The sequence below is a fragment of the Malus domestica genome, chromosome 17, assembly GCF_042453785.1.
Source record: "Malus domestica chromosome 17, GDT2T_hap1".
In the NCBI taxonomy this organism is placed as follows: Eukaryota; Viridiplantae; Streptophyta; class Magnoliopsida; order Rosales; family Rosaceae; genus Malus; species Malus domestica.
Genome location: NC_091677.1, coordinates 14838694 through 14909534, shown reverse-complemented (window position 1 = coordinate 14909534; position 70841 = coordinate 14838694). Strand labels below are relative to the sequence as shown.

General features: G+C 37.3%; 5 protein-coding genes and 1 long non-coding RNA gene across 8 annotated transcripts; 2 read left to right on the top strand and 4 right to left on the bottom strand.

Moving 5' to 3' along the window:
* The first annotated feature begins 16080 nt into the window (after positions 1-16080).
* Positions 16081-22469, top strand: LOC114822601 (ATPase 10, plasma membrane-type-like). The gene is made up of 21 exons (XM_029097307.2): positions 16081-16439; positions 16952-17035; positions 17127-17246; positions 17341-17439; positions 17533-17670; positions 17758-17892; positions 18047-18226; positions 18306-18512; positions 18662-18781; positions 18953-19072; positions 19160-19282; positions 19499-19603; positions 19705-19849; positions 19999-20160; positions 20246-20484; positions 20582-20614; positions 20731-20812; positions 21023-21183; positions 21307-21480; positions 21571-21753; positions 21851-22469. Exons 2-21 carry the CDS (start codon positions 16970-16972, stop codon positions 22109-22111), a joined length of 2853 nt encoding a protein of 950 aa, XP_028953140.1. The 5' UTR covers positions 16081-16439; positions 16952-16969; the 3' UTR covers positions 22112-22469.
* Positions 22470-22921: 452 nt separating this feature from the next.
* LOC139193835 (uncharacterized) lies at positions 22922-27174 on the bottom strand. Its single transcript, XR_011578340.1, has 3 exons — positions 24483-27174; positions 23787-23944; positions 22922-23664 (listed from the first exon to the last, which is right to left on the bottom strand). It is a non-coding gene; the product is annotated as an uncharacterized lncRNA (long non-coding RNA).
* A 17211-nt stretch (positions 27175-44385) lies between these two features.
* Positions 44386-51535, top strand: LOC103436271 (protein STRUBBELIG-RECEPTOR FAMILY 6-like). 2 transcript variants are annotated; one of them, XM_008374693.4, is made up of 16 exons: positions 44386-44947; positions 46194-46326; positions 46418-46489; positions 46585-46650; positions 46740-46811; positions 46906-46977; positions 47274-47345; positions 47428-47493; positions 47609-47671; positions 47769-48064; positions 48459-48742; positions 49204-49475; positions 49591-49723; positions 50348-50484; positions 50582-50738; positions 50931-51535. In XM_008374693.4, the coding sequence occupies exons 1-16, from the start codon at positions 44851-44853 to the stop codon at positions 51081-51083; spliced, it is 2145 nt and encodes a 714-aa protein (XP_008372915.1). In that variant the 5' UTR covers positions 44386-44850; the 3' UTR covers positions 51084-51535. The 2 variants fall into 2 exon arrangements, with proteins under 2 accessions (XP_008372915.1, XP_070672748.1); XM_070816647.1 differs by having other exon boundaries at positions 50582-50782; positions 50837-51535.
* A 1925-nt stretch (positions 51536-53460) lies between these two features.
* Positions 53461-56642, bottom strand: LOC103436270 (26S proteasome regulatory subunit 7). The gene is made up of 10 exons (XM_008374692.4): positions 56446-56642; positions 56212-56293; positions 56017-56108; positions 55847-55924; positions 55655-55716; positions 54953-55097; positions 54604-54822; positions 54325-54506; positions 54036-54211; positions 53461-53767 (listed from the first exon to the last, which is right to left on the bottom strand). The coding sequence occupies exons 1-10, from the start codon at positions 56527-56529 to the stop codon at positions 53610-53612; spliced, it is 1278 nt and encodes a 425-aa protein (XP_008372914.1). The 5' UTR covers positions 56530-56642; the 3' UTR covers positions 53461-53609.
* Positions 56643-57585: 943 nt separating this feature from the next.
* LOC103436269 (uncharacterized) lies at positions 57586-61284 on the bottom strand. 2 transcript variants are annotated; one of them, XM_029097630.2, is made up of 9 exons: positions 61123-61284; positions 60435-60692; positions 60266-60330; positions 60060-60158; positions 59511-59558; positions 58973-59042; positions 58756-58827; positions 58432-58557; positions 57586-57893 (listed from the first exon to the last, which is right to left on the bottom strand). In XM_029097630.2, the coding sequence occupies exons 2-9, from the start codon at positions 60654-60656 to the stop codon at positions 57750-57752; spliced, it is 846 nt and encodes a 281-aa protein (XP_028953463.1). In that variant the 5' UTR covers positions 60657-60692; positions 61123-61284; the 3' UTR covers positions 57586-57749. The 2 variants fall into 2 exon arrangements, with proteins under 2 accessions (XP_028953463.1, XP_028953464.1); XM_029097631.2 differs by having other exon boundaries at positions 60435-60686; positions 61123-61279.
* Positions 61285-64055: 2771 nt separating this feature from the next.
* LOC103436268 (O-fucosyltransferase 36-like) lies at positions 64056-67367 on the bottom strand. The gene is made up of 3 exons (XM_008374691.4): positions 65614-67367; positions 64597-64846; positions 64056-64477 (listed from the first exon to the last, which is right to left on the bottom strand). The coding sequence occupies exons 1-3, from the start codon at positions 66930-66932 to the stop codon at positions 64292-64294; spliced, it is 1755 nt and encodes a 584-aa protein (XP_008372913.3). The 5' UTR covers positions 66933-67367; the 3' UTR covers positions 64056-64291.
* Between the last annotated feature and the right edge of the window lie 3474 nt (positions 67368-70841).

Sequence of the window (70841 nt, the reverse complement as noted above, 5' to 3'; positions counted from 1 at the left end):
CTGTAGGACAAGAGAGTCTTGAGTGGAGTCATGTACCACTAGGATTTTCTTTCGTAAGTTTCCATCGCCTCCTGGAAGTAGGAAAGTTTGAGTAAGGGCGTGTGATTTTTCCTTGGACTCGCCGTACTGACTTCTAGGGCGAGTCTATCGGAATACCTCAGAGTCCCCTATACCTTCATGTTCCTCTAGGACATGTCGTTCCTTCCCTAGATTGGCAGCTGGCCTAGATCGTGGGAGGGGATTGAGTCTTTCAGAAACCCTTGGGTCATTGATCTTCGAGCATATATGGAAGGGATTCTCTTGACGTTGCTTTAGGAAGTCTCGGCAGTCATGATAAACGGCTTTCGATCCTTCCAACCCTTCTGCAATGAGGTGTCTTCCTCCACTTCTCCTACTTCGGGTCGAAGCAGCTAGGTTGAGCGAAGTTTCATGTTGATCAATGTTTTGATGATTAGCTCGCTCCTCATCAAGGATACCCATGTCGAAGAAAGGTGACCCTCCGTGTTGGGGGGCACCCAGATGATGGTTGATATCCACAGGGGTAACAAGTTTGCGTGTTTGAGCACGCATAGTTTCGTGTAGCGTCTCAAAGAGCTTCTCATATTGCTCCTAGAGGACATCATTCTTCATTGCTATCTTGTTGTTTTGAGCTTCTAGCTCATCGACTTGAAGAGCAACCCTCTTTCCTTCCTTCTTTCGTTGTTTCGCACTAGGTGCAAGATGGGTGTCATTCTGCATGTTGTGGCTTCCTTCGCTCCCCATGTTGGAGAGGGATTCCTGGTTAAAAGAGAGTGTACGAATGGTGGAAACCAGCTTAACAAAGCTGAAGAGAGTGAGAATAAGTGTCGTTCCCACAGACGGCGCCAAATGTTGATGCGTAAAATCAGTGAAGACTTTGGTACAACATAAAATGTTAAGTTTGTGACCTTTGCTAGATTGCTCCGGTCACTAGTATGGATAAGTATGTAAATGGATAGAGATAGAGAAGCAAACACAAGATGTATGTGGTTCACCCAGATTGGCTACGTCCACGGAGTAAATGAGTTCTCATTAATTGTGAAGGGTTTACACAAGTACATAGGTTCAAGCTCTCCTTTAGTGAGTACAAGTGAATGATTTAGTACAAATGACATTAGGAAATATTGTGAGAGAATGATCTCTATTTATAGAAGAAAGTTTCTAGTTTCATTCTGACATTGACACGTGTCGTGTTGTGATTGGCTTCTGATGTTGACACGTGTCGTGCTATGATTGGTTTCTGATGTCGACACGTGTCACGCTATGATTGGCCTCCTGGTTGTAGGGAAACTCTTCTGGGTCCTTGACGGTATAACATTGACCGGTGCTCAGTAGTTTTGGGATTGGTCAAGTATGGTACAAATAAGGTGAAATACAGTTATGCTCAATTCTACTCTCTCAATGCTAGCTGTGCCATAATACGTTAGTCACCTACGAGTCGGAACCACCTATAGTGGTCTGTACGACAAGACTGTGCACCTAATTGGATCCAATGTGAGCATATGGTGCGGGAGGTGACATAATATACAGACCTGTGCCAGCTCTCTCTCTGGCTAAATCGCAATCACCCTGGTGCAGGTTATGAGCTCAATGTTCATCAATGCATTTATAATCATTCCATTCACAACTAAGGCCTTTGTCTCAATTAATGTATAACTGCATCTAACGCTTCGTTAGATTGCCTACGTACCCTAAATAAGGATCAAGCCATTCGTAGTTCACATAATCAAACATAACATACGTGAACTTACCTATGCCTCCACAGCACCACATTTATATATATACATATATATATATATATATATATATATATATATATATATATATATATGAAACCATTAAAAGCATAACCAAAATATAAAGGCAATTGGCATGCAAATTCAAGGCATACTTTTATTTAAATGCATTTATGGGAAATATATCAAGTATATAAGTATATACCAAAAACAAAAGCCCACTCACTGATAAGTCGAAGGGTCGTAGCCCCCGAGTCGCCCATGGATACGCTCGTCCTTAGGATAAGTCTCACCTATATGCGAATTAATTATAAAAACATTATTTTAAAACACATAGACAAAACTAGCTAATAACTTCTCATACATTGCTCAAATAGGTATATAAATATACCACAGTGATCTACACAACCTCACGAACATCGTGATATTTTTAGAAAAATTTTCCTATAGCTCACGCGCCCTCATGCGCCGAGGAGGGCACGGCATCACGCGCCCTCACACGCATCACCTTCAACCTCCAGACGCCGGAATAGTACCACCGGCGCTGGATTCTGGGCAGACCTGCAACTGCCCATTTCTCTCTCGTTTTTGCGCCATTTTCTACGAAATCTTCACCCAAATGTCACAATTTTCAAGATGAAGAAGGTTATACCTTTTTGGAGCCTCAAATCCTTCAAAAACATGTCGAAAAAATCTCGCCAAAACCGGCCACCTTCGAACCTCGTGATCCCGACGTCCAAAACCTTCAAACGAAGCACTCCGAGCTTCCTTGGGACCTCACTAAGCTCGCTATGAGCTTGGATCGTCCTAAAATACAACCATTCGAAAGTTCATGAATAGTGCTCAACTCGGAGCTTGTGTTTTCAACGTGAAATCGAACGAGTTCTTACCTGAAATGGGTACCTTTGTACTCGTATGGTCCTCACGAACACAATGGTACCAATTTCTTCTTCGATCCGTGATGATTTGGCTCGGTTCGACCTTGTCCGTACGGAGGAGAGGGAAGAGAGAGAGAGTGAGTATGAGAGAGAGAGTGTACGAGGAGGAAGAAAGAGAACGAGGTTTGTGTGTGTGTGTGTGATCCACGTGGGTCACCCATCCAAAACCACAAAATAATCTTTAAGTCTCAATATGTCATACACACACACGACAATTTCCCTGTCCAAGGATAAAACCGTCATTTCACATTATCGAAAAATTAATTATTTGGGACGGGTTGTGACATTAAATGACGGGAAATATTAGATATTTAATTAACACTATGTTATACAATGACGCATAATTTGGTGAACTTTGTAAACAATTGTAGCTTAATTAATTAAAAATATGTTTACCTTTCACCTTAATAGACAAAAAAATGTGAGAGGTTTCGAGTTTGATGCTTCAAGCTAGTAGTCTGCTTGACTGTAGCCACGGGCAGGGTTAATTTCTCATAGCCTCTCTGGGCCCGAAATAGGTGGATAATCGTGACTTACCATCAGTTATCCCCTTTTAAAACAAAAAGATTCCAAATGTAACTTATTCCTCTTTAGTATTGCTTGTATTAAAAAATAGCAAACCTATATGACTAGCATTATTTTAATTATACATCTTAGGTGAAAGAGGGTTAATTATTTTACAGCTAGCTGTGTATGTTGATGCCAACTGTTTATGAATGAGGAAATGTGTTTAAATATAACATGTTTCTATTCAGTCAGATGTGTCCATAGTGCTGCCAGTTGCATCTATCTAAACATCAAGAACATATCTGAGAGGATGTGATATGCGGGCTACTGACTAGTAAACATATATGGTGGCTTCATGGACTTTGCAATTAAATTAGGGTTCAAATAATTTTGAAATGGGAATCATATTTTACAATCGTTTGTTCACTTGAACTTGAAGTGGCAAATCTTACCTTAGGTGATTTTTTTGGATGTGGTATTTGGATTCATATTCTCTCCAAATATCACAATTGGGTAGTTGAGTTAGCTGGCCAATGCAGACAACCCCATCTCTCTAGAGATATGTAATGCAATAATGGTTGCTCGACGATCTAGTAAATACGTATAGTATAATTTTGTATTGTGATACTATGGATCATGACTCAATTAGATTTGGGTTATTGACACCCTACAGTTTGTTGAGCACCTTACTTAATATATGAATGTTGAATTGACTTATAGACTTATATATGAAATGATTTTGTGGACTTGTAAGATTTTAGCTAAAATGTTGTTTTATGAATACTACTACAAGTTCAACGTGACAAACAACTTGCATCCCGAAATTTTTCCTCTTCAAGCTCTCAGACTAATTTTCACCCTCCATTGTTGAACACAGTAAATTCTAACCATTAAAGGCACAAATTAATACTCACAGACTATGATGAAAAATGTTTACCTTTGACGATGAAATATAAAATTGACTATTTGGAGCTCCACGTGAGGTATGACTTCATTTTTTTTTTTTTTTTTTTTTTTTGCATCAATTTGAATAAATATCATACAAAATTGTAAAGATATTTCAGTGCATTTAGATAAATTTAGGTTTTGCATAGTGTGTATATTCTTTTCTCAATCGGAGGATATATACACACACACACAACGCTATACATAACTTACGGTACAAGAGACAACTAAGGAATCCTAGTAAAAATCAAAGAATCCTAATTACATACTAAAACAATTCCGTTGACTCATGCCAACACTCTTCCATAAGTTGGTGCATAGACATCTCCTAAACTCAACTTGTCAAGTGAGTCATAAAACACTCAAGTAGGTGTTAAAACATATGCCAGCTATTCTTCTATCCTCATGGAATGTCTACTAACTGAACATCCAGCTTCTCCTTGATAAAATGTTGATCCACCTCAACATGTCTAGTATGTTCATGTTGTATCGGATTATTGGCCATCTCTTATGCTGCTTGCTTATCACAATATAAAAGCATAACGGCCTCGGGCCTGAAACCTATCTCCTTGAGTAAAACCCTAAGCCACAAGACTTCACAGATAGTATGTGCTATCCCACTCGGCTTGCGCAGAGGACCAAGTCACAACATTTTGCTTTTTACTCTCTAAGTCACAAGATTTCCAGCTACAGACGTAAAATACCCTAATGTAGACTATCGATCAGTAATATTCCAGCCAATATGCATCAATTTACCCCTTTTCCTCCACATTGCCATGTTTCCTGAAAAATAAAACCTTTCCCACGAGCTCTTTTCAGATAACTCAAAATACGCATCACTACACTACCATGTGGTCTTTACTTGTGGCATGCATAAATTGACTCACCGCACTTACGGCATAAGCAATATCAACCCTCGTAAATGGCAAGTAAATCATTCTTTCTACTAACCTCTAATATCACTCATTGTTAATTGGGACTTGGTCTTGGTAAATTGCATGGTGATGATTCTGCATAATGGTTGTATTCACCGGTTCGCATGCCAACATACCAGTTTCAGACAAAAGATCCAATACTTACTTACGTTGTGATAAGTATATACCCTCTTGAGAGGGAGCAACCTCAATTCCCAGGAAATACTTAAGTCCTCCTAGGTCCTTCATCTCAAACTCAGAAGACAAATATTCTTGAAGTTGCTCAATCTCATTCATGTCATCATCTATAACAATCATATCATCCACCTTTATATTAGGCAATGTTACTTTACCATCCTTGCATTTGATGAATAAAGTATGGTCCGAATTTCCTTATCGATACCCAAACCTCTTCATGGCTTGAGTGAATCTCCCAAACCATGCTCTAGGTGACTGTTTGAGGCCATATAAAGCTTTCTGAAGTCTGCACACTTTCCCACTGGAATTTGGCATGCCATTATCCAGGTGAGAGACCCATGTACACCTCATTCTCCAAATCTCCATGCATGAAAGCATTTTTTACATCAAACTGTCACATGGGCCAATCAAGGTTAGTTGCTAGAGGTAACGATATGCGGATGGTATTCATTTAGCGATGGGAGCAATAGTTTCCTAATAATCGACACAAAAAGTTTGTGTACATCGCTTGACCACTAATCTCGCCTTGTATCAATCAATTGTTCCGTTCACCTTGTGCCTATGGTAAATACCCATTTACATCCCACCGGTCTCTTCCTGTTTGGAAGCGAAACAGCGGTCCATGTACCATTCTTTTGTAATGCCACCATCTTAGTTTGGATTGCCTCTATCAACTTTGGAACCTTCAGAGCTTCTTCCAACCAATTGGTATTTTAATTTCCTCCATATGTTTCACTAATGCACAGTATACCGGTGACAACCGATGAGTAGATACATACTTTGCAAATATTGTACATTTCCCTTTGGAGAGTACCTGTCAGGGGGTTTCCACAGTTTTGTCTCGGAGGTAGCACATAAATTTGATTAGCAGTTTTAAAGTTAATACCAACATCACTTGTTAATGTGCTTACCTCAGGGATATCCATCGGACCATGAACGAGAATTGGAGGAGTGTGAAAGGGTTGGTCTTCGACTGTGGTCACTCCGATTGATTCTTCTGCATCAAGTTTTGTTAGGCTGATTGGTGTTGACATTGGTATTTCAGGGCTGACATCGCCCTCTAGGCACGAAACAATTTTTTTTTTTTTGGTTTTTTGTAATCTAATTGTACCAACAATTTTTCGTGATACTTATTATTTTCTATTTTTGTAATAATTAATGTTTTTAAAATTTTAATTATTGTTTTTTAATATATTTTTATTTTAAAAAAACCTCAGCCCGACCGAACCATCGTCGTGCAAAATGTTTATATATTTTTTAATTGTTGTGTTAATATTTTTTATTTTAAAAAACCTCAATCCGAAGGAACCGTCGTCGCGCAAAATGTTTACCATAGCTTACCCGACAACTATGTCATCGGGTCAAGCTCACCACATTACTTAATTATGTCTTAGCTGACGACATAGCTTTCGTTGACCAATAGTACTTCTGCCGGGTCATTTTAGTCAACGCACGCTCGCCCGACCGACGACCACTTTCGTCGGGTTAATCCATATTTACCTGACTGAATAGTGTATTTGTTGTGTAAGGATTGGGGCGACGAGTTTTGCCAGACTATTCTTCATAGATGAACCTCCGTCGGGTAAAATCTCTGCGACGAACGGTGCTTTCAGCCTACAAAGTTATTCCGTCTAGCACAGTTTTATTTATTTATTTTTTTTGTAGTGTCAATTTCGTTAATAAATTTACAGAAAATCGTACGCTGACTTAAGAGATTGTTTGGGCGTATTTCAAATAACATGTAACGAGTTCCCACAAAGATGGAGGACTAGCTTAGTTTCCAAATTTGATGGAACATGAGGAACAGAAGAAGATTCATAGGAGCTTGACTGTTCCTTCGAGGAACATGCCTTGTTGACTTCTGAAGGGGAAAAAACCTAATGCCATGGATATTATTATCCTCATGCAATGTACATCCTAAAGTAGTAGAGTATGTTACAAGTAGCCATCGTCTCCCCACCCTGAAACTTAATCTTGTACCAGGACCCGTACACATGAAAATATATTTATGACTACTAGTTAGATTTGTTACTTAAGCATCGTTGTTAATGAGATTGGTTCTTTGTATTCTAGCACAAAGTTGTGTATACTTCAAACAAAACATCAACCTAGCCACTTTTATTGCATCGTTACACAAATTTTTATTACCCAAGAAAAGAAAAACAAATATCTCCATCTCATTGAGAGGATGTCTTAGCTAGCTAATGGGTTAAGACTTAACCCCCAAATGGTGCTTTAATTTAATAATTGTTAGCTAGTATTACTTATTTACATAAGTGCGTGAGTGATTAGTTAGCCCCAATAAAGCCCCTAGACGATGGAATTTTTTTTTTAAACGAGGTCCTCTATAACGTTACATAATTTTTTTTTTTTTTTTATGAAATTTCATCAACCATGACAATATTTATTGAGTACCACTTGATTAAAGATTATTATTGTCACGTTATTCAATCTAGAAAAGATTGTTATTAAAGATGAGATATATTGGAATTCAAGATTACTTTCAATATTTGAAGGAGAAGCACTACTAGATTAAGGCTGGTTTGATATTGCTATGCTTTGAAAAAAAAACTACTTCTGCTGTGCTGTGAAAATAAGCAGCTGTGAAATAAAGCTATAGAGTATTCGGTAAACTTTTTTGTAAAAATGCTTTTGAAAAATAAAAGTAGTATTATAGTGTTTGGTAAACTTTTATGTAAAACAGATGTGAAAAAAAGCCGGTTTTTCAAAGCTGGGTTTTGCAGCTTCTTATTTTTGGCTTTTTTTCACCCAAAACTGTGAAGAAAAGCTAAAGCTGAATGTTTACCAAACAAAAAAACTCCCAGCTTTCTTTCATACCAGCTTTTTTTTTAATCACCTCAATCCCAAACTGCACCTAAATGGCAGTTGATTATCGTACCAATAACTTGCTATACAAATTAGTGAAATCTTCATTTGATCATACTTTCAATCTTTCAATCGTTATAATAATTAATTCCAGTACTAATTAGGGACAATTACATTTTGTACCTTTGCACTTTCAAGCTTTTAACAATTTGGTCCCCCATCTTAGATTTTGGATTCACAAATAATGATTGGTTTTTCTTTTTTTTTTTCTTTTTTTTTTTTTTTTTGTATATTGTGTAAGTTTTGGAAGAAGAGTTTTCAGAGAACTTAGTAGAAAAGTGACGGCAAAAGAGCTCAACATTGCAGCTCATTCCTTGTTATATTACTCATCTGCAATTAGCTACTGGACAGTGGACACTGGACAAAAGACCTTCAAAATAACTTCTAATCTGAACCTTACACATATTCACCTAACCAACATATAAAAACTAGCTGTTACAAACTAAAATTAAATTAACTAGCCGTTGATTGCAGATCAAGCAAACCTGAAACTAATTTAGGATTTAACACCCATATTTTAAAAAAAAACAATCGTAAAGTTACAAATTATTACACCAATGACTGTTCTCTCCGCCTGTCAAACTATTATTTTAATTGCCATTTTATTATGGGGCACTTGGTATGCTAATTTTTACTTGCATGGATATATTGGTGTCACGTGGGTCATTTTTCATTTTCACCATATTTAGTGGATCAAGATCCATTTTGAAAGGTTAGTTTATAATACTCTTCCTAAAATGGTACTAGTACCCTTTAATTTGGACTACAATTGTGTACACATGATAGCCTACATTAATAACATAATAAGAATTCCACAAACGTAAACACCAGTCTTGTTATGATAATAACTGTGTCATTTTATAGTTAACTATAACTTTACTATTATTATGTAACTTGAGATTGTAAACTTTGACAATTATAGTGTAATACTTTTCTTTTAAATTAGACATTGAATGTTAAAAATCATGTTGTAACATCGTTAAACGTGAACGTAGGAAGTCAAAAATTAAATAACCACGGGTCGTAATTCCATGAGTTCTAGTAATAATTTTAATAACACAAAGAATACTGGTAATGATTTTATGAAACGTTGAATGGTAAAATCATATTGTTACCTGTCTACCGTTGGTGTAAGCAAAAAATAAAAAACTGAGTGCTTCTTAAGAGAAAGAAATATTAACTTGATTGTTAAATGGATGAAAGAGTCAATAGCGTAACTAAGGATTCATAGGTTACTTTTTGTCAGTAGCAAATGACAAGGACCAAAGGCTAATTGGTTCTGCAGTAGCTTGTAACTCATTTGGCTAAGAGTTTTCGTCTTTACACTTGAAGTTTTGTGTTCAAATCTCTCTCCCTGTAGTCTAATATAGATATCCTATCATGTGTAAAAAAAATTATAAAAAAAAGAGCTAATTGACTCCAAACTTGATGGGTCCAAAATGTAATTACCTCTACTAATTAACAACAGTCTGGAAAGGGTACACCCTATCTAAAACTATTGATGGTTACACCAAACGAAGGATAAACCCTAGTTTCGATTCACAATTTCGTCGAATGAAGCAAGGCCGGTCCATTTGATCGAGCTCAATCCCAATGTGCAAGGCTTACCTAAAACAACGCCCCCTTCATGCTAATAGCTAATTAAGGAGGGTCCAAGACTCCAATGGGTTTGGTTTAAGCTCAATACACACCTGCAATTATTTATTTTTATATTATTTTTTATTCATCATGAACAGCAGTCTAGGTTGATCACAGAGTCAACACTTTGGATGGTAGTGGTAATGAAATGTTCCTCAGGTTCGTAATTCTATGAAGATTCAAGGGTAAACACTGATTTCGTATGCCATGCATGTGGTCAATTGTACTCTAGAGTTTTTCATGATTTCGTATGCGCATGTGCATGCTGAATGTGAAGCCATGTTATTATCCAGACAAAGAAAAAACGTTCTCAAGCTCCAAAAATTAGTAAATACGAGAAAGAGAAAGTGAATCTGGTCACGTGTTTGTAGGCGCCTTCAGTGCTACACTTGGATAAAGTTTTAATAGTACCCGAAACACAATTATTAAAAAAGTTTGCGTGAGACCTATTTTGGAAGCTCGAACATGCATGGACGGCCGACCTTTTGTGTGAGAATGATGAATCTTGAGCTCAGTAATCAACAATGGAGTTGCAGAGAAAGAGGAAATGAGATTGCAGAAAATAGAGAGGAGGAATCAGAGAAGGAAACGACAGAATGGCTTTACTGTAGATTTCATTAACCGTTTGAAAACAATACAAGAGTTTCCCTTTTTATTACATTCCTTGAACACTAAGTAAACTCACTTCTCACAAATTTAACACTTCATCACCTAATCTATTGACAAGTGGCATCATCTTGATCGTTGACTTGAGTTTGACTCTTTACATCTTTAGAGTATGAACATACTGACATGCTTTCTGGTTTCGAAGACTTGCGAATAACGTATCATTAGAATTGGACATCATTTAGTCATTCAAATGTACCACATACATCAACAATATAAGTATCATGTAACATATTAATGAGGAACCATCCACTTACTTAATATATTTATATAACTAAATGATCTTCGATTCGAATGATTTAACGTTTCCAATTGTGAAGTTTCTACTGTAAAGATACGTTATTTGCACGTGAAAAAATGAGCTCATCCCCCTCACCCCCCCCCCACATAATTTCAAATTTCTCCCGCTCCTCAAAAGTGCTTTTTGTTGATGCCTGTTCCCATTTCATTTTTCGAAATCTAAGTGGACAATAGGGTTGATATGTCATACTTTAGGATATATTCTTCAATGGCTTTTCACTTATATAATAAATTTAGAGAGATGCTAAACTCACCCCGTTGTCTTATTTTCCCACCCACGTTATATTTACACCCACTATAAAAAGTTAAAAAATTAAAATGTTATTTCCCCACCCACTATTATTACTAAAATAACCCTTAATATATATATATATATATATATATATATATATAATTATAAACTTGTCTTTTAAAAAAAGAATATAAACAAATAATATTATTCTCTTCTAAAAGCCACCAAAAAAAAAAAACCGGAGTCTTCCAATCTTTAGCCTAATGTACATGTTTGGTCGTGTTTGAAAATGGAGGAGCTTACTCAAGTAAACCATATCTCAACCTATAACCCTTGGGGTTATGCTAGGTGATTGGAAACAGCTTCAAATGGGAAAAAGTTTTATATCATATAATAATTTTTTCCATATACCTGATATAAATTAAAGAAAACATCTTGAAGCTTAATAGTTTCGGGAGATTGTGAAGGAATCTCCATAGGTCCCATGAACACGCTGATGGCATAGGATAGGAGCGTTATGACTCAGATCAGTGTCTAAATAATTAGGATTAAATAGAATGATGAGTTAGGGTTTAAGAAAGACAAATAGTCTAAAGAAAAACAGTAATGCAAAAGAGGGTAACTAAAGTCCTTATTAGTCATTTTACAAATGGACAAATTTGTAATTAAAAAAGTCATTAAAAAGTGGGTGGGAAGATAAGACATTGGGGTGGGAATAACAGCTCTCTAAATTTATTGTGGAGCCAAAAATAATCAAGAGGCGACACGTGACAAGATTACCCTCGAGGCACACCGGAATTCCTACGCTCGAGAAGTGGACAATCATCCCTCAATCAAGTCAAAAATGCCCAAATAGGTATTTATTTATAACCTATTTCATGCATCCCTCATCATATCTTCTCCACAAAATAACCTCTAAATCATTCATTTTTTATTATATTAATTAGCCAATTAATTGATTAATTATTCAATTAATTAGCTAATTAAACATAAATCATGAACCTAACCCACAAATTCATCCATGTGGCCGGTTCTTCCTCTCCCAAGGGGGCCGGCCACACCCCTATATAAACCCCATTATTCTCTCCAAAACTCAATTCCAATACTCTTGCTAAATTCTCTAAATTCTTCAAACATTTTTCCCTCAAAATTCTAACTTTGGCATCTGAGATTTTTCGGCCAAAGCCCCCCCTCCCCCCCCCCCAAAATTCATCGTGGGCGCGTGAGGCTCTTGGCCTTGACCTAAGGTGTTGTTTGTTTTGTAGGTGCAATTTTGTCCAAAAACAAAGAGAAAGAAATTTGATCCACATTTATGATACATGGTGTACCACTTTTGAAAAAATCTATCTAGCTTATTTTTCAGGTGAAGACCGCAAAGTCACATGCTACTTTAAAATGCTTTCTTTTCGGCTGGAATTTGTTTTGTTTGGGGGGGGGGAGCAAGAATACTGTATGGAACATGCAAAGCTGAGATTAATTATTGGCTAAAAACAATATATTTAGTGAAATTTTTTGTTGTCTAAATTAAATTAAATAATTGAAAATTGAAATATGGCTTGATAAGATTTGAAAGGCGTGCAATTTGATTTTGTTTGTGCATGCCACTTAACTTGATGAAATGTTGACTCATGAAAGGAACCTAACAAAACATGAAAAGCATCCTCCAATGGCATACATGTACTTCTAAAAGGTAGCAATAAAAATAGCAACACCTAATAAAATTGGGGGTCAATGGTCATGCAGTAGCACTAATTATGCAATAATTGATTGATTTGTTTAGGATAAGAATCATGCTAAGTGTCATCAAGAGAGATAGACCTAAGATGAGATGGTAATGGTAGGCAAGGAAAAAGTTGCAATTGTGCCCTTTTCTTATTTGGGGGATTCTTATTTTAGGATTTTAATGATAGCTTATATGGGTGGAAAGTCTAAGAAAGAACATGAAAAGTGTATTTCCTTTCACATGCATAGATTTGAATCCCATAACTCTAGATACAAAATTTAAGGAAATTTTATTTGAACCCAGCTATCCTCTTTTGACACCTAACTTTAATATTTTTGCACCTAAACTCTTGATTTTACCCTTACAAAAACTAAAAGGAAAAAAAAAAGAACAAAACTTGAACAACATTGTTTTCGGCGACACTCGGCGATGCCGTCAAATCTACCATCATCGCCATCGTTTCTCTTCCTCATTCACTTTTTCCTATTCCTTCTCTCTTGTTTCTCAAATTTGTATCCTATAGATCAATAGGATCAAATCTCACCCTGGTGTTTTTGGCCACAACGATGGGGGCTGGAACTGCTACTTTAGACCAAATCTTGGCGGTGATGGAGCGTGCCGGTAACGAGGTGGAACTAAGTGTCATCGTTGGAAAACGCCATGAACGACTTGCCGTCAAAGCAGTTAAAGATGTAATAGGATGTGTAGGTGTCAGGATCAGGTCCGACGTAACTTTTGTTAGGGGAGAAGGCAGCGCAGATAAAATTGAGAGGGAGGCACGTGGTGGTGGCTTGGGTGGTGGTGCTATGTCTGGTGAGGGACATGTTTCAACCGTTAGGTTGAAAATGGGTGTAGAAAGATTATTTTTCATAAGGGTAAAATGGGAATTATGAAGAATACTTTTCGTTAATTGGTGTAGAAAGATAATTTTTGGGTCTAATTAAAACTACTCATCAATATATTGGAGTGTTCATGAGTACCAATTAATACATATTTAGTTTGATTTTACTTTACACCATCATCACCAGTACCAATGTCACTTCTATATTATGGTGATATTAAATTAAACTTGTCTTAACGGGTACCCGTTAACAACCCAATGGGTTGATTTGTCACCTATACTCTTGCAACTATCTAGCTGTCTAGTTTCCAAAATGAAGGACTGTGTAGTCTAACTCTCCATTTTTGCCCCCTTAAAATAATACTACAGGGAAACCACAGCAAATGACCCAGTGGTAAGGGCACGAACTGTAGCTCCCCAATAAACAAAAATTTTTGGAAGGTCCCGGGTTCGATTCTCCAAGTTGATGAGTCTATTTAATTGTGGCCACGAGCAGGGCGAAACCCCATAACCTCTCCAGATCTGGAAGAGATAGATAATTGTGGCTTGCCACCAATTGTCTCCTTTAAAAAAAAAAGATATATATATATATATATATATTAATAATGCTACAGGGAGTAATTCTATAACTCTGTATAAGAAAAATGTGAAAGTCCCTGATGGAGTGTCCTTAGTATAATAATGTGAAAGTACTTGATAAAATTTAAATGATGACACTTGAACATAATTGATGTGGATTTTTTTCTTCATGAATAATTTAAAAAAAAAATAGATGTTTCAAATTATTGAATAATGTTATGTAGGTCTTTTGAACATCACCGTCCACTTTAGAGTTTTCATCCCAAATGAAAATCACCAATAAACTTCACGTTTTCATTTCAAAATTTATATGTAGCTTATATAATATGAAGTGGAATAAATAGTGCAAATTTTGGGTTAGAAACCGGGTTGGGTTAAACATGGTGAACTAGGCATCAACCCAACCCATGAAAACTTGAGTTGAGGTCAAGTCGGGTTGAATTCAAACGGTCAAACCTCTTTGATCGAGTTTCAAACAAAACTGAGCATGGGTTAGTTTGGGTTGACCCAATGTAAATTACACTCTGCATAGAGCAAGTCTAGCCATTACCCAAAAGGCAAGGCAAGGGATACCAAGTTGCTCTTTAGCCCAAAAATTTACTTCCACTGGTCTATTTCGTGGAGGTCAATTGGTGGGGCAACACATGCCTAGCCAGAAGCCCGGGCAATTTAAGCAGGTTTGGCAAATAGGCAAAGTTGAGGTCAGCTACGTGCGGGTTTTTTTTATTTTTGTCTGGCGAGTGTAAAATACATGCAGATTGGACGAGTGGGTCAACAACTTTTGCTGTTGTGGGTTCCGTTGCTGCAGATCCAAACTTTGTGCCAACTGCTAATTGACGTGGTGAGATGATAGTCGTTAGATTTCCAACAGCCTAATGATCCGGAATGTTAGATTTCTAACAATAAAAAAAATTTGAAAATGTATTGTTGTGCCACATGGCACGTTCTGGACTGTTGGATTCAATAAAAAAAAAGAAACCCAACGGTAAAGCTTAATCTAATCATTAAAAATGGACAAAAAGAGAAAAAAAATTACGGAAATTTTTAATTTTTTTAGTATAAAAAATGCCCAACCATCTTCTTCATTCGTTTTTTATTTTTAGTTAATTATGTTTGTTTGTAATGCTATATTTTGCTTTGTATAAATTAAATTCTCGAAGTTAAACCAGAAGTTTTATAAGAATAAACTTACAAAGTAAGCAGTTAAAAACACACTTACAAGGCATAAAAAATAAAAACTATATATTTGTGAATAGTAATCATCCTTACCCTTACCGAACTAGTGAATTTGCATAAAGGCAACCACTTTCCAAAAGGCAACACTCTTGTCCTTTCCCTTACCCTTGCCCTCCTAAAATAAGTGAACTTGCTCCTATACACTCTCTAATACGTATCATAGTACGACCCCAAGGTAAAAGCGAAAATAAACCCGCACAATTTCTCACAATTTTGTCAAGACTGAGAAGATTTGAGGCGCATGTAATTTTGATTTCTCACGTCGCTATCTCACAAAGTAGAAATTAATTTATGGAAAACTAATGAAAATGGCTTGAAAACTTTGAGTTTTAATGATAATGACAAAATAAATGGTAAAGTGAATAGTACCAGGATTGACTTTTTAGTGTAAAAATGTGGTTTTTCGTTAAAGTGAATAGTACCGGGTGCTTTTCGTTAAAGTTCCCATTAATTTATGCAGGCCACATATTCGTATTTGTTTGTTTTTTTTTTTTTTCAAACATTTTTGTATATTTCTTTTTATTCGAACATATTTGTAGTTGGTAAGTTGCAACAGGCAAGCACGCACGTTAACGACCCCGTCATAGTATTTGACAATTTTGGGCTTGCAATTTGGAGGGAGAGACGGTTGGGTCGGAAGGGTAAGCTTTGAAAGGTAGTTAAACCCAACGGCTCTTCCTCCCACCCTCCCTTCCTCTTCCAACCCAGTTCTTCCATCTCTCTCTCTCTCTCTCTCTCTCTCAGTAATCAATTAAGAAGGACAACAAACACGTTGTGAGACAATGGCGCGACTTGAATTGAGACATGATGCTGAAAGCAGATCATCATCTGCTTTTCATTCAACCAACCGTCAGCTACCAAATCAATTAGATGGAAGAGGAGGTGTCAAAGGAAATACTTCTAATCACAATCACTTCTTTACTTTTATTATAACAGCTTATAGCGTCTCCTTCCTTACTCTTCTCTGTACCCACTTCAGCAGAGCAAGAGGAGGAGCTAAAAAGCCTCATCTTTCTCTGCTTCTGTTCTTCCCCAAGTGCTCACTCGGGTACTTCCCGATTGTCGAGATTTTTCAATCATCAGTAAGTACATTGCCAAGTTCCCAGTTGAGTTGTGAATCCCAATAGTGGGTTGCATTTGTGTTTTTTATTCTCTATGTTCATTGTTTGCATGATGCTAATTAGTGATTTGGGCAGACGGGGTTTGTTCTTAATGGTGATTAAGGGTCTTAATTATGTGGTTAATGATGATAGCTCTCACCTAACTAATCTGCATTGATGTTAATGTGGAATTCTTGTTTGTTTGTGGGAGTGATGCAGAAGTTGGACATGGGTTTTGAATTCTGTGTTTGCACAAACTGATTGACATGGTGATGCACTCAAATGCCACTTACTATAGAAATTTTAAGATCGAAACTAGTTAGAATTAGGTATTCATTAGGGAATGCAGTAAATTCTTTTCGGTTCTCTCGAATGGTGAGATTTGAACCTAAGGCCTATCCTCTTTTTTTCAAAATTATGATGCCGATTCTGTACCTACTTGATTGTGGCACTGATGCCAGCCTAATGATGCGATGCACATTTGATAAATTCAGGATTTGAAAGCTTAAATCATGGCTGAAGATCTGGAGAAACCATTGTTGGATCCGGTGAATTTCAATCGGGATGGTATCGATTTGGTAGGTTATGCATTAGTTATACTACAACAACAACCACATTTTGGAATTCACTCCCCTACAATAGCATTTTAAAACACTTCCAATGTAACAGGAACGCTTGCCATTGGGAGAAGTCTTCGAACAACTGAGGACATCACCACAAGGTCTTTCAACCGAAGATGCTGAAGCCAGATTGGTGATTTTTGGCTTTAACAAGCTTGAAGAGAAGACTGTAAGCACCACAGTTCCCAAACGTGCTTCATTTAAATTCATTATTTAAGTTGTTCCTGGCATAACTAAATTCACATCCATTAATTTCAATGCAGGAGAACAAATTTTTGAAGTTCCTTGGTTTTATGTGGAACCCCTTGTCATGGGTTATGGAAGCTGCAGCTATAATGGCTCTTGTCCTCGCTAATGGCGGAGTAAGTAGACTCTTAAACTAAGTATTCATTTTCGATTCAGGGAAACGTAAATTCCGATTCATAACTTTATACTGTAATGGAATGTTCGTTCAGGGTGAAGGTCCTGACTGGCAGGACTTTGTAGGGATTGTTATCCTGCTTATCATCAACTCAACGATTAGTTTCATAGAGGAGAATAATGCAGGAAATGCTGCATCAGCTCTAATGGATCGCTTAGCTCCGAAGACAAGGGTATGCCGGTTTGCTTGATGCCTTTGGCTCAGAGAATATCATCTTCAGGAACACGATAGATTATTAGCTCACATGTCTTTTATGCAGGTTCTCAGAGATGGGCGCTGGACAGAGCAAGATGCAGCTATTTTAGTACCAGGTGATATAATTAGCATTAAGCTCGGGGACATCATTCCGGCTGATGCTCGTCTGCTTGAAGGAGACGCGCTGAAAGTTGACCAGGCAAGTGCTTTTTTTTTTTTTTTTTTTTTGGTTGAAACAGGCAAGAGCCAACTTCTGTTGATAAATGGATATCTGATTGATATGCTTGTAATTTCGATATAAATTTAATACGAATCCGGAAATGAAGTAGTATTGTTGAATTTGTTTCTGGCAGTCAGCTCTTACAGGAGAGTCACTACCTGTCACCAAGAAGACAGGTGATGAAGTATTTTCTGGTTCAACATGTAAACATGGAGAGATTGAAGCTGTTGTGATCGCAACTGGAGTTAACTCCTTTTTCGGAAAGGCAGCACATTTGGTGGACTCCACTGAAGTTGTTGGACATTTCCAGCAGGTAATTAAATAGCCTAACATGATGATGGTTCAAAAGTTTGAAATCGCGATGTGACATCAGTAATGTGATTTTTCTGCAGGTCCTTACTGCCATTGGGAATTTCTGCATTTGCTCTATTGCTGTGGGAATGATTCTTGAAATCATTGTCATGTTCCCAATACAGCACCGCTCTTACAGGGATGGGATCAACAACCTTCTTGTTCTCTTAATTGGAGGAATTCCGATTGCCATGCCAACGGTGTTATCTGTTACACTTGCCATTGGTTCTCATCGACTTTCTCAACAGGTGCATCTCTTAATAGCTTTAAGTCCATGATATTGTGGAACCTTCAAGAAAATTTATGCTTCCAAAGAAATCGATGGACTTATATAGCATAATCTGAAATATTCACTGACATCATTTGCATATCTTTTGTCTTTTATTTTGTGACTTAGGGTGCCATTACAAAAAGGATGACAGCAATTGAAGAGATGGCAGGAATGGATGTCCTCTGCAGTGACAAAACCGGAACTCTCACCCTGAATCGCCTAACAGTTGATAGAAACCTAGTCGAGGTATGAAAGCTGACTCCGTGACAGTCACTTAATCCTAGCAGCTAGTTTGTTCAGTGGAAGTAATCTTCGAACCATGGAGGCAACTTTTGAATATTGGGTGTCCTTGATATGGCATGTTTGGTCATGTGTTTAGGTTGAATAGATACATAAAAAACATATGTACCTTTGCAGGTTTTCAACAAAGATCTAGACAAAGACGCGGTTATCATGTTTGCAGCCAGAGCAGCTAGAATGGAGAACCAGGACGCTATTGATGCAGCCATCGTCAATATGCTTGGTGATCCAAAGGAGGTAGGGATATAGGATTACACTTCAACCCTGGAGTTTTGTCTGTTTCCCGTTCTATGCTTATACATAAAATTACCCTTTCATCTATAGGCACGAGGAGGCATTACAGAAGTGCATTTTCTGCCCTTCAATCCGGTGGACAAGCGTACTGCTATTACATACATTGATTCAGAAGGTAACTGGTATCGGGCCAGCAAAGGAGCTCCGGAACAGGTACTGATGTTTTCAGAGAACAAGAACCCTAACTTAACTTGCTTCCCAAGTATTATTCCCCTTACTATAATCTCCTGATTATAGGCTTCTAATGTTGTAGAGAGTGAGGAAAGTACTGAAAACGCAATTAGATTTACAATTTATATGTAATAATTGTTGCAGTTAGACAAACATGATTTCTATTGTTTTTTTTTATAATTGTCATCCTGAAATCAGATTCTAGATCTATGCCCGGAGAAAGACGAGATTGCTGGAAGGGTGCATTCAATTATTGACAAATTTGCTGAAAGGGGATTGCGGTCTCTTGGAGTTGCCTTTCAGGTAAGCCAGACAAACTTTGTTCTAAATTTGGTAACAACGGTTTTTTGAGCGCCGGTTGAAATTTCTGACATTTTACAACTCCCAAATTTTGCTACTGCCAGGAAGTTCCAGAAAAAACTAAGGATAGCCCTGGAGGTCCATGGACATTTGCTGGGTTGTTGCCCTTGTTTGATCCTCCTAGGCATGACAGTGCTGAGACCATTCGTAGAGCGCTTAACCTTGGAGTCTGTGTAAAGATGATTACAGGTACATTTTTTATTGACTTTGTTTACAGGTAATCTTGGTCTCACACACAAATGTTATCGTTGACTTTGTTTTTTGATTGAAATTGTAAAACCCTTGAGCATAAATGTCAAAGACAGACACTGATTCTTGAGTTCTTGTTCTCACATCAGGTGATCAGTTGGCAATTGCAAAGGAGACAGGGCGGCGACTTGGTATGGGAACAAACATGTACCCCTCCTCTTCGTTATTAGGCCGCCACATAGAAGAACATGAAGCTCTTCCCGTGGATGAGTTGATTGAGAAGGCTGATGGCTTTGCTGGTGTCTTCCCTGGTAATTAATTGAACGCCTGTTTCACAAATTAAGTACGTTCTCTCTGGATCACTCACTTAGCTTATCCTTGATTTGCAACTTTCAGAACACAAGTATGAAATCGTAAAGATTTTACAAGAAAAGAAGCATGTGGTTGGGATGACTGGAGATGGAGTTAACGATGCACCTGCTTTAAAGAAAGCAGACATTGGTATAGCAGTGGCAGATTCCACAGATGCTGCAAGAAGTGCTTCTGATATAGTCTTAACTGAGCCTGGATTGAGTGTGATTGTCAGTGCTGTCCTCACCAGTCGCGCTATATTCCAAAGAATGAAGAATTACACGGTTGAGTAGCATTCTTTTTCTCCTTTCTTTGTTTACCTTTGTTCTTTGTTTCCGCATTATTTCAATGGTAAACTGATTAGTTTGCATGAATACGCAGATATATGCTGTCTCCATAACCATTAGGATTGTGGTAAGTTTTCTATATTAGTCTCACCTTCAAATAATTTTTTAGACTTTAATGCTAAGTCTTTGAAGATTGGTTATGTTTCAACTTTCCGTAATGTTTTAAACTTCATCCTTCTGCAGCTTGGTTTTGTGCTTCTTGCATTGATCTGGGAATATGACTTCCCACCTTTCATGGTTCTGATTATAGCCATACTGAATGACGGTAATATATTGAACTGTGATAGCGTTAATATTTATTCCTTATATTCTAATAAGATGATCAAGCATCAAGAACAAGAAATTTTAGATCATGTAGAAGAATATTAAGAAAAATATAACAGATGCAAACGAATTTGTAGATCAGTTATGTTTAGACATTCAGAGACAATTATCAACAATGAGTAACTGATGTTGTATTTAAATTTTAATGCAGGAACCATCATGACAATTTCACAGGATCGCGTAAAGCCCTCCCCGAAGCCTGATAGTTGGAAGCTGAAGGAGATATTTGCTACTGGCATTGTCATTGGCACATACCTTGCTTTAGTTACTGTATTGTTCTACTGGGTTGTTGTTGACACTGACTTCTTCGAGGTATGAAACACAGAAATGCGGCTTACTGACTTTGTTTTCTAAGATCCTCTGCAAAATAAGCAGCAGAAGATACATTAACTCGGTTTACATCTATGATGCTTACTGATTTCATATCACTTGCAGAGAACCTTCAATGTAAGAGATTTATCGAGCAGTAGTGAGGAAGTTTCATCTGCTGTATATCTGCAAGTCAGTATCATCAGCCAGGCTCTCATATTTGTGACAAGAAGCCAGGGGTGGTCATTCCTTGAGAGGCCCGGAACTATGTTGATGTGCGCTTTCGTGGTGGCTCAACTGGTATGCCTATTTCGATTGCATCTAAGAAAATTTCCACACAATCTGATTTACATTTTCATGTTTTGAAAATTTGTTTCTGTAAAATATTAGGTGGCAACTTTGATTGCTGTATATGCAACAATCAGCTTTGCATATATCAGCGGCATTGGATGGGGATGGGCCGGAATCATCTGGTTGTACAGTGTGATTTTCTACATTCCTTTGGACGTCATTAAATTTGCAATTCGCTATGCTTTGACCGGGGACGCCTGGAATCTGTTATTCGATAGAAAGGTTTATGCAATGTTCTAAGTTAAGTTGCATTGAAATTTTCTAGCATTCGACTTGAAACGCTAACTTCGATTTCTCTGTTGCTTTTGATATTCAACAGACAGCTTTTACTAGTAAGAAAGACTATGGCAAGGAAGATAGGGCAGCTAAGTGGATACTTTCTCAGAAAAGCTTACAAGGGTTACAAGACTTTGAGATCAACAGGACCGGCAAGCGTTCTTCTTTGATTGCAGAACAGGCGAGGCGACGCGCTGAAATTGCCAGGCTCGGGGAGATACACACTCTGAGAGGACATGTAGAATCTGTACTGAGGCTCAAGAATTTGGACCTGAGTGCCATTCAATCAGCCCACACAGTCTGAAGAAAATACACGGATATCTGCAAAATGTATCAACGTACCCTGAAGGCACAAATTTATCAGCATTTGCTCACATGATTGATGCTGAGTATCTGCAAAAGAAATTGACATGTGGGTTTTTGGTGATGGTCAATTCTTTGGGCCTAAAAGGTCAGAAAATCCATTTGCTTAATTTGTATCTGATTTATTATTACATATGATTTCCTCTTTTAAAAGAGTAAATACACATTGAATTTTTGTAGTTATTCAAAAGAAGACTTGCTATTTTTTTTTGTACTGTGTCAAGGATTGAACAAGATGAATTGGAGCATGAATTTCATTGTTGGAGTGATATTTAAGGCAAAAGAAAGTTCTAGTTTAATCGATTTTTCTCCGGATAGGACGTCCGTTCTTTATCAGAAGAACGGACTGTCAATATGGTGTTGATAAGCGGTCGATAATATTGGTAAATAACTTGTAGGTAGCAAAATGTATCAACATGTTATTGATGCATGTTTTGACATTATTGATACAAAACCCACCATTCAATAAAGGACAAACGTCCTGCACAGAGAATTTCAAATAATGCAATAACCAAGCTTTCTAGTCTTTTTTGGGGCTGAGATCTGGACATTTCACAGGCAGAAACAAAATTGATCTGTTGGTGAAAATGTTAAGGGCTCTGCCTTTCTGCACCCTTTACAACAACAAAACTAAAGTGAAACAAAGCCAGAGACTAGGTACAGTTCTACATGCATGTCAAAGTAATGGTTTTTTGGCACATCCTCCTATCTCTCCAAATATGCATGTCAAAGGAGACAATAACCAAGTACATACTAGAAAAAATATTGATTTTGAAAGATATACGAGAGCAGAGTGCAGAATGACTATTTTGGGGGTGCTAATACAATTTCTTAAACGGAGTGTAAAATCAAAGGCTTGAATAGTCAAGATTTACATGTTCAATGTAACCACTGTCATATTGAAGGCACACCCCGAAATGCCTAAACATGAAGTTTTCGTAATCATAAGGCAACCAGGGAAGAAGATCATTGCAGTAGACAACCCTGAGTACTTTGGGACCGATCGTCCATGTACCTTGCCAGCTTCCTGTCCCCTACCCTAGGCTGTCCAAATGTGTACACACCCAACAACCTTTGCATCACCTTCATCTCCTCATGCAACACCAGCACTGACATGAACAATATGGCAAGCGCTCCGCCTAGGCTAATGCCCTGTGACTACAAATTTTGCATTTTTGTGCTCCTCTAGTAATCTCTTGAGCTTTCTTCTTACAACAAAGTATGCGTTTGGGCCTTCTGAAGAATTTCCGCTTTCATACCCTTTGTGTTTCAATTGAAGGTGGTTTCGGAAGGTTACAACATTACTTCTGTTCCCCAAACCTAAGGCTTCTAGGAATCCCATGTGCGCTTCCCCCACATTGGAATTTCATACCAAGAGTAGTCAAATTCGGTACTCCAAATATTGGCATAAAAAGGTTCCCTTCCCCGGAAGCTGATCGATATCAGATTTGCATCTTGAGGCTTGTCACAGAGTATGAACAAGTTTGTAGACATCTGCGAGCGAAAATCTATCATATCATCATCCAAAAAAATAGAGAGGGAAAATGAATTGGACTTATGAAGCTCATAACTTTGAAATGTTTTATGACCAAAAATGTTCAAAATGTAGTTCTTACCATTCCAGCAACTGCAGAAGTCCACAAAATGCATCTGCTTCATTGAAAGCTCAAATCTAAACTAGTTAGTACTAGAAATTGCTGCACGCCTACGATGCATGGACACGGACACGGATAGGGTGATACGACACGATACGACACGGGAACACATCAAATTTCTAAAAACGAAGACACGATACGTCAGGGATACGGCAATTAAAAATATATATAAATAAATAAATATATCCAAAACATTATAAAATAAGCATTCAAATTTATTACTCAAGTTCAAATTTATTTCAATAAACTCTATACAATTAGAAAGATAGTCCATCCAACAAGCATTTAGTCTTAAAACTTGAAAAAGTAAAAAGAATATCCATACCACTACACAATAATATATTATAATATGCAAAATACAATAATATTATAATAATACAAAAACGTTAAAAACATAAAAGCAAAAGGCTTCGAATGGACTATGGAGTAGTGGTATGGATATTATAATATATTATTGTAATATTATAATATTAGTTTTAGAAAAGCAAAAGTCTTTGAATTAGATTAAGCTTTTAGTTTCAGAGATGGGTTTTGTCCTCGAGGAATCAGATTAAGGCTTCGAATGGACTATGGAGTCATTAAATCAGTAAAGATGAGGAGTAAGATCAGGAAAGCATCGGATTCAAAACTATTAACAAAATGAAAATGAAAGCTCACCTCTCACCAGCAGTTGTAGACAGAGACGAAGAAGATGATGGAGTAGTTGCAGACGGAGAAAACGGAGACGATGGAACAGTTGCAAATGACGGTCAATGGTGATTCTTGAAACTCTCCCAAGCAGAGTGATTTCTAAGGTTCTAGAGGTAAATCCGAATTTTATTTTTTTCTAATTATCCTCCGATTTTAGAGTGATTTCAATTAGCTAACTTCGATCAATCACGATTCTGTGCAAATTTATTGTGATTACTTTTTCTTCTTTTTTTTCTTCTGATTATCCTCCTATTTTAGTTTGAAATTAACATATCCAAAAAGTAGGATACTCGTATCTCGACAATACGATACGCGTATCTCATAAGTCCTAAACGTATCCCTTCACTCCTATACGTATCGGGCGCGTATCTATATCCTCAACATGTCAGATACGGGATACGGTGGCTTTCTCCCGTGTCCATGCATCGTAGCTGCCTGCGCGTTGCTGCAGGATTAGAAATCGTATGGAAGATGGATAAGCTAATTCTAAATCATCAAATTTCGTTGTGGTAATGAGTGGATGTAATAGGTGTAGTGGATGGATGTTTGGTAATGAGTGGATGTAATGGGTGTAGTGGATGAGTGTTTGGTAATGAGTGGATGTAATGGGTGTAGTGGGTGAGTGTTTGGTAATGAGTGGATGTAATGGGTGTAGTGGATGTAGTGGTAGGTGAATGGATGTGTTGGGTAAAATGAGTGGATGTAATGGGTGTAGTGGATGAGTGTTTGGTAATGAGTGGATGTAATGGGTGTAGTGGATGTAGTGGTAGGTGAATGGATGTGCTGGGTAAAATGAGTGGATGTAGTGGTAGGTGAATGTGTTGGATGGTTGTAATGAGTGGATGTGTTGGGTGAAATGAGTGTGCTAAAATGGTTATTTATAGGGAGAGGATGATGCACAAACTTCAAATTTCGTCCATTCCTTTTGCTCCAAGCATATGCTATCCATTTCATGCCCAAAAATGCTCCAAAATGCTCCAAAATGCACTTCTTTGCCACATTAAACCTGTGGACCTACAAACACACGAAAATAGCTTAAAATACTAAAATAACTACGAACTAACAACATAAATGCCAAGAAACAAACTAACTAAGTCGCATAAATATGCTCTTATCATTGATGTTCATAGTGATGCCTGTCAGTTGTCACTTTAGAGAAAAGCAAAAGAAAGCAAGTGGGTGGTATCAAGGTTGTCTTGTTACATTTTACAGGAGAATGTGCAGGAAATGGAAAAGAGAAAGAAAAGCAAAAGAAGAAAGCAGAAAGAAAAACAATCAAATGAGTTACGGCACAAAAGCAAAAGACAGAGACGCAGTGGAGAGAAAAGAAGAAAAGCAAAAGATCTTCCTATTATTATGATTCCTTCTGTCTGCCAGATGAAGAGACAGAGAGAGTGCAACAGGAAAACACAAGCAAAAGCAAGGAATAAACACCCTGATGCGAAAATTATCTTAACACACAAATTTAACCTTCTTTTGACAATTGTAGTATAAGTATAAGTAGGGATCGTTCTGGACCGGGGATTAGGAGGGCTTGCTAAGAACCTCTAAACTGACTCAAAAACATAAAACTAAACTTAAAAATACTTAACAAGACTCATAAGACTCAAAGCAAACTTAAAATACTCAAAACAGCTTAGAACAACTAAATAAACTTAAACTAGACACTAAGAATGACTCTGGATGAAAATTGACTTTTACTTGAATCAAAACATTTAAAAACACAAATTAAAACAAATTCTAACTAATTAGACACACTAAAGTAAAGGGGATTGAGTTTTGGATGAAGTTGAAACAAACAAACAAGTATGAAAAACTAGACAGATTGTAAAACAAATTTGAGAAATAAGATGATGGATGGGATAGCTAGAGGCTTTTTCTCCACACATGACATGTATGCAAATAACTCGATTTCCAGTTACTACTTCATTGAATTATGAACAACAATGCCCCAAATTAACCGTGACATCACTAGTTAACTCTCAGATTTTCCTTGTTTTATTGGATTGGATGACATCATTCAACAACCCAAAACATTCTTCAAAAGTTCCCTACATGACATCATAATAGAGATACTATCAAAGATCATTACGTTTAATGAAAATCATAAGCATTAACAAAGCACTTGCAACTATGGCATCATATCACTCATGTTAGGAATTGAACTTAACGCGATTATTTATAAGCGACCTTCACTACATGTGAATATAAGTTTGTAATGATTATGTGAAACTTCCTTATATTCTAGTAAAGAATTTATGCATGCCAATTAAGTGTCGACCATTAATTAACAAATACAAACAAGTTATCAATCAAATAGTTAAGCCAATTGCATTCACGATTCAAGAGTTCATAACTGGAATTTATCAAATTATATTGCACGCATAATCATGGCTTTGAAATCATCTATAGCCAAGAGGGGTTTAGCCATTCATATTTACAACAAAACAAAATGAAATGAATTTAAACATTAGAAACAAAAGAAAGAAAACACCTAAACACTCCAACTATCCAAGTTGGAAAGCAAGCACGTCCAAGCACTTTCCTTCCCTTCCTTTGCTATGGCACAAGGTGTTGGTGAGTGTTTGAAGGTTTGTTTGTATGGAGGAATGGAGTTGTGAGATGTGAATGTAGTGTCTTTGGATGGATTTTTTCCTCCTTTTTTATGGTGAAGGGTGGATGTATTTATAGGCTAGGGAGAAGATCACCATCTAATTAAGGTGGTAGTGATGTATGTTGTGGTAATGAGTGGATGTAATGGGTGTAGTGGGTGAATGTTTGGTAATGAGTGGATGTAATGGGTGTAGTGGATGGATGTTTGGTAATGAGTGGATGTAATGGGTATAGTGGGTGAATGTTTGGTAATGAGTGGATGTAATGGGTGTAGTGGGTGAGTGTTGTGGTAATGAGTGGATGTAATGGGTGTAGTGGATGGATGTTTATAGTTGTACGTCAACACACTTGCACACATACATGCTGATTTCTAGCCTTCAAATCTTCAAAAACGTCCATCCTCATATCTCCATGCTTGCACTATCCAATCTTGGCCCAAAAATGCTCCAAAATGCTCCAAATAGCACTTTGTTGCTAACTTTGTTATTTGAACCTACAAACACACGAAAATAGCTTAAAGTACTAAAATAACTAGAATTAAACTAAGTAAATGCCAAGAAACAAGCTAACTAAGTTGCATAAATATGCTCCTATCACACCCCACCAGAATGATGCGGTTTATTTTCCTTATTTTTGAATGATGTAATTTATTTTTCGTATCTGTCAGAGATATCTGTATAAACCCCATCAGAGGATAATAAAAAAAAAAACCGGCAAAGCCCAAAATAAATGGGCTGTAATGTTGTGTGGAGAGCGAAGGCCCATAAGCCCAAAATAGCACCAACCAGGTGATCAAAAGTACACCCAGCACTACAAACAATTATTCGGCAACCTGCCGCTATTACCACCAACCAGGTGATCAAAAGTACGCCCAGTACTCCACAATTATTCGGCAACCTGCCGCTATTACCACCAACCAGGTGATGAAATGTACAACCCGTACTCTAATATCATTTGGCAACTAGCCATTTATACCACCAACCAGGTGATGAAATGTACAACCCGTACTCTAATATCATTTGGCAACTAGTCATTCATGTACAACTCGTACTCTCCTTCATGCCACCAACCAAGTGATCAAAAGTACGTCCAGTACTCCAAATTATACATGGGCATTACTCATGTTATTCATACATAAACATTCATGAGCATCACTCATGACAATCATACATAAACATTCATGACCATCATTCATGTCAACATTCATGAGCATCACTCATGTTAACATTCATGAGCATCACTCATGACAACATCCATGAGCATCACTTATGTCAATCAACATAAACATTCATGAGCATCACTCATGTCAATCAGCTTCAAAAGCTTCATTTACAAAGCTTCAGCTTCAAAAGCTTCATTTACAGAGCTCCAGCTTCAAAAGCTTCATTTACAGAGCTCTAGCTTCAAAAGCTTCATTTACAAAAGCTCCAGCTTCGAAAGCTTCATTTACAGAGCTCTAGCTTCAAAGCTTCACTTGCAAAGCTTCACCTACAAATCTTCAGTGCAGGATATACAAATACCGCCTCCGAACAACCGCCACTTCGGCCCATACATAGAATCAATTTGAAGTCTCCAACCAACAGACTCTATTGACCGAAGACTTGGGGGACTATATTATGTACCATATATTGGGCCTCATGAAAAATACTTGGGGGACTTAGCCCATTATTTATGTATTAAGGAGAGAGCCCTTATTCTATAAAAGGGACTCCCTCACTTTCATTAGAGAGCACCCATTATTCATGTACTGAGAAGCGAGCCCTTATTTTATAAAAGGGACTTCCTCACCTTCATTAAAGAGCAACGTCACCAGCTGAGCAACCGCCTTGCTGGGAGCATCACTCATAGCCCATCACTTATTAAGGAGCGAGCCCTTATTCTATAAAAATGACTCAATCACCTTCATTAGAGAGCAACGCCGCCAACTGAGCAACCGCCTCGCCGCGAGCATCACTCCTAACCCATCACTTATGTATTGAGGAGCGAGCCATTATTCTATAAAAGGAACTCCCTCACCACCATTAGAAAGCATCGCCGCCTACTGAGCAACCGCCTCGCCGTAAGCATCAACTCTAGCCCATCATTTATGTATTGAGAAGCGAACCCTTATTCTATAAAAGTGACTCCCTCGCCACCATTAGAGAGCATCGTCGCCTACTGAGCAACCGCCTCGCCGTAAGCATCAACTCTAACCCATCATTTATGTATTGAGGAGCGAGCCCTTATTCTATAAAATGGACCCCCTGACCTTCAAGTGCCACAAGCCGAGCCAACCAAGGCAACATAAGCCACAAGCCGAGCAGCCTCGCAACATGTGCTACTTATAGTTGAGCATCATTTCACTTTGAGCACTGCCTCATATCAAGTATCAGTTCAAGACGACATCTAGTTACTTCGGCCTACACATGGACTGAATTTCAAGTCTCCAGCCAAAAGACTATCTTGACTGAAAACTTGAGGGACTACTGTTTATACCATACTTAGGGCCTCTGTATTTAGATCTCGTATAAATACTCGGGGGACTCAAATGTAAGTATGTAATAAAGGAATGGGCAAATATGTAAAAAGGGGAGGAGCCCTTATTCTATAAAAGGGCCTCCTCACCCTCACAAACCCTAACCCTCTCATATCTAGAGCAAAGCTCTCACACTATCTCTCTCACAAATACTCTCAGAGAAATATAATTAGTGTGGACGTAGCCCAAACCTTGGGGTGAACCACGATACATTTTGTGTTATTTACATTACTTGCATATTCACGGTCAGATTTACGTTGTTCCAAGACCTTCGGTTTTGTGCATCAACAAGACTAAAAACCGAATTGTTGAAATAGAAAAAGCCATTTTTTGTTTTTGCATAAATTGCAGATTACAGATTTGAATCTAAGGAAGGGAAGGGGAACAATAACAATTCCATCACTCCCTTCAATCACTGCCGCCAGATTCCCTCATATCCATGGTTCTAACCCATTCAAATAAAAAGCCCAGATGAAATCCTTCCTGCAACCCTTTTAACAAAGCATTATGACATCAAATGGTTAAACTATGCTAATGTAAATTTCCCAGATTACTTTGACAAAAAAAATCCCCAACTTACAAATCGCAGAACATTCTGCAACCAATTTCCTCCAACCTTATAACAAAACATTCTACAACCAATTTCCTCCAATTTGCGGGTCGACCTCCTTTAACAAATCAAACTCCAACCCTTTCTTCTTCAACTCCTGATGAACTTTCCAATAAGATTCTTATCCTCGTTCTCTCCCTCCAACAACTTCTCCAGGTACCCCTTTGTGTTAGTTTTATATTGTTGAGAGTTGTCCCACATCGATGAGGGACAAGGTTTTCTATGAGCTTATATGGTCTTGGGCTGCTCCTCATATTGCCAATTGGTTTTATGGTGAAACCTCAATTTCATCAGATACCCTATCACCCAAATGATACTTGGCAATAAGTAGAGCAACGGGATCCAGGACCGGCGACATGCAAATCGTGCGGGTACCACGACGAGGAACTGAAGAGGAGGGCGAAGGCCATGAAGTGAAAGAGGAAGAAGAAGATGAAAGCATCTTGATTTTCTTTCAAACCGAGTCGATTTGGGATTCTTTGATAGAGACCTTGTTGAGAATTAGTTCTTCTTTTAGCCATTGCTTTGGAAGTGGGTGTGAGGAGAGAGAAGATGAAGGAGAAGAAAATGAGGAAGAAAAATATGGGATTGGCGATGGCAACGGCAGCGAGCTAGCAGAACGATGCGAGAGAGTGAGAGCGATGGAGCAAGATGGATGGACCCAACCAATTAATTATACAAAGGTTTTTGGAAGGATAAATAAATGGGCATACACCGGATAAATATGTGGGCCCAATATAAGTAATACGGGTACTATTTAGTACATAATTGCACCAAATAACTGAAAACCGTATTAACTATTATATATGATCCTTTATACGAGCTGCCAACAATGTCTTCAAGTGTCAGTGGGTAAAGTTACTAGGTCCATAGCCACATTTCACATGGTTCACGTGTCTTTTGAATAGTTTGTTGTATATATTATAAGAAGATGATGTGTAAGTAAGAAGTAGTTTTTCTTCATTTTGTTTGATAAGTTATAGCCTCTTCCCCTTTTGTTAACTGAAAAAAAAAAGGAAGAAAAAGGGAGATATATATACCTTTTATTCCCAACAACTGCAAATTCATGAAACCATCTCACAATGTGAGTTTTGCTTCCAAGCAAACGTGATGTGCAATCATTTGGATTGTCACCGGAAAGAAGTTGTTATACTCAATTTTGATTGATTTAATTTCATGCCAGATAGGAAAAAGACTAGGGTTTCGAGAAAGCGTGAGAGTATTGAAAGTCGAAAATAAGGGGAAAAAGAAAAAAATGTGGGATATAAAAACTTCAATAGAGAGCAAACATGAAACAGGTTTACCACCACATGACGTTTGAGTCTAATAATATAATGTCATGTCTTGAAAATTTTATGCGTGTCATTATTTTATTGGAACGAGATACAACGAAACTGGTGAATCCATTTCATATAGTGAAAATGATTATGTTTCGAAGCCTTTTTGGTTGTTGTTGAGTAATGAGTACAAGTAGACCTGACATTTTGGACTCAACCCGTTAATATTAGTATTTGGGTAGATACTTAACAGGTCGGGTCGCTAATGGGTGAATCCATTAAATAACAAGTCACTTTGGGTCAACCCGCTAGATCCGTTAGCACCTATTAGTTGAGGATGTTTGAGTAATTCCAGTAAAGTCTTAACAACAAAAAATAAACTCTATGATGACTCTCGTTTCGGACTGTGCCAGTTGCTCTCTGCTTTTGGCTCTCTACCCTCTCGTCCCTTTGCTTCTGGGCCTCTGACTCCTTCTCGCTCTTTAGTCTCTCTCCAATCTTCTATTTTCTTTTCATTTTCGAGTTTTTTTGCTGTACCATTTATGTTACTGAAATTTAGACTTAATTAATATTCTTTCCTTTCTAAACTGTAAGTAAGATAAACTAAAATATAAACTTCCGCTTGTTTAATTGCATTCAGCCTTATGCTTCTGCTTGCTCTGCATGTTTCTCATTTAATCCTTTAGTCTTGCTTAAACAGTGCTACAAGTCTACAATCTCTGCATCTATACTTGATTAACAGAGAGATGATTAGTTGCTTTACATGTTCATCCAACGACGTACTTCTTTGATCTTCCTGTAGAAATTTTGTACTTATAATCTCATTTATCCTTGTAGGTTTACATATCCAAGTCAGTACTCTTTTCACTAGATATCCAAGTCAGCACCCTTTTATACATCCTTGTAGTTAATATGTGTAATTGTATTGGAATACAAATAAAAAAAGGGTTTGTTAATTGATGTTAATAGGTAAAACAGGTAACCTATTAGATTAACATATTGAGTTCAGGTGACCCATTAGCTTAACGGATCGTATTAAACCTAATTTAAACCCGATTAATCCGATAGGTTTACAAATCTAAGTACAAGGCAACAATACTGGGGTTATAATTTTGTCTTTGATTCACACGGTAATGTGTCGGGTGGTGTGGTCTGCAACATGTAGCCGTTGGGTGATTTTACAAAACTAGCCGTTGGGTTGGCACAAAGCCCACTTTCTCAATCATCCAAATTGGGTCAGTCAATATAGCAGGAGAGAGCAAAAAGCCCCATATTAGCATAAGAAATTTTTTTTTATTATGATCGGAACGTGGATAATACATCACGTATTTTAAGTGATGAAATTTTTTATTTTTTAAGTTATTAATTTTTTAATACACATACTTACCATTTATGTAATGACACACTATATACCACGTACCTCGTGTTTCGACTACACTTAAAAATCTCAGGTAGCATACGAAGTTGGATTCTACCGTGTCAGTGCCCTCCTTTCATTCCTAGCCGTTCAAAACATTTCCTTATTGATTCGGTGCTGAAGATTATGCCACGTTGGCAACAATAATCCTCATACTTCGTTAAACCCAACCGACGGCGTTCGTGGACCCCAAAAATGCGTCTCCCCTCTGCTGCAGTCCCTATCTCCCTCTGCAATTGCCTCCGACAGAAGCTCTGAACATGCGTGTTCTTCTTCCCTACGATTCTAATCTCTCTTTAATTTTTAATTTTGGGTGAGTTTCGAGCCTTTTTTTTTTCTGTATAAGGCGACGTCGTCGGGTTCAATGCTTGAGCAGCAAGAGGATGGAGGAGGAGAGCGATCGGCCATGAAGCATTTTTGGACTTGGCTGCCATGAAGGCGGATCTGAGAGAATATCAATTCTTAACATGCATGCATGACATTACAATCTAATGATATTTATCTTCATTTGTAAGCGAGAGGTCTTAAGTTTGATTTAGCAAATTTGAATTATATTATTATCATTAGTCTATTTTGAGGCTTAGTCTACTATCATCCTTTAATATAGATGTTATCGTTTGTTAAAAAGAACATACAGACATGATGTCAGTTAGGAAAGCATAACATGAATAATTAATGGTTTCTATCTGCACAGTAACAAGCAAATACAGAAAATGGATCCCAACAATATATGATTAATAGTTTATACTACGTTCAGAGCAAATTGGATCCCAATTAGATTGATTTTAATTGTCAATTTGGTTCAATTTTTGTTCGAGTTGATAGTATGTGAACGTACATGAAAACCGTGACACCACAACCCGACCGCTATTAGCCGCAATTCCACAGTTTTTTATTGTTTTGGGGACATGCGATCCAATCCACTCTCATTTCTACTCAAAACACTTCACCCACTCGGACAATTGGACTCAAGGCAAGCCTGATAGAGAAGTCAAACAATGGAACCGGATCCCCTCATGAGCATAAGGTGGGGATCTTCCTAACCGGGTCATCTGGGCCATTGAAATTTGATCTAACGGCTACAAACAGGGAAGCTCTCTAAAAGTTATAATTATTGTAACCGTTGGATCAAATTTCAATGCCTTAGATGATCCCGTCAGAAGGATCCCCACCCTATGCTCAGGAGGGGATCCGGTTCCTCAAACAATAATCACTTAGTCCAACGTTCTATCTATGTGGCATAAGTTAAATTATTAAAAATAATATAAATTACTTAAAATTATAAAAAATTATGAAAAACTAATTAATATTTTCAAATACTTTCAACCAATTTTTTAATATTATCCGAAATTAAAAATAAAGTTATCTTTTATTATTTTATAAAATAAAAAAACTAATATTTTAATAAGAATTGTCTTGGTTATACAGTTTAAGGATGGAGAAGCACTTGAGCAGTTACTATTCATTGCAGACAGTTACTGTTTATTTAAAGAGATTAAGTACCACGTATTACTACGGTCTAATCGTATTCCTCTTCACTTGTAAGTGAGAGATCTTAGGTTCAATTTTTACCAAAGGCAAATTTGAATCACATTATTGCTAGCCCATTGTGAGGTTTAATTCACTTATTTTCCTTTAAAGTAGATAATATCGTTTGTTCAAATTTAAAAAAAAAAAAAGATTTAAGTTGCCTATTGTTAGGGGTAGGGGAGCCTTCCTACGCTGTGCTCTTAGGGTGCATTTGTTCCACCGGACTATCTCGGACTGGACTAGCTTCAGGGACTAAGCTGGACTGACTTGGACTAGACTAAGCATAACTAACTTAGTGAAACGTTTGGTGCAGTGCCACACTAAACTATGGACTAAATTATTTTTAAAATTCAGATATTTTTCTTTTTTTTCATTTTAATTCTTTCTCCCCTATCTCAATCGTTCCTTTCTCTTCCCACCAGACAAAACTTCTCAATTTTTCTCCAGTTCTCAGATGAAGAAAATCGCAGCTGACGAAGAAAATCAAGGGGACGCATAGTCCAAAGAAAGTAAGAATCGCAAGAGGGAATCGAGATCCAAAGGCTCGATTCTTGTGGGTGCTGGTATTGGACAATGACAAGACTGGGTATTCGACAAAGGCACGATTTATTCCCACACTAGATGATCCTTTGCTGCTTGACTCTCTCTCTGCCTTTACAATTTTGGTCAAATCCCAAAAAAAACGCGAATCAAGTTCATGAAAATAGAAAATTAATAATAAAAAATTTAAAAAATAGTGAAAAACTGAAAATTTTGAGATTGGAAGGAGCGAAGATGGATCCAGTCCGTGTGTGACAAGACGATGATGAGGTAGGCTCCACTCATCTCTCTCTACTCTCTTCCGTTCGAATATTTATTGACTTTTTTTGCTCTGATTACACCTGTTCTTGCAAATTAGCTGCTTTAATTCACTTGTTCTTCCATGGGTGGGGATTGGAGTTGCAGACGGCAAAGGGTGGGTGGAGGAAGACGAGTCGTTGTCAGAGATGGCGCAGTCGTGTAGGACGAGCACGAGGATGCGACATGAGAGGGAAGACGGTCTTAGCTAGTCCCAAGGTATTTGGGGGGCCTAGCTAGGACCGGCTAAGCAAGGTTTTAGTCAGAGCGAGTGAACTTTAGTCCCACTTCCCATGCTGATAACAAACACAAGATTGGACTAACTTTTAGTCTAGTCTAGTCCAATGAGACTTAGTGATGGCAAACAAACGGGTCCTTAGAGGCTTGGGGCTTGCTCAAAAATGAAAAAGAGGCTTGGGCAAATCTAAAGCCCAATGAACATCAACCCAAAACCTAAATCCCAAAAAAACCATGGGATAGTTCCAAAGTAAAGAGCCGTTGAGTCAAGAAAAACGCCACTTGCCACCTACCACCGACCCGGCTAAAAGATGAAAATAAAACTAGAAGAGAAGAGTGGAGGAGGGCAACAACATCAACGTCCATGTCCATGTGGGTCTGCATGCAAACGTTGAGTTTTCTCATTTTCCACGGCAAAAAGCCATGGCCACCAGCCACCCATTAGCCAGCTGTTGCTGATCGATGGCTATTAAAGTTATAAAATGATCCACCACTTTCAACTTTTCAACACAAAAATCAAATCCCTAGCGAGGTTTTTTGTTCTTTTTTTCTTTTTCTTGAAATTCTCTCTTTTTAGCACTAATCAGTGGAATTAAATTAGCGTGGTGTTATCCACACCCTTCTTGTTACATCTTATGTTCTTAGATTATTAAATTATTATGATATGCTTGTTATTCAACACAAAGGCAAAGAATTGACACATGCCCCACCTGTATAAAGCATAAACACTTGTCGGCCCTTTTCACTCTTTGCTCTTGTCCGTATTTCCACTAATTTATTGTCCAAAATTTTAGCACTTTGCCACGAGATTCATGATTAGTGGAATTAATTAAAAATAGAGGATATTGCCATGTTATGACTAAGATAGGAAAGGAATATTCTTCGGATTCCTTTCTCTTAATCCACTAAATCAGGGAATTCGTGCCATTGAAAATTGATCCAACAGCTACAAATAGGGGCCCACTTTAAACAATTATAATAACTTCAACTGTTGGATCAATTTTCAACGGCACGAAATTTCTGATTTGGTGAATTAGGATGAATGGATCTGGAGAGGATTCCCTTCCACTAAGATATTGCAAGCAATACCTTAAACTACTAATTTATTCCATGTTAGGTGATGATGTTTTGCTGGGAAAAAGAATATTAAAGCATTAATATCTGAATTTTGACCTAACTAGAACTTGTTTTTTATATTAAAAATTCGTCAGCATTGGTTTTTGAAATTCTTATAACATGTAGCAAGTTAACAACAATTTTATTTTGTGTAATATCGTTAGAACTTTCATATAAAATAAAGGGTTTAAAGAGAGAAATAAAGAACATTCAAACAGAATTAACTAAAATAATCATTGTTCCACATTGTGTAAAATTCAGCGACCAATATTTACGAATGTTTAGTTCAAAGACCAAAGCTTCAATCCGATTAAAGTTCATACACCAATGCTCATTTCTTATTGGGGAATAATTTCATTTAAGTTGAAATGAAATAAAAATTAATTGATTTATGGCTAGGCTCCTAATTGAAAATAAGTTTGAAATCAAATTTGAGCGCATGCCAAGAGTTTGAAGCTCAGAGTTGAGAATGAGTTTCGAGTCTATTTCTTGTAGTCACAAACTTTGAAACGGGAATCTTACACCTCGACTATTAGATTATGAGTCTGCCTTTCGTGGTCGCAAATTTTAAGGCAGTATCCATTTCATTCGGAGACTCATTCCAATCAACCAACCAAACACCAACTTGATATTAATTTCTTTTACTCACAAATATTGCTCAAGTTTAATAAATATGATGACAAATAATTTACTTTGGAAGTGAGAAGAGAGACATAAAACCCTAAACCCTAGACTCCATAAAAGACATCGACCCTATATGCCTTAAATGGAAGCAAGAAAATTATGTTGCAACAAATATAAAGTTGTATTTGTTTAAGGGGAAACATAGATATGTATAGTTTGCCTTTCCAAAGCATATGTATATATAAATCAATTTGTTGAAAGATGTCACCCTCTGCTAGCCAATAGATCATAGATCATATAATAATAAGATCCTTTGATTTGTATTTATTTTTAAAAGGATTTTAATTTTTATCCATAATAATTTGCATCATTGACAAAAAAAAGAGAGAGAGAGAGAGAAAAGATTCGATTAGATTTCACTTCCTATGTTGTTTCACTTTTACATATCACTCAAATCCAAAATAATAATTAAAAGAAAATCAATATTTAAGTATTAAATAATTTCATGATGAATGATATGATACTATATTTCATAGTGTTGATGCACAAAATTCGGAGGATCTTGGACCAACGTAAATCCGACCGTGAATCACACAAACGCACAAGAACACAAAGATGTATCGAGGTTTACCCCAACACACTGATGTTGATTATGTATGTATGTATGGATTACAATAGATCAGCAAATGAGCTCTCTGTGGATGCAGCCCTTGCCATTTTGCTCTCTGTTTGGCTGAGATGGTATTGCCTTCTATTTTTATGAGGATTGAGTGTGAGACTCTGTGAAGGTGAGGCTGAATGTGTGTCCCCTCTTAGTGAAGGTGAGGCCCCCTTTTATAGAATAAGGGTTTCCTCCTTTCTTACATAAACCATGGGCTTAGGGATGAAGCCCAAAGATGAGGCCCGATATATGGTACCAACAGGAGTCCCCCAAGTTTTCAGTCAAGAGGGTCTTTTGGCTGGAGACTTCAAATCAAATCCATGTATGGGCCGAAGTGGCTAGATGTCTTGAACCAGTACTCAATACAAGGCAATGCTCAACATAAAGCAATGCTCGGCTAGAGGTATCACACGTTACGAGACTGCTCGGTTGGAGGCAATGCTCGTTGCGAGGCTGCTCGGCTATAGGCTATGCTCGCGGCGAGGCGATTGCTCGGCTAGAGGCGATGCTCGTTGCAAGGCTGCTTGGCTAGAGGCTATGCTCGCTGCGAGGCAGCTCAGCTCGTGGTATTCCTCATTGCAAGTATGTATTTTATGTCAACGTGCGCTCAATATGAGTTGATTCTCAACATGATTCGGGTCCGCTTGTCGAGTTCGCATATTGGGTTCTTTTAATCAGCAACAATGTTGATCAGTGGATCTAGTTGCTCAATAATTCCTGACAATAAATGACAGTATAATTATAACCGTATAATGAATAAATCAAATTGACAAAGTTTGTCAAGGCAAAATATTGTACTATGTGCCTTCTATAAATAAATAATTTATTTAGTCATGTGGTAAATTACATGTTGTATAAGTGACATAGTTTAATGGCAGTCACAATACTCTAGGCCACATGTTAACAAATATCATAAAATAATAATAATAAAATATTTAGATAGATAATGATATTGAGAAAACATAATGATGGGTTTCTTTTATGGCCGACAATATCAAAGTGAAAAGTAGAGACTTCATAATAAAAGTGCTTTTATCTTGAGTTTTATCATGGCTTTTTTCTGTTAGACAGATGGATAATGGGTATATATTAGGGAACTTTAACGAAAAGCTCCCGGTACTGTTCACTTTAACGAAAAACCACATTTTTACACTAAAAAGTCAATCCTGGTACTATTCACTTTACCCTTTATTTTGTCCTTATCATTAAAACTCAAAGTTTTCAAACCTTTTTCATTAGTTTTCCTTATATATTATACCCAAGGTATAAAATATTGATGATATCGGAAATATCGGTAGTCAAAAAACACGGAAATATCGATGGAAATATCGGGATATTATCGATATCGATAAAAATAATATAGAAACCACGGAAATTGTAAGAAAAACTTGGAAATTTTTATTGAAACTTTGCAGGATATTTATTTAGTCAATTATTTATTAGTTTATCACAAAAAATTGGAAGGAAATGCATTGCATGATGGATTTAACTTTAAGTTGATTATATAGCGAGCTGTCATATGCAAATTTGTTTCTTGCAAAAAGAATTCAAAACAAAACCATATATATAAATATTTTAGCATATTTTCACAAAAGCATAAATGATATGGTGGTCAAGGTGTTGAAGGGTAGCAGTTCCGTTGGTTTAAAATCTTAATCCATTAACCGAGTCCAAGTGTGCTCACAACCTTCAACAACAACAACGTGTTACGTGTCACTCTCATTACGCATCCAGATAAAAAGCCAGTCCCAGATTTATCAGATCAAACTTTTTCCAAACTCCCAAAATACCCCTACTGCACCTCCCATTCTCCCACCCCACCACCAAACAATCTCCGTCATTTCAGTCACAACCCAGGTCATCTTTCGTCCACCCAAAATTCCCCCACCCTTCTACTATGTCCGAACTTCACCGAAAACCAAGAAAGGCAGGAACGGGAGTGAGAGAGAGAAATGGAGTTCAATTTTAACACCAACAGGGTGGAAGCGGAGCGCCGTGAAGCTACTGTCGGCGCATGACTTGCAGGAGACCAAGACCTTCGAGATCCGAGCCCGAGAGACTGACTCCAGGCTCGAGGCCACCGAGCAGATAATCGCCGTCGCCGACACTCTTCTCGCCGTTGAATCCCAAATCAATAACCAAAACCAGCAGCCCGACTGGTACGCTATTCTCCAACTTGCCCAATACACTCAGAACCTCGAAATCGTCGCGACTCAGTACCACCGACTCGCTATTCTGCTAAACCCCCACCGGAATCGCTTCCCTTACGCTGATTATGCCTTTTGGCTGGTCTCCGAGGCCTGGAACGTCCTCTCTAACCCCACCAAGAAGGTCATGTACGACCACGAGTTGAGCATGTTCAACCAGTTCAACTCAGCCTCATCCGGGTCGACTAAGCTGTTCGAGAGGCAACATTGGATAAGTGTTAAAATATATTTCTTTCCCAAAACCGATATTATCGGCATTTCAGGCCATGATTATACCCTGTACCTTTTTTTTTTTTTTCCTTAAAGTTTTATCCTACCACTTTAAATAATGATTAAAGGTATAATAAAATATTAAATTATAATATTTGTAATAGCTTTTCAGAAAATGGGAACATGCATGATGATAACATATATTAGTGACATATTAAATAAAAAGATAAAGTTCTTATCTTTTGCATGTTCTCTGATGGGTTTTTCAGTGGATGGTGGATGACTGCTGTCCCGTCACTTCACCCATCATCAGTGGCTGTCTTTTTTTATTATTATTTTTATTGCAGCATCATCAGTCTGCAGCATCATCCTGACTTTTATACTCTGCAAGGCACTTCGAAGAGAGTTTCCGCTCTCTTTTGAATGGGTTGATCAAGCCTTTGTTCTTCAAAGTTTTCAACAACACTTCTTCGCCTTCTTGAAACCCCGCGGCTTCTATGTCTTTCAAGTTAACTAGGACATACTTGGGCAGCCCAACACTCATTCCTTCAGCAGTTCCCTTCAATTTGGGAAGTCGATGGTAAAGCGGCATCTGACTGCCTTCAAATCCGGGGCGAACCTCTGTGGGAAGAACCGCATCACCTCTTACTATAAGGCACATGCAACTCAAAGCCATAAGTCTTACCTCGTGTGACGTTGTACAGGGAACGCCTTTTGTTGCTACTGTCATTAGTCGAAACCATCAGCATTGGAAGCTGGTTGTGACGTGATTTGACGAGGCGATACTGCTTGTGATGTAACGCAATTGATTTCCAATGCTTGCAAACTGCACTAAACTAGATATAGACAGAGATGGGTATTAACTTTTCTAGTATCAAACCCAGAATGTCGGCCGGAAGCCATGCCCAACCTGCGACTGAGGTCAACGCTTCTTCCATAGTTCTGCATTATATAGGCCTGGATTGGAACTCCATCTCATTGATAAGGTACCATCTAGGAATCAAATGAGGCTTGCCATTGGTGAGTTGTCCTCCTCTCCATTACGGCAAATCAATCCTCAAATGAGGCTTGATGCTGATTCATGGTGGATTGAATCGCCTAAGTTAGCGTTTCTAGAGAAAGACTTTCTGGTTTGTGTCTCTGTGTGGGTTAGTGAGATGAGAGAGAAGGAAGGAATGTGACTGTGTTTCCATCGATGCCGTTGTGACCGGGAGCTGAAGCGGAAGACATGGGTCTTGCAGTGACTGTGCAGGTGTTTGGTTCTTGGGTTTCTGCAGATTCACGGAGGTGAGATGAAAAAATGAAAGAGAACCGACATAACTTTTCGTGTCGTTTCCCACACACGGTGCCAAATGTTGATGCATAAAATCCGGAGGATCTTGGATCAACGTAAATTCGACCGTGAATCACACAAACGCACAAAAACACAAAGATGTATCGTGGTTCACCCCAATGTTTGAGCTACGTCCACACTGATGTTGATTATGTATGTATGTATAGATTACAATAAATCGGCAAGGGAGCTCTCTGTGGATGCAACTCTTGCCATTTTACTCTCTGTTTGGCTGAGAGGGTATTGCCCTCTATTGTTGTGAGGATTGAGTGTGAGACTCTGTGAAGGTGAGGCTAAATGTGTGTCCCCTCTTAGTGAAGGTGAGGCCCCCTTTTATAGAATAAGGGTTTCCTCCCTTCTTACATAAACCATGGGCTTAGGGATGAGGCCCAAAGACAAGGCCCGATATATGGTACCAACACACAGTAAAAGAAAATCAATATTAAAGAAAATGTTAAGAAGACCACATTTTTTGTACTATGTCATGTTAATTAATGAATTTATCTTATTAAATGTTAATTTAACATAAACAAAAGGATGGCGTTAGTGAAAGGAACCAATGATGCAACATATTATTACATGCCACGTCACTAAAGCTATCATTAATGACGGCATTGATGCAAATTTGAACCATATTATGATATGTCACGTCAATTAATGAATTTATCTTATTGAATGTTAATTTTTTTTTATTGGATGTTAATTTAACAGAAACAAAATGACGACATTCGTGAAAAGAACCAATTGTGCAACATATTGTTAAGTTATTATTATTTTTTTTAACAAACAATATTATCTACATTAAGGTGAAGGGGTAAACTTAGCTTCACAAAGTGTTAGTAATAATATGGTTCAAATTCGCCTTTAGTAAGAATTAAACCTAAACCCTTCACTTACAAGTAAATAAGAATGTTACTAGACTGTAATACTAAATGACAATATATTATTTTGTTCAACGACTAAAGAAACTAATATGAGAGCTCAGAATTAAAATTAAGCTAAGAGCAAAATTTAAAAACCATTGATACAATTAAGCCCAAAATTTTCCTTGGAACTAGCTTTACATCACGTACGTGGATTTAAAGGGCAAGTAGAGAAAAAGTGATGTGAAAAAGGGAGTATGATTTTATTTCCTCCTAGTCTCCCTCCTTTTTCCTTTCCTCATATTTAATCACGTCAACGTTTTGTGTTAATTTTTAATAGTCAGAAGAAGTCAAAAAGTAATATATAAGAGAAGGGAAGGGAAGAAGATGTGAATAGTCACGTCAACGTTTTATGTTAATTTTTAATAGTCAGAAGAAGTTAAAAAGTAATATATAAGAGAAGGGAAGTGAAGAAGATGCAAGTAAAAGAGGAGAGAGAGAGAGAGAGAGAGAGAGAGAGAGAGAGAGAGAGGCTATATCGCAGTCCAAAATGTCAGCATTCAACTACCACCATTTCCTCCGTTGCTTTCGCAGCCGATTGGCTCAATTACCACCATTTATGATTTATCATTAGGTTCGTTGCCATCCATTTCCTCCCTTGCTTTCGCAGCCGATTGGCTCAATTACCACCATTTATGATTTATCATTAGGTTCGTTGCCATCTAATCAGACACTAAATCTAATTTTTCACTAAAATTAGTTGGTTGCCATCTAATCAAAGACTATATCTGATTTTTCACTAAAATTAGTAGACGTAGCATTTCATGCAAATAATATAAAAATACATAAAACGTTATTGTATTAATATAACCATCTTTATATATAAAGTCAACAACTCCTATTAGGGTCACAAGCTTCATAAAAAAATTTTGAACAAAAATGTCCTCAAAACAAAAAATTTCAAAAGCAACCCAAAATAATGCACCAAATAATGTAGTGGTATTTTTGTCATTTTAACATTTTTTTAATAATTAATTCTTTTTGTACATTTTTTTAATTAATATCTCACAATAGACTAGTAATAATGTGATTCAATTAGTTATTCATTAAATATTATTTTTCTCTATTTTTAAACACGTTCAAAACATTTTAAGAGGCGTGTAATGCCGGTTATAAAAAATGTATTTTGCACGCGCATAAGAATGTAATTAAATTAGTTGTCAAATGATTGTTTTTTATTTTAACAAACTATATTATTTATACTAAGGGAGAGGAAGGTGGGCTTAACCTCATAATGGACTGTCAATAATGTGATTCAATCAATTGGTTATTAAATATTATTTTCTCTATTCTTAATGTAAATCCAATAGAATGTAGATGGAAATTGACAGACATATTTTATTATGTGAATTCAGCTGCTTTGATTGGATTTTGAGGGGTTTTTTCTAGCATGATTTAAGATTATTCATTTACTTTAAATATTTAACTTACCCTTTGTCAATTCATGCATATAAATACATTTAAAATGTATAAATCGTGCATAATACGCCGTGATTCAAAAACATGCATGCATGAAGACTAGTATTAAGTAAGTTGCCCGTTTCACAGACAGAATTTCAAAACATACAAACAATAAAAAAGGGGAAAAAGAGGTGATTTCCCTTACGAGAATCTCGTGACTCTTCTCCACTGAAAAACGGAAAGGTAACAATTTCAGTAAGAACTTGAAAGTAAATCCTTCATGGGTTTTACTATTTTTAAAGTTTGTTTTTTTTTGGTTTAATTAAGTTTTTTAAGTAAGTGCCACGCAATCTTGAAATGAAGGACATGGATCATGAAACCGTGTGATGCTGGTGAAAGCTCTGACTTTCAAAATCTGACTTGGTAAATAGATTAGGAGAGAGAAAGAGAGAAAGAGGGACAGAATGTGAAGAGGATAGTAGAGCATAATTATACAGAAGATTTGCATTAACAAGAGGGTATTTTGTATTTTCCTCCTCATACCTAAAAAGAAAGGAAAAGACAGAAAATTTGCATTAACAACAAAAAGAGAGAGAGAGAGAGAGAGAGAGAGTAAAAACGGAAGGGTTTTCTTTTCTGTGGCTTCGGATTCTTTTGCCAAATCAATCTGTCAGCTTAGGAATAAAACATTTTACAAATCTGCTGTTTGGGAAAACAAAATCAATCCAATTCACCCCAAAAGGGGAATGCTTTGATTACCTTTGTGTTTTGTTTTGTGGTAAATTCAGAAGAAGAGAGAGAGAGAGAGAGAGAGAGAGAGAGAGATGGTGGAGACTTGGAGGTGGGTTTTGCTGGTTTTCAGCATCTGCATTTTTGGGTGGAGTCCAAGCTCCATCAATGCCGCCACAGATCCCACAGATGGTCAGTTGCCTCACCCAACTCTTCTTCTCTCTATTTTTTTTTCTGTTTGTTTGAATTAGTATCAGTTTATTTGGACTCTCATGAGCTAACTTCTGGCAAATCTTCATAAAGTTTGAAACTTTAGTTTTTTCCATTCGTGTTAAATACTAAACCCACTGAATGCATTGTGGATTTGACTTTCTTTGGGAAATTACAAGTTGTTCTTGAACTGCTTATTGGGAGCCAGATTTGTGCTTTTACTTTTGATTTTTTTTATTAGTTTGTTTATTTATTTTTTGATTTGAAGAGTTCTATCTGTATGAAGGGGCATCAGAGGAACTGTTTATGTGCACAGTCTGGTCTGATATTAGTGATGTAGATTAACTTTGCCTTGTTTAAACAAAAATTCTGGGTTTTAATGTGATTGCTGTTTGGCATTCATGTAATTCGGGCTTCTGAAAAGATAATAAAATTAGTCCTTTTCTTTATCAAAGTGGTAATTAGATGTCGCTGTATGACCATCATTGCCACCTTTGAGTCTTAAAAGCGTTTAATTCCCACTTTGAGTGATGATGAAAAACTGTTACAATTGCTACTTTTCTGTCATCAACAATTCCCACTAGCGTTTAGGATAGGTAATTAGAAAGTTAAAATTACCATTGGATTTTGAAAAGATGCAATTTGGAAATTTATTTTTAGAAGTTACCGGATTTAAAGTGTCGGTTTGGCTGACCTATTCAGGTGAATTTCTTATTTCCCTTAGATGCATCAATTTATGAATGAGGAACTGAAGTATACGTTTATATACAATTTTATCATATGACAAAATGCATATATAAAACGTTCAACATAAGAGAAGTTCTATCAACTTGGTTGATTCAAACCAACGGTTATCTTGCTCCTCTACGTCCCGTGAAGGTGAGGATGCACTCTTGGTTTGGGAAATTTATGAATGACACAGCAACCCGAATTTCCAAATTCTGAGCGTGTTTTTGCAATTGGTTTGCATGCTTGTACCGTTATTGCTGGCAAGTCTAATCTTTTCAGAATTTTAGTTGTAGCTGCTCTCCTTCTGGCTCAAAGATGCTTCGGCAATTACGTTTATCTTATCTGATTTACATCATATTCACTCTGGAGTCTGGACCCTATTTTACTTCTCTTCAAGTTTCATTGCTCTGAAGAAAGCACATTATTGCAACTATATGAAATTCATTTCATAGTCCACATCTGCTTATATTGAATTTCTTTTGGCATGTTCAATGCACAGTTAGTGCTCTGAAGGTCTTGTACAGTAGCTTAAATTCCCCATCTCAGCTAACCCAATGGATTCAAAATGGTGATGATCCATGTGGCCAGTCGTGGAAAGGTGTTAAGTGCTCAGGCTCACGAGTAACAGAAATGTGATTCCCTACTTCCTCATTCATTTGCCTAGATATTATCACATGTATGCTAATTTCTGATGCCTCTTCTTTCATTACTCTTTTTTATCAGTGATTTATCAGGTCTTCAACTTTCTGGGACGCTAGGGTATCAGCTTCAGACTCTGACAGCACTAACCAACCTGTAAGATCAATGGTCGCATGTGTCAAGTTGATTGATCCATTTTATTTGACTGATTAGTTTGATCTCATGATTTGAGTATTTGACAAATTTTGCAGAGACATGAGCAATAATAATCTTGCAGGCACTATACCGTATCAACTTCCTCCGAACATGACACGATTGTATGATTCATAACCACATTTATCTACTGTTCTGTGTGTATTGTCGCACTTCTAGTTTGTTTTATAACATAAGCCATTTTTCTATGCAGAAACCTTGGTGGTAATAACTTCAATCAAGACATCCCTTATTCCATCTCTCAGATAACGTCTCTTACATACCTGTAAGTAAATAATTCTTTATAACTTTGGTCACAAGACTCGCAACTTATCGAAAGTGTTTAAAGTAAACCAGTTTCATTCTTTTGGGGACTGCAGGAACATTAGTCACAATCAGATTCAGAACCAGCTGGGTGACATGTTTGGAAAGCTCTCTTCTCTATCCGTATTGTGAGTTCTCCTTCCATCCTTGTTGTATATAAGTAGCTTGCAATGAAGTCCATTTTGACACGAGTGCATAGTTTGCAACTTGGCCATTCCTTTATCAAAAACCGAAAAATAGTAATATAACTAGATAACAATGTACCATATTGCACAATCAGTCAATATAAACAATCTTTGAAGAATTATGTTTTCATTTTTCTATGAAATTCTGCAAGTGTCAATCATCTCCCTTGAAAGTCGCTAAAGAATTTATGTTGGTTTTACTCAAGGACCAAATGACGATAATTCTTTTCTTGCTTCAGGGATCTGTCTTTCAATTCTCTGTCAGGCAACCTTCCTGAGAGTTTTAGCTCCCTCTCAAGTATGACAACAATGTAAGTAATGAAAATTTTGTTATTATGGTAATGATTGTCTAGTTTGTAGTCTTGACTCTTCCCTGGAATTGTCTTCTTTCAGGTTCTTGCAGAATAACCAGTTGACAGGGACTATTGATGTCCTTGCCAATCTGCCCCTTGATAATCTGTGAGATATCCATTCAACTTAGCCAGATACTCATTACCACTCCCCACTCTGTTTCCTCAAAGTGTCCTGGCTTTCAGTTTCAGCCCACTAAAGTACTTTTGTTTGTGTTTCTTAGGAATATTGAAAATAATCATTTTACTGGCTGGATTCCAGAGCAGTTGAAAAACATTAATCTGGAGTAAGCATTCTATTATTAGCTACAATTATTTCAAATCTGGACTCTGGAGAGATTATGTTTACAATATACAATATGGTTCTAAGGAATGTCATTACAGGAAGGATGGAAACATGTGGAACTCAGGTCCTGCACCCCCACCCCCACCTGGTACACCTCCAGCCAAGAGCAATGGAAATCACAAATCTGGCAGCAACAACTCACCATCAAAAGGTGGTTCAGGTGAAAAGAAATCAGGAATTGGGGGTGGTGCCATTGCAGGAATAGTGATATCTCTTCTTGTAGTTACTGCAATTGTAGCATTCTTTCTCATAAAGAAAAGGTCAAAGAAGTCATCCTCAGATGTGGAAAAGTTTGAAAGTCGGCCCTTTGATCCCCTTGCAAGTGAAGTGCAAGGTACCTACAATTTGTCTACATTTTACATTTAGTTGAGCATTATCAGAAAATATTTTTTCCTTTCCATTGGTTTGCTCTTCATGCTGTTCGGTTTGACTTCTCTAGACTGGATATGCTTGTATTTATTTTCTGCAATATTCCTGCTGGTTTTAGTGTATGATACTGCTTTCTTTGTTTATCAGTTGGATTGAGTTTATTAATTTATCCCCCAAATCATTGAATTGAAATTAAAAGGTCGAGATCTACAGTGTTATAAAATAAAAAATATTCTCAATAGGCCACATCCGCATTTCAATCATGTTTGTTCAGATTATTTAAGATTTTTGTTGAACCATTTTTAACTTTGAAATGGTTGTTGAATGTTAACTGCTTTGTCTCCGGCACTCCAATGCAGAAATGAAATCTGTACAAACCCCTGCCCCATTGGACTTGAAGACCTTTGATACTCCTGCCGTACTAAATCTTAGACCCCCACCAGTTGATCGCAATAAATCATTTGATGAGGATGAATTCGCAAAGAAACCCATTGTTGTCAAGAAAACTGTCACAGCTCCTTTAAATGTGACCTCATATTCAATAGCAGACCTGCAGATGGCTACTGGCAGCTTTAGCATTGACAACCTTCTTGGTGAGGGGTCTTTTGGACGCGTTTATCGGGCTCAATTCGATGATGGGAAGGTATACCGTTTACCTAATAAATCTATATGCCATGACATTGATGTTGGAAAGGTTTAATCTCTTTAAATTCAGTGACATCTCTTTACATAAAGGAGTAATGCTTTTTCTTCTTCATATCCTGCCTGAAGATGACTGACTTGCTTGTTTACTTTCATATTAATTCGACCATTTAATTTACTTTTTTGGTTGAAATCTTCTGCTCTCTCTCTCTCTCTCTCTCTCTCTCTCTCTCTCTCTCTCTCACGCGCACGCACACACACACACACGCGCGCACTGGTGTATGGACACCCTTGCAACACACACACAAAGTGAATGCTCTGGAGAGCCAGTATGATATCCTGAATGCATATATGGTTGGTTAAGCATTTGTTGATTTATTTATTCAAATGCTTCAATTCCAGTTGTTCCAAAGACTGAAGACAGAGTAGAATAATTTGTTACTACTTTTAACAATGTTATAGGTTCTTGCTGTGAAGAAATTAGATTCATCTGTCCTTCCTAGTGAGTTGTCCGAAGAATTCACCGAGATCGTTTCAAGCATCTCCCAGTTGCATCACCCAAATGTAACAGAGCTGGTGGGTTATTGTTCAGAGCATGGACAGCACCTGCTAGTCTATGAGTTCCATAAAAATGGTTCGCTGCATGACTTCCTGCACCTATCAGATGAATACAACAAGCCATTGACATGGAACTCTCGGGTCAAGATTGCTTTGGGGACTGCACGTGCATTAGAGTAAGTTTGTGAGTGGACGTCCATGCTTTGGCTTACATATTTAAGCTCACAATCATTTTTTAAACCTCGTTGACTGGAAATATGTGTTGCTGGTACTTACAATGCTTTCTTTTAGGTACTTGCATGAAGTTTGTTCACCATCTATCATTCACAAAAATATAAAGTCAACCAACATATTATTGGATGTAGAGCTCAACCCTCATCTTTCGGACTCTGGCCTTGCAAGCTCTATCCCCAATGCTGATCAGGTTAAATTTGGAATATCATACTTTTGAACTTTTAACTGTTTTCATATACATCCAATATGAACTGATTACTCCATTATCTGAAATTGTATCCTAACTGAATAGCTGTATTTTAGACATAGATGATTATAATTACCAGGATTTACGAAAACTCGTAACTCAGATGCACCAGTCTCAGAATCAAAGATACTGTCCGAATAGAAGCATACTCAAATTTCTATCTTCGTATGATTGTGAATGATAGTAAGGTTCTATTTGTTTAACATTTACATAAATGGACCTAGAGAAATAAGGTAGGAGCAGACTTTAGAACACTTTAAAAACTACTTCTTGTTCGGATCTCCTGTAATCATGGAACACATTCAATGACCCAAAATCATCTGTACTTGTTAGGAAGAAAAAATTCATGTGTGAAACTCAGCTAAACGACCATTTCATGCCTCATAAGGGCTGAGACTTTATAGCTCACTTCATTTAGTGTCACCCATTTGTGATTGTCGGAAAATTATACGACGTAGTGGGTGTCTTACTTAAGTGGTGGCAGAACACATGTGCATACCTGTTGCATCAGTTGGATTGATCATTATTTTTGTGGGAGTGCTGATGGTTTAAGTTTCACATGAGCAGGCATTGGACCACAATGCAGGATCTGGGTACAGCGCACCTGAGGTTGCCATGTCTGGCCAATATACACTAAAGAGTGATGTCTATTGTTTTGGAGTGGTTATGCTGGAGCTTCTTAGTGGGCGGAAACCATTTGATAAGTAAATATTGACATAAATTAGTCTTACTATCTTATTAATGTTATTACCATTTGTAAAGATTGGTGAAATTAATTGTTGCATGAAAATTCCTTGACAGCTCGAAGCCTAGGTCTGAACAATCTCTGGTTCGATGGGCAACACCCCAACTCCATGATATTGACGCACTTTCGAAAATGGTAGATCCAGAACTCAAGGGGCTCTATCCAGTTAAATCTCTGTCACGGTTTGCTGATGTGATTGCTCTCTGTGTCCAGGTAATGTACACGTAGATTATGGAATTTACACTCAATTTAATAATGTCTAACTTGTTACGGCATGAAGAACAACCATCAGTTATTCATGCCGTAACAAGTTAAATTATAGGATGTGGAGTATGGGGACTTTTCATATTGTGTAGTGTGAACTGAAGTGAAGATCTGATCGTTACCTTCCACATTATGGTGCAGCCCGAGCCTGAATTTCGACCTCCCATGTCAGAAGTGGTTGAGGCATTAGTTCGATTAGTGCAGCGAGCCAACATGAGCAGGAGAACAGTTGGAAATGATCAAGGATCATCCCATGGAGGTGGCAATGCCGATGCACAGGACAACCTGTCTTGAGGACAGCTTGAGGTGACAATGGGGACACACATGAAGACACGCCTCAGGAAAACCGCGTACATTTTGAGTACATTCGCTTGGCTACACCATATGTTACCGGGCGTACGTATACCCTTGGTAGTATATGCCTGTTAATATTTTTACGTAGTTGAGGTGGTAGTTTCATTTTTGAAAACTTTTCCAATTGAACTGGGTGGATTTGGAGCTTGTTTCAAATGAGGAAGTCTGAATATTTTCTCACTTTATGTATACATTAAAACCAGTGCGTGCACCATTAAACGAGCCCTGGTGGTGCCGGATTCCGGTCGGCCAAATGACAGTTTGTATCACAAACTGAAGATATCAGTGATCAGTTTGCAGTGCAGGCTGCGGGAATCACGCACTTGATTTCTCTTGTAGGCTTGTAGCTGTACAATATTCAAGTAAATAATATAAAACTTCAAAGTTCTTTATTTCTTTCCCGGCACGTATAAGTTTGGCTCGATTGTGTTAAAGAGAAATTTTATTTAAACCCATGTAACTTTTTTTCTACCTCCACCTAAAATTTTAAATATTAAGAGTAAATTGTAGCAATGGTCTCTTAATTTTAACTCAGTTGGAGCATTGATCTCTCAACTAAAAATTAATTATCATTAGTCCCTCAACTTTAATCTAATTGGAGAAATGGTCTTGCAACTTTAACCCAATTGGAGCAATGGTCTCTCAACTTTAATCCAATTGTAGCAATGGTCCTTCCAACATAACTCATATTAACAAAATTCTTGACAAAGTTGACGAAAAGAACCATATCTACATCTTTTGACGAGTTGAGGGATCCTAACTGTAGTAATGATCATTTTAACATAACTTATTTTGACAAAATTATAACAAAGTTGACAAAAAGAACCATAGATACACATTTGATAAGTTGAGGGACTAATGGTAATGGATTTTTAATTGAGGGACCATTGCTCCAATTTGATTAAAGTTGAGGGATCATTGCTACTATTTACTCAAATATTAATTGTCTTTTTTACCCTATTGCATAATTATTGTCAAGTACAATATGAAATTAATAATAAAACTTAAATTTATCAATAAACCCACATCCTATAATTAAACCCTACCATCACTTCTTATTTATCATACGTTTATTCCGGCTAAAACCCTATAAGCTCTTATAGAGAAAAAACGAGTTTTTTTTTATCGATAGATGGTGATAAAGTTTTGATAAAGTTATGACTTGACTTATGAAAATTTTTTGTTCGCTTGATTTCAATTTTGTTTTTTAGTTAGAAGATAAGTATTTGATTATCATTTTTTTTTGTCAATCCCAGACTGCTCATAGTTTAAACTTTTTGCACCGCCAAAGTGAAAGTATTAAAAAATTGTTGCACACACCAAATTTCTGGGATATATATTTTCCTTTCTATGAATATAAGTTATAAGTTTTGTAATCTTTGTTTAAAGGAGATCCCCACATCAATTAGATTGCAGACAAAACAATTTGGTTTATGGCCCAAAATAACAGCTACTGTACTTGAATATGCTCACAAACACTTTAACCCGAGAAGATTCAAGTATATTCAAGACTCAAAATTTGATGAGAAAAATACGAGTATAAATTACAAAAACTATAACCTGTGAAGATGAATGTTAGTTTTAAACTATTTTTTCTCCAATGTTAATAACAATAGCCTTACTAGTCACTGGTATACATACAAAGAGTATCGTTGTTTAAAACTCGAGGCTTTGTTAGATATATTGACACTTGCCATGAAAACAATTGAAGAATTTGGAAATGAATTGGAATTGGGACCAGTTAGTTGAAGAGGTCACAGTGGGAGGAGGGACAAAGGACCCAGAATGTTTTTTGACTTTCGAGTCTATACGAAAACAAAACTATTCAATTTGAGAATTTATTTTTTAAATGGTTGTAAAGATAACTTTACAATTTGAATTGGATTTGGGAGGATAGTTTAGGTAATAAATTTGGGTTTAAAAAGATATTACTTCTTTAATTAAAAATCATATGGATGTGGATAATAAGTTGGATGTAGAAAGACATTAAATGAGTTTAAATAAAATTTCCCGTTGTGTTATGTGCCGGTGGCATGTCTGCACGTATATTTGGGTTGTATCCTTGGTCCGGGATAACATTTACGGCAGCATTACATGTGGCGTCTCTGGTGTTTGCATCAAAATGGCAACAGAAGATGGAGTTTTGTATGAAGAGGATAATAACAAGGAGCAAGCACCTGAATTATTGACCATCTTTCAACACAAGAATTGTAAACATTCACCATCACCACTTGGAATAGCTGCAAAAGAAATTGTCTAGCAATTGGTGTGGCAAGAAAAACAAGTGTCGGATCATTTTTCGGTTGGACCAGCTTAGTGAACCATAAATTGTACGAGATTAGTTTATAAAACAAGCAAAATACAAAGTTTAAACAACAAACATGAAGCAGCCGAAACCATCCCACCAGAGAATGCATCAATCAATTCTTGATGGGATCTGGAAACACACTAGAATAAGTCCTCTGCTCAATTGTAAACCATGTACTTCGGTGTTGCACTGAACTTCTGATACCCCTTTATGACCTTGTTAACAGCATCGAGGAAGTCCTTCTCTGTTGCCGTCTTCCTTCGGGCTCTTATGGCATACATCCCAGCTTCCGTGCAAACACTCCTAATATCAGCTCCTGTGAAAGAGATAACAATGTCACAAAACCTAAGTCCAGTAACACAATGTCAAGATACGAGGGATGTAGCAGGTCATATCACAAGCACGAGACCATGGGAGCACATCCAACATAACAACGAAGACACAAATCACAGTATTCTCACCTTTGGTTACCGTAAGGTGAGGATGCAAATGATAACAACATCAGATCAAACTAAAAATAACACCAGGAGGACTAGGTAACAATGACAATTTGTTTACCAATGGTATATAGAAAGCATCCTTACCAGTTGAATTTGGGCAGAGACGAGCCAACAGTTCAAACCGAATGTCCCTTTCACAATTCATTGTTCTTGTATGGATTTTGAAGATCTGTGTCCGACTCTCCAAGTCGGGAAGGCCGAACTCGACCTTCCTATCCAATCGTCCTGGCCGCAGTAGGGCTGGGTCCAGCGTATCAGGCCTGCAAAAAGATCCAATAAAACCCCATCGTATAAACAGGCAGATGTTAATTAAAAATCAGAAAGAAACCAAATATAAATCGTGTAAAACTGCAAAACAAATACACAAACAAACCTGTTTGTTGCCATCAAGACTTTAATATTTCCACGAGCGTCGAAGCCATCCAACTGATTCACAATTTCCAGCATAGTCCTCTGAACTTCATTATCTCCGCCCACACCATCATCAAACCGAGCTCCTCCAATCGCATCCACTTCATCGAAAAACACAATACAGGCCTTCTTTGAGCGCGCCATCTAAAAACAAAAAAAAACAACTTACTTAGAGAATAGAGCAACAGAAAAATAGTACTCAAAATATTTCAATATGCTAAAACATGCAACTATTTCTAACCTGAAAAAGTTCTCTGACCATCCGAGCTCCCTCACCAACGTATTTTTGAACAAGCTCACTCCCAATCACACGAATGAAGCAAGCATCAGTTCTATTCGCGACAGCCCTAGCCAGAAGAGTTTTACCCGTTCCTGGAGGACCATAACAGAGAACACCCTTAGGTGGATCGATCCCGAGCTTCACAAATTTCTCAGGGTGAAGCATAGGCAGCTCAACAACCTAAGATAGACCAAGTATATATGCACACTGTTAAGTTTATATCCTAAACTCAAAACGGTAGATATTAATACATGTTAAACATAAGGAAACAAATTAACAATGCAAATAAAATGGTTAAAACTATACGCACTTCTCTCATCTTTTCAATCTGCTCCTTACATCCACCAACATCATTATATGTCACATCTGGCTTCTCTTCCACGGTCATCATGGTCACACTTGGATCAATTTTTGGAGGCAAAGGAATCTGAATTTGATACTTGTTCCTATCAACCCTGCAGTGGCAAACTAAAGGTTAACCAGAAAGACGCTATGATTTTAAACAAAACCCCAACTATAATCACTATAAACTAGCTAAAGATGTGAGCACATGATAAAACACAGCACTAATTGCAATCTCAAGAGGACAAACATATTCATCACTAAAAACACGAATATGGAATGCTATAGCAAAACATAATATAGCATGGTGATGAGCGAGGACATGAGAAGTATGCAAAGAAGGCCCAAAACTGCATTGCTGTATTAAATTACTATCCCTATTTCTTAAAGGGAACTGTTATTAGCACTCCAAAAATCTCATTCTACACTTCTCACAAGTGTATTTTTCTTTCTAATTATAGAAAGTTTGGAGTGTTAATAACAATTCCCTTCCTAAAAATTTCACTATTGCAGAAAATTCTTTTAAGATGTTTGTTGGCGAGTGGCTAACCAACTATTATCAAGCCTAACATTATGTGCTGCATCCTAAACGAGCGATGCTCATGGAAATAATCAAATAAGATTTGAAAAAGATGGAAAACAATCAGAGTTCACAAATAGGAGGGCCTACCCCACACGCATGCCTTCTTCTATATCCGTTGGGGAAACCTTGTCACCCAGACCCACAACAAACTGCAAAGAAATTACACAGCATTAAGAATGGAACAAGAAAATCAACAGATCAAAGATTGAAAAATAGAGCAAAAGTAAAAAAGAAATAAATAGCTGAATGGAAAAAAATTGATGAAAAAAGAGGTTAGACCTTGGCAATTTGTTTGACATTAATGACGTATTTAGCATCCTCGGAATTGGGATTGATAATCTTTGTACATCTAGCCACCTGGTTTCAACAAATTAATCAATGCCTCCTTATCATATTATAACACAAATCAGTGAGTGTATGGTTTCATGTGTAACCAAACCGAAACGAACCTGAAGAGGCTGTTCCTCCTGCATCATCTGCTTGTCGGAAACAAGATCATACTGGCTGGGTGCAGCCAACCCAGTGTCGGACTCCTTAATACCTGTAAAAGCAATCAAATTTAACTCGGCCCATCCACAAAGCTAACCACCCACAACTAGAACTTTCGAAATTCGGGGGACAAATCGAGTAAACAAGCTGCATACCGCGCAAGTCATTGACCTTTTTAGCCAAATCCTTTACTTCTTTCTCTGCTTGCTTAATGTGCTTCGAGTACGGCCCTAATCCCTGCATATCCCATTAAATCACCACAATCAATTAGCGCTAATCAAAGAAATTACTCTACGGGAAATCTCAGGATTATTAATTAGGGTTTTCGCTGAATCTGAAATCGGTGGGATTTAGGGTTTGTGGAAAAAGAATTGAGTTGAAGAACTTACATAGGTCTTCATGATGACGATGTCGTCCTCGTCAAGGGGTCTAGGGTTCTTCTCATCCTTGATGTCTTCTGGTTCTGGCGCCATCGGAGAGTTTAGAGAGAGAAACTAGAGAGAGAAAGAGTAGAAGTTTGGAGTTTGGGACTGTGCCCTGGTAAATGTTTCGTATTTCAATCGACCTTTTCTTTTTGCTCAAGCTAGCTATATGCCCAAATACGATACTCTGGGTTTTAATCACGTGATCTGCGCGTGCAAGGATTGGTCAAAGTTCAAATATGATATTCTTACCGTGTAATTATATCATCTTAAGTGACATTTGACGCAAACAGATTAAATGACTAATAGTCATGAATTTTTAGTTGATCGATTTTTACTCCAATTAGATTAAAGTTAAGAGATCATCGTTACAATTTTCTCTCTATTTTTATACAATTAAATTCTAGCAAAAAGTTTGTAATTCGAGTAGTTAAAATTGTTTATCTTTGACAAAAAATTTGTAACTTGAGCGGTTAAAATTGTTTTTGTTATAGATTTTTAACTTTAATTAAAACCAAATTACAGATGTTGATTAGGATTGTTGACCAATAAAGTGTGTCAAGCCCCTGCACCAAGTTCAAATCCCTATTCTTAAGTTAGACCAACTCAACTCCAAAGAAAATGTCAAATTATAAGAGTCAAATTACAATTGATGGTCGATATGACAATCTAAAGTCTTATGTTAAATTTTGTACTTCTACAACCGAATTGTCAAATATTATTTTATTGTTTAAATAAAGCTTTAAATGGTTGTAATTATTAATAAAATGTTGAAACAAAATTTTTATTGGTTGAAATGTAAGTGAAATAAGGAACCAACCATTCAAATGAATTAAAATTATATTTGACATTAATGTCAAATTTGACTTCAAATCACAAAATCTTCAAATTCAATCAGCAAATAACACTTCGATTGGAGAGACTGTTGATTTCAAATATGCAATGGCATTCCACCTGAATATTGACATCTCCTTTGGAGATGTCGAAACCCCCACAATAAGAAAACAAAAGGCAAAAACAACAAATCTTAATTTGCTTTTTTTTAGATATAAATAATAATATTTAATAAGTAAACAAAAGGATGAATTGGAAAGGCAAAACTTGATATGTGGGTGCATTTGGGATTGGGAGTCCTCTTTATTTCAGATGGACCACGGATGCTGTCCATCCTCATAGTTCAAAATTTCCTTAGACCTCTAGGCCAAATGTTCAACAAATGAAGAAAAAGAAGAAACTTCTTTCCCCAATAGAAAACAAATGCAACAATGTAACTACATCGAGTCCCGGTACTTTAGAACGTCATGTGTGTTCAAATCATAGATTTTGCAGATATCCAATATAGCACATTCTTTGAGACCCTCGCGCTCGCCTCCATGACGAAGAAGCTCCTCAAGCTCTTTCGATGGCTGCAAAACCTATTTACATTGAGCAACCAAACAAGAAATTAGTAAAATGACAGAAAACTGAATGCTGGTATGTTTGACAGAGATCAATGAGTGTGATATTAGATATTATATGCATTTGCAAAAAGGTGTGTTTGTGTATGTACATGCAAATCTTGCATCTGCCTCCAGGAGGGCCTGAACATGCGTATCTCATGATTGACATACCAAGTGTCGATCAGATCTCATACGAAAAGGGTAACCAAAACTTACAAGTAATTGATGGACCGACCAGTAAAACTTACTAGACTCATACAACTAATCAAAAACCGGAAGATAGGTCAAGTTGTCATCCACAACAAACCCTAAAAGTCTCAATTGTGCAAATGTGATAAAGGCTCTTGGAAATTAGGTTTATCTAACACAAACTGCGTAGTTAAGGGGATGCAATAAAAAACCAAGAAAACTACAATAATTTAGACCAGTACAGGGTTCTTTTAGGACTGCTGTCACAGACCATTGAAAATCAATCGCGTTGTCTCTAATTGCAGGAAATCATAAAATAACTTACATAAGGAGAATTGAATATCTCTTTGCTTCCACGCTGAGAGTCAATATGCTCTTTTTTATTTCCATCGGTAGTGGAACTTGGTGCCACAGAGCTATCTGAGACTAGCTTAAGGAGCTTCTCACTTCCCTAGAACATCAACATAAACAAAAAAATAAAGAATATTAATATATAGCATTTTGAAATATTAGCAATATATAATGGAACAACCAGGACAGAAGTGGTAGATACAAATTTGTACAACTGAGTGTCAACTCATTTGCTAATTTATTTTACAAAAGAAATCAGACTACAAATAGTTTCATGAAAACACTGTATGCAACGCACCTTGAGAGCTCGCCAATGAGAATAAGTACGGAATAAACACCAGAAGAAGGGAATATTAGGCAAAGGCAAAACCTGCATAGGAAATATCAAGAATGTGAATTTTGTTGATCTGGCAAAAGGAAATGTAAATTGAGAAGTGCAAAAGAATTAAAGGATCAACAGAGTAGTAAATTCATAGTAAAATCAGAGTTGAAAACTCAAGTTAACACATACGTACAGCACATGCTGATGTCAGAGGAAGCAACGTAACGGAACCATATAAATACTTTCTGTGTATGATAGATCCCCTGATAATCAGACAAACTTCATATCAGTAAAGTTTGATCTCATCATAGATACATACAATGAAGATTAAAGCCATCTTCAGTATCCCTTCAAGTAACAAGCACCAAATGTATCACAACATAGGAGCTTTAGGCAAACTAGTTCCCTAAGGTTAAATATTCAAAGCCAAATTTCATATCACTCACTCAATGTTACATCATGCAAAGAAACACAAATTTCTGTTTCTTCAAAATCTAGGGTTAAGTCATAAGAACTTTTTAAATGAAACAATAAACATTGAATGAAAGCTGCTACTTGATTTCTATTGGGTCAAGGAACGACTCAATGCATCAGTTTGATTTCATATAGATTCAGTGTTTCGGTTCTTGGTAAATATGAAGGATAGGAGAGAAAATAATTGATACCATCAAGAAATTGTGACAACATGTAGATTCAAACTCTTATTATCAACTTTGAAAGCAAGAGAATACCTCATGGCAATATGTCGTAACCTCCTACGCACATGTTGTGCATTTAAGCTGCAAAACCCTAACATATGATCAGCACACCAAAACTTAAAACGTGAAAGGATATAACACAAAGAAAAAGTATAAATAAAACTAGAAGATCGACTGTTTATTCTTTTCACACTTCAACCTAGCACAATGACGTACTTCGACTGAAAATTACTAAGTGTGCATTGTCAAGAGTTGTGATGGGAATAGGTTCTAAGTTGAAATGCTTAGTTTTTATTCCCATGAGCCTATCTAATAGAAAAAAAGCACCATATAACTTCTGTTAAGTCCTCTCTATCAACTTTACTTGAAACAAAATTTCAGATCATCATGGGCTGTTGCATTTGCCGTTAAAACTAAATGTGTTATCTTTACAAATAGCAACGAATGAATAAACTGAGCTATTCTAGATGTTTGACTATTGGTTGTGTTTTCCATAGAGATCTAACAGAAAGTGGAGGAAAAAGTAAAAAACGACAGCTATTTTAAAAAGCAGGTTTGCAAGTGAGAGAAACAGAAATAAACCTGGAAGGGTATTTAACTTCAACACCTGTGACCTCATTAGAGATCGATTTTAGGAAAATCTCAGACGGCTTAACACGAGACAGCAGCTTCAATCCCAATCTACACCATTAAAAGGTTTCTCAAGTTAAAAATACAGAAACAACCTCGAGTGGTGATATGAAATGAAATCACCAAAATATGTTGAGTGAGTTTGTAGTTTCATTTACCCATGAATCTTGTTCTTAAAACTTCCCTGAGGCGACTTCTCCAGACCGATCCAAGCTATGTTCATCTACTCACCGAAACACAAAACCATTATTTCCAAACAGATAAGACAACCCAAGTAAAAAATAAAGCAGCAAGATTAACAATAGGAAAATGGGTTTTGCTATGGACCTTGGTAGAGACAAAATCGATGAGGAGCTCAGCGTTGACAGCTAAAGGATTGGCAATGGCCTTGTCATTGGCATTGGAATTGTACTTCTTCCACAGGCCTTTGAGAGTTGAAGGAGTCTGAGAGGGAGGGGAAGATGCAGAGTCTGAAACCAGAGGCTCAACGGATCTGCTGAAGCACCAGTTCCTCCCTCTAACCGGAAAAACTATCACTCTCGCTCTCATCCTTCCCAATTCCCACAAAGAATATGAACCCTAATTCTTGTACAGATATTGTTTTCGTGATCATTCAGCACACAAAAATTACCAAAACGAGTTTTTTTAATTTTATTTATTTATTTATTTTAAATAATAACAAAAAATTGAATCTTTGATTTGGGTTTTGATTTTTGATTAAAATAAATCAATGGAATTGGTATATTCTAAGAAGGAGACGAAGAATCATTGAATCTTCATCTTCCACAGGGATTAAATGGTACTAATATTAAAATTAATTAAAAATTTGTTTTAATCACAGACCAAACCAACGGGGTATAGGAACAGAAACACAAATATTTCAAGTCAAATCGACAAATTAAACAATAATTCATACGATGAAGCAATTCTGCAATGTAAGAGTTCTAGGATTGAACGTTTTGAGAAAGAAAAAAAAAGAAAGAAAGAAAGAAAGGAAAAGCTAAATACAACCAACCAGCTGGGAAGCGACGAACACCAAATACTGAGTCACGAGTCACGGACAGTGGAAGGAAGAGTACGGATTGCACAGGGAGGTGGAGGAGGGAGAAGTGGCGCCATGGTTGCGTGCGTGTTGGTGAAAATTGTGAATTTTGTGATTGTGATTTGTGACTGAGAGGGAGGGGAATTAGAATGGAAGGTTTTATTTCTCGTTTTTCCACGTGGACTATGGAATTTAGTCATTTTGCTATTATTGGGCCTAGTGTGTCGCTCCTCGCTTGATCCGTATTTTTGCGACACGTCTGCTTTGCATAGAATATCGAGAATCGGACCTAAAATGTTTGCTTTATATAGAATTTTGAGAACATGTTTACTTACGAGAAAAGATATTTCGTTAAATTTATTCACTTTTTTCACATTTATGATCACATGTGAGAAACTAGAAAAATGAATGCGATCGTATCTTAAAATCCTTAATTAAATGAAAGTAATTGATCCAATTCTTCAATTTGTTTTACTTTGCCGTTCATAGTAAGTAAGCACGCTATGAGATCACATGTATGTAATCGAAAAATATGCGTTTTTTTTTTTAAACTGCTTCTGATGTGCTTTATGAATAATCAGCCGTTAAATAAAATTGTTAAACATTTGATAAACTTGATTAAAAGTGCTGTGAGTATGAAAAGCAGTGTAGGCGTTTGATAGATTTTAATATAAAAGTGATATAATTGTATATAATGACAAAAATAGACATGATAGTGTAGGCAAGGATGACGATAACTATGTTAAGGGAAATGGTTGTGATGGTGGTGGTGCCAATAACAAGGTGTGGTGGTTGGGATGCAAAGGTAACAATGGTGGTAGGGATGGAGACAACAATGATGGTGGCGATTATGGTGGCAGTGGTGGCAATGGTGGCAAGAGTGGCAGTTATGGTTGTGGTGGTAGTTATAATGGTGTTGGTGGTGGTGGTTGTGGTGCGATTGTAGTGTGGTGTTGGTAATGGCAACGGTGGTGTAAGAGGTTAGGTTTTGTAGTGGTAGGTGGTGGTGGTCATTTTGTTCTCCAATTTTTTGACACATAATGTCATTTTTAAAAATGATGAGCATAATACAGGAAAAATATTCATTAAAGACTCAACTTCGCTTTTTATTAAACCAGCTTTTAAAAACAACCTACAAGCTGTTTTTAAAAGTTATTGTCTGGAGGCCATTGATTTTAAAATAAGCAGGATATTTTATTTTCACCAAATATTTTTTTTATTGCTTAATTTTACAGTGAAGCAGTTTTGGTGAAAAAAAGCAATACCAACTGGGGCTTAATTCTCTATTCTTTAGTTCTCCAATTCGCTTTACTGTCCCGTTAGTAAGTAAGAATGCTATGAGATTACTCTAATTTCTAATTACCTCACATTTACAACAACTGTCGTATTAAATTTATGCAAGTCCCCAAAAATCCAAATAGCGATGGAGGTTTATACCATCTTTAAAGAAGATGTCAAAAATACTACATAAATATATAATAGTAACAAATAACGTACTAGTTTACTTCAACCACAATGCAAAAACTGACGTGTAAAAGAAAGTTGGGCTTTGGACATCAAAATTGGAAAAGGATCCGGTCCAGGGGATCTTAGGGATCCGATGATTGTAACCGTTCATCGTACATCATGCAGTCAGTTTTCGTTAGGTACTTTTTATATTTAACCTTAAATTTAAATTTTAAAATGATTTTTGACCGTACAATGTACGATGAATGATCACGATCATGGATCCTTAGGATCTCTTATCCAGCATCAAAATTGACCCCATGAAGCACAGGCGTCAAATCAGTCTTTTGATTTTTTTTTTTCCCAAAGTATACTAAAGTGTTTTTTATTTTTTATTTTTATGCTAGGGAGATTAAATCCATAGACAAAATTGACAAATTAAATGATGTATCACTAATAGAAATGAACACGTTTATCAACGCTCAAGTAATAAACCAATCATCAACTTTCATATCATTTAGTTTGCAAACTTTTATCTACAAATTTAGTCTCTCTAGGATTACCCTGGTTTTTTTGTTTTTAAACCAGCAACTACACAACTTTTACCATTTGTTTGGAAAAAAAAAACATAAATAAAGCAATGAATTTGGGCATATTAAAAGATACTAGCAATATGTCAAATTGTCAAGTTAGCGATCGAATCGAAATTTGATATTTTGAATTTAACGTTTCTTTTACTATTTGTTTGAAAAAAAAAACATAAATAAAGCAATGAATTTTGACATATCAAAAGATACTAACAATATGTCAACTTACCAAGATAACCATCAAATCAAAATTTGATATTTTGAATTTAACGTTTCTTTTAGAGATGCTTTTATTGTACCCACATTCTTTCACTTCCTCAATTTATAACTTTTCTCTCGTCCCAATAATTAAACATGTCATATTATTTGTCTTTGCATACTAATTACCACCTCACTCCACTATCCCTGCTTTTATTTTATTTTCCAATTTGGCAACCGTTTCGGATTCCAAATCCAAATTCGAAATTCCAATTCGAGTGTTGTAATGGTGTTTCATCTCAAATTGGCACTTTTTTGTTTTGGTCTGGCATCCATGATTTTGATACCAAACTGATGCTATGTCATAATTAATCACATCTATTTGGTGTCACAAGTTTCTTTTAAACAAAGTTAATGCTTGGTAACAACGAAAATTCGACAAATTTGTCAGTGTAGTGTGCCTGTCATACTTCGGAGATAAATCAACAGTGGTATATAAACAAAAGTGGGTGTGTTTAATAGCCCCAACAGTTTCAAGAATTTTTTGACTCGGAATCAAAATACGGCTAGATCTAAATGTTTTAGATGGAACAATTTTCGCAGTTTCAATACTTCATTAGCAAACAACATGTGCATAAGAAAAGATATGAAGTACTTAGAACTAACAGAAGACTTGTGCAAAACTGTGCGCAATGACAATCTAGAATTCATACAGCCAACCCCACTTAGTGGAATAAGGCTCGGTTGTTCTTGTTGTTGTAGATGCCGCTATCATACACTAATATAAATTTCAATTAATTTCAGGGTAAACCTACCACAAACAGGAAAGCATACGACGTAGGCAGGTTAAACCACAAAGAATAACAACAATCACCAAACAATGAATATACTATTTTTTCATTCATTCTCTGCTATGAAGTTGTTGTATTCTCTGCTATGAAGTTCGGATCTTCACCTTGGCAGAGGTATTCGTCACACAACGACGCTGATCCCCAATCCTTCCGGAGCCTCAAGATATCCTCTGTGAAGGTGGATCCAGATGCTCCAATGAAAACACTGGACATTGCACATATGGTCTTATCCAGCATAGCTTCTACCTACAAAACATGATAAAGGCATATAAGTTACACGGATCTTAAGCAGTCGCGATCATCTGTATAATAACGGACTGCATGCTAATGCAACAATAGAATGTTAAAATTGTAGCATACTCTACCTGAGCATCCCCCTCGATTCCTTGTCTGTATAATAAAGCATCCCATTTTTCAGCTGAATTTCGTGCAGGCCGTTTAACAAGTGGTACAGTCTTTCCATTCACCACAACTAGTGACTGCAACAAACCAGTTTCACTTTCAGCAGCGTCTGTCGAAAGATAAACGACTGGTGCATTGGCCCTTTCTGCCACCCGAATGATGCAATCCGCAGCTTGGGGAATGGGGTAAAAGCAACTTGGCTGTTTATTATTGCTGGAAATAAGCAAGGAATTTAGAGGCAGTAAACAAATACATCCCAACAAAAAATGCTAATGGCGTGCACCCCAATCGTTTAATGCCACAATTCACAAGACGCAAATCCGATAAGTAAAAAGCACACCGTAATTAGACTATATACTGACGCTTTGATATCATTGTAAACTAACAAGTGACAACCAAAGCCCTCACATCGATCTCCCTAAAATGATCAATTGTTTCATCGTTAAGTCCAGTTAAGTTGGGTCATTTATAGCCACGGTTTTGCACTTTTTGATGCCTGGAGATCACGGCATTTAAAGGAGGAAGCTTGTTTAGATTTAGCCATTCCAAAACAGTCTGAGAATGTTTATCCAATATCACAGCTACCTCTAAGTAAACCAAAATGTTTGCTTATACATGAACTCTAAGGCCTCGTTTGTTAGAGAGGATTCGCTTGGGTAGGACTATTCACTATAAGGTATTTTAAAGAAATAAATGAATGACAACTTCCGTATTTTGTCCAAGTTCAAGGTTACGAAAAGTTGTCCCTTTTAATCCTACCATTTTTTTGGATTAATAGAGATATCTTTTCTCCGTGAGTAACTTTCGAACTTGCACAAAATAAGGAAAAATAAGGAAGAAGACAATCCATTTCTTCCTTAAAACGCCTTCAATATAGTGAAAAGTCCACCCAAGCCAATCCTCACTATCAAACAAGGCCTAAGTTTCTAACTCTATCTACATTTTATGGTTGAAAAACAATCAAGTGAAAGAGAATGTACCAGAACTTCAAAAACCCATGTCGCCGAAAATGAAGAGCTACGAAGTTCTTCCCAAGGAATGTCTGAATGAAACGCTGGGCAGTAAGCATTATAAGCCTACTCGGTTCGATCAGAGTCTTGCATTTGTGAGCAAGAGGACCTCTAGCCTGCATCACCCACTCCTGCTCCAAATCAGCAAAGAAAACATCCCCAATTGCAATAACATCATCATTACTCGAAAATTTCGACTGAACATCTTGCACAGTCCTCTTGGTTGGCTTCTTCACGTCCTCAACCCAAGCCGACTCGAGCTTATTCATCGAGACCCCAGCTCCCTTCAGCTTCTTAACATGCTCATCGTCGACATAGCAAGGGGTCGGATGCGAAAAATAGCAGATAAACTTATCAATGTGGACGTGATTCTTCTTCTTCTCATCCAATTCTTCAAATGTAACCACAACCGTTCTGCCCAAGCATTTGTTAATGTGCTCAATGTCCAGCACCCTACTGAACTGGTAATCCACTTTGGGGCTGGGAATCACCAGAACCCGGTTCAGCAATGCGGCGAAGAACATGTGTTTCTCCAAGCAGATCAAATGGTTCGACATTTGGCCCGAAACGCAAATGGCGAAAAGATACTTGTTGGAGTTGGGTTTCCATTCAATCGTTCTTCTCTGAGAGAATTGCTGGTCCACAGCTCGACAGCGATCGCCGAGACTCGGGTTTTCAAAATCTCCGAAATCCCGGAAATCGGGCTCCGTGGAGTTTCCGGTGCGGTGGGGAGATAGGAGGACTTGCTGGATGTCTCTGTTGAGTGAAATCTGACGGAGGACGGCGGATTTGAAATCGTCGAGGAGAGGGATTTGAGCCGGATCGGAGTGATTGGAAGTGGAATTAGTGGGATTGGGGAGTGTTCGGTTCCAGAGATTGAAAAGGCTTACCTGCTGCTGCTTGAGCAAGTAGAGGGCACGGAGCTCGGACTCCAGGAGCTTACCCGAGGCGGAGTCGTAGGGGGAGGAGGAGAAGTTTCCGGTGGTGAAGAGGAGGGATTTCATGTCGGTAACGAAGAAGAGGATGACGAGGAAGGTAGGGACGAAGATGGCGAGGAGGACGAAGGATCGCTTGTTGAAGAGGTCGCCGAGCTTGAGGGAGGTGAAACGGCGTCGTAATTGGTGGTGGAAGTAGTGGCGGTTGTTGCTGTTGTTGTCGATGTCGTCGTCGGCGATGTGGAAGGCGGCGGCGGCGGTGGATCGAGGGGTGGGGAGCTTTCTGTCGTTTTGATCGATTAGGTTTTGGCGATCGTCGTCGTCGTCCGAGGAGGACGAAGAAGTTCTGTCCATTTTGGGTGGTGCTTTTGGCTTTTCGGAGAAGCGGCAATGTGGAATGTCTGTGGCGTTGTGACAGTTGGACTGGAGGTTGGAAAAGCCGCTTTCTTGTCGGCTTTTTGCTTGTGTGTGTGCGTGAGACAATCGGATGAAGTGAATGAAACGCAGAGCAGAGGGGGAAGGCGGAAGCCCAGTGGTGGAGGATGTGGGATGGAGCTGTCGATGGAGGGTGTCGGTAGACGAAAGTGACAACGTACCGGCCCACCATGCAGGTTGGGATTGGTTTGGTCTTCAGTCCATTCAACCAGCTCTCTATTTCTGCTGTGAGTTTGGTTGGCAGTTTGGTAGGCGAGTATTTATTTATTTGCCTATAGAAAATGGTAAAAATGTTTGAGATTTCACTATAAAATTAATTGGTTAGTACATGAAAGGTCCTTATTTCCATTTTATTCTCAACAAGCCTCTTCATCTGTGACAAATTTTCTAATCAAACATGTGGACAACACAAGCGAAGTGACGTGGAGGTGGACCATGCGTGGCCTTTGTGCTTCACACATGGGTAAACTACTTTGATACACATGGGTTATGTGGAGCACATGTGGCCTTTGGACTTCACATGCGGGGCAACTTACTTTAATATCATGAATAAAGTTGAGAATTAACTATAAAACTAATCGCCAATATAGGAAGTAACACAACTTACTTATAAGTTGTGGAGTAAAAAAATAATCAAGAAAATTATGGAGGCGACACATGTACTCTTGGGTTAAAAAGATAAAATTACCCTTGAGGCACGCTGAAGCTTCTACGCACAAGCAGCAGATAATCACAATTCAATCAAGGTCAAAAGTGATCAAAATAAGTAATGATTCAAAACCTATTTCATCAATCCTCATCAAATCCTCCCCACAAGGTAACTCTCAAATTATTTCTTTCAAATTATATTAATTGGCTAACTAATTGATTTATTACTAAATTAATTCATTAATTAGCTAATGAATTGTGAATCACACCCAAAAAATCACTAAAGTGGCCAGTTCCTGTCTCTCCCAAAGGGGCAGGCCACACCCTATAAATATCACCCAATTTTCTCCAAAAAAAACCAAGTTGAATCCTCTTGCAAAATTCTCTAAATTATCCAAACACTTTTCTCTCAAAATTCTAACTTTAACATCAATGGTTCTTTGGCCAAAGGACCCCTCCAAATTCTTCGTGGGCGCGTGAGACTCTTGGCTTTGACTTAATAAGGTGTTAATTGTTTTGTATGTGCGATTTTGTCCAAGAAGAAGAAGATGGAAATTTGCATCCACGTAAGTCAATGCATGATCACTTCTCAAATCAACATGGGATTCATCATCAATAAAAGCGCTATTTGATAATAGAAAATATATACTTTTATCTCGTTGAAGTGTTTGAAGAAACATATTTTTGGTGCTTTTCCAAGAACACATTCAAGTGTCTCTCAAAAAATCACTTGAATTTTAATAAAAGCAATTCATTGCGTTTCTAAGAGCAACTCCACCCTTGGTGTTGGAAATATGCCCTGAAAGTCAATCTTTGGAAGAAACCTTTCAGGACAAATAAATCGATGTATAGATGAATCTTATACATCAAATGGCAAAGATACTAATTAGGACTATCTCAATAAACGATATATGTCCTAAATAGTGTATCCATGGACAATGGATCGATTGAAGAAGTAATCTAATAATGTTAGACTACAGAGACCTTCTTCACATAACCAAATGTCCAAAAAGGTTCCTGGTCATTGGATTGTCGGAGGGATACTGACAATGCTTAGACCGGTACATACTGTGTCTGCTTCAAATGGAATGATGGAAAGTCTCATCCCATTCGTGTTGTGACACTAAGACAAGTATGTAGGTGCTCATTAAGGGAATGAGTTCACTGAACACAATCGAACGAGAGTACTTGCATGGAGGTCTACTCACATGTCAAGCAAGTAACTCTAATGGTTGGAATAATGTAAGTAGTCATTTGACCTGAGGCATCGTCGTTGTCTTGTGGTTAAGTACTTAATCTTTGATTATGTCAAAGTCTCCCCATTCGCGGGTGTCCACGGCATAATTGGGGTTAAGCCACTTAGTCATGAAGGCAAGTGTATGCGCAACAAGGAATCTCTAATCCTCGATAAGAGAGGAAGAATACTCTAAGATATGATTTGGGAATCTTCTGCCGAAGTATCGAGCGTAATAAAGGAAAGCGTTCCTATACGACTCAAAAGAATCATATAAGAAGGAATAATCACATTAGGGGTTTGACATAATATTTCCATACCCTAGTAATGTGATTGAGAGTATTGTTTTAGAGAAGGATCGAATTACATTGTAATTCCAACTGAATAGGTTCTCCGAACAAACTTCTACATTAGCTTGGGAAGCCATGATATATGGTTAGATGTCACTCATGGCTTGTGAGTTCTTCTAAATGATTAAATGTAGTCGTCAAAGAAGAAGGTGAATTAAAAGTATGTTTTAATTCACTAAGTGATTGGATTAAATATAATCAATTGGATTGGTGCCAATCACCTCACTGCCTTGCTAATTAGAACCTAAAAGATTGTTCACCAATACACTATTGTAGTGAGTAACTAATGGATGATGGAAATAATTAATTGGATTAATTAAGTGTTGTGATTAATTTAGAAAGTCTAAAGAAATCATAAAAGCGATAAAGATCGTTTTGGGCTTAAAGAAACGTTCGGGTTTAATTGGGCCCATTGGGCTTTTATTCAAGCATTGGATGACTTGAAATATATAAAAGCCCAAAGCCCAAATCCAACACAAGAGGCCGGCCACTTTAAGTGGAAAGGGAGAGATATTTAGTCAAGTGGTTGACTAGGTTTCTTTTTGTCTATATAAAGAACTTTATAGAGATATTGTTCATTAAGGGTTTTTGAAGTGTTAAAACAATAAAGAGGCAAAAGAAAAATAGCTCTCTAACACTACAAAGGCCGGCCACCTTAGGGGTGTTTTTACTAACACATCTTTCACCCTTTTGGTTATTCCTTCATCATTCTCACTACACTAGTGGGTGAGGATCTTTAGAGGTTTCCTACTTTGGAAACTTGAAAAGAACCTAGGAGCACTCATTCTAACAAAGTGGAGGAGGCAAGGAGAGAAGCTAGGCTAAAGGAGTTCAAGGAACAAAGGGCTTGGAGGTGGTCCATCCTTGGTCTCAAGTCTAGATCAAGAGGTATTAGACTAAACCTTCACTTTGTTCTTCTCTAAAATTGTTTTGATGCATTATATATAAACCTATGAACCTTGAAGGGGATTTGCATGACTATAGCTTTGATAATTTGTTATAAATGCTTCCGCTGCTTTCGTATATTAAATTTGATTTGTATATGCATGATAGTCATTTTGAAATCCCTATATGTGAAAACTCATATTTTTCCCTTCATTTGGAGCCCTCCCCCCTGGCAATAGGTAATAAAATAGTAGTTTTTTTTGTTGTTTAAATAATATAAAATAAAAAAAACAGGGAAATGGGGTTGTAGGGCCTCGGGCTGACACAAAAAACAATAAAAAAATGCCTTGGCCCCCGGGCTGCAGGCCTGTCAACTCTCCACCCCCCTTGTGCTCGGGCTCCCACCCTCACTCGGGCCCTCCATGGTTGGAGAAGAATCAACCGGCCCTCAGGCCCCTTCCTGCAGCCCGTCCCCCGAGCAATGTAGAAGACTGGAGTTGCTCTAATAAAAGAGTGTTTGATTTCTACGAGGCCCACCTCACATAACTTATCACAGAAGAAATTGTGGATAGCAGTTTGCTTGTTAATAATTGTTTGAAATGTACATCACAAATCACATCAATTGCTAATATGCTAAGTGGGATCGGGAAAGTGTGATAAACAAAGCGTTCAGAATCAAATCATTTCTAGTGGGATCCAAGGAAATAGCAA

What these genes read in the sequence shown, in the direction of transcription:
- LOC103436271 (XM_008374693.4), top strand. Translation starts at nt 44,851, where the DNA reads ATGGTGGAGACTTGGAGGTGGGTTTTGCTGGTTTTCAGCATCTGCATT. An exon ending in CCTCCGAACATGACACGATT is followed by an intron (nt 46,651 to 46,739) that starts GTATGATTCATA and finishes TTTTCTATGCAG; the next exon opens with AAACCTTGGTGGTAATAACT. An exon ending in CTCAATTCGATGATGGGAAG is followed by an intron (nt 48,743 to 49,203) that starts GTATACCGTTTA and finishes ACAATGTTATAG; the next exon opens with GTTCTTGCTGTGAAGAAATT.
- LOC103436268 (XM_008374691.4), bottom strand. Translation starts at nt 66,932, where the DNA reads ATGGACAGAACTTCTTCGTCCTCCTCGGACGACGACGACGATCGCCAA. An exon ending in CATGGGTTTTTGAAGTTCTG is followed by an intron (nt 64,847 to 65,613) that starts GTACATTCTCTT and finishes GCTTATTTCCAG; the next exon opens with CAATAATAAACAGCCAAGTT. An exon ending in GAATCGAGGGGGATGCTCAG is followed by an intron (nt 64,478 to 64,596) that starts GTAGAGTATGCT and finishes CATGTTTTGTAG; the next exon opens with GTAGAAGCTATGCTGGATAA.
- LOC103436269 (XM_029097630.2), bottom strand. Translation starts at nt 60,656, where the DNA reads ATGAGAGCGAGAGTGATAGTTTTTCCGGTTAGAGGGAGGAACTGGTGC. An exon ending in TTTAAGAACAAGATTCATGG is followed by an intron (nt 60,159 to 60,265) that starts GTAAATGAAACT and finishes TTAATGGTGTAG; the next exon opens with ATTGGGATTGAAGCTGCTGT. An exon ending in CTCATTGGCGAGCTCTCAAG is followed by an intron (nt 58,558 to 58,755) that starts GTGCGTTGCATA and finishes TTGATGTTCTAG; the next exon opens with GGAAGTGAGAAGCTCCTTAA.
- LOC103436270 (XM_008374692.4), bottom strand. Translation starts at nt 56,529, where the DNA reads ATGGCGCCAGAACCAGAAGACATCAAGGATGAGAAGAACCCTAGACCC. An exon ending in AGGAGGAACAGCCTCTTCAG is followed by an intron (nt 55,925 to 56,016) that starts GTTCGTTTCGGT and finishes TGTTGAAACCAG; the next exon opens with GTGGCTAGATGTACAAAGAT. An exon ending in GTCTTGATGGCAACAAACAG is followed by an intron (nt 54,212 to 54,324) that starts GTTTGTTTGTGT and finishes ATCTTTTTGCAG; the next exon opens with GCCTGATACGCTGGACCCAG.
- LOC114822601 (XM_029097307.2), top strand. Translation starts at nt 16,970, where the DNA reads ATGGCTGAAGATCTGGAGAAACCATTGTTGGATCCGGTGAATTTCAAT. An exon ending in GCAAAGGAGCTCCGGAACAG is followed by an intron (nt 19,283 to 19,498) that starts GTACTGATGTTT and finishes TCCTGAAATCAG; the next exon opens with ATTCTAGATCTATGCCCGGA. An exon ending in CTTTCGTGGTGGCTCAACTG is followed by an intron (nt 21,481 to 21,570) that starts GTATGCCTATTT and finishes GTAAAATATTAG; the next exon opens with GTGGCAACTTTGATTGCTGT.